This window comes from Corvus hawaiiensis, chromosome 19, assembly GCF_020740725.1.
Source record: "Corvus hawaiiensis isolate bCorHaw1 chromosome 19, bCorHaw1.pri.cur, whole genome shotgun sequence".
NCBI classification, from domain to species: Eukaryota; Metazoa; Chordata; class Aves; order Passeriformes; family Corvidae; genus Corvus; species Corvus hawaiiensis.
Genome location: NC_063231.1, coordinates 12718316 through 12773904, shown reverse-complemented (window position 1 = coordinate 12773904; position 55589 = coordinate 12718316). Strand labels below are relative to the sequence as shown.

Below are 55589 nucleotides of genomic sequence, written 5' to 3'. Positions count from 1 at the left end.
ACTAACCTTAACCTTAACCCTAACCCTAACAGTAACCCAACCCTAACCCTAGGCGTAACCCTAACCCTAACTGTAACCCTAGCCCTAGGCGTAACCCTAACACTAGCCCTAACCCTAACCCTAACCTAAACCCTAACCCTAACCTAACCCTGACCCTAACCCTAACCCTAACACTAACCCAAATCCTCAACCCTAAACCTAACCCTAACCCTAACCCAAACCCTAATCCTAACCATAAACCTAACCCTAACCCCTAACCCTAACCCTTAACCCTAACCCTTAACCCTAACCCAACCCTAACCCTAGGCGTAACCCTGACCCTAACCTTAACCCTAACCCTAACCCAACGCTAACCCTAGGCATAACCCTAACACTAATCCTAACCGGAACCCTAACCTAACCCTAACCCTAACCTAACCCAAACCCTAACCCTAGGCGTAACCCTAACCCTAACACTAACCCTAACCCTAACCCCTAACCCTAACCCTAAACCTAACCCAACCCTAACCCTGGCACAAAGAGGAAGAGGGAGCAAGGTTTTGATGTGCCGTGCTTAACTTGTCCTCCTTTCGCATGGTCAGTGTCACTGAAGCTCCTGGTTTTGTGGTTTCCTCAACCCTAACCCTAGGGGTAACCCTAACCCTAACCTTAACCCTAACCCTAACCCTAACCCTAGGCGTAACCATAACACTAACCCTAACCGGAACCCTAACCTAACCCTAACCCAAACCTAACCCTAACCCTAACCCTAACCCTCACCCTAACCTAAACCCTAACCCTAACCCTAACCCTAGGCATAACCCTAACCTTAACTCTAACCCTAACCCTAACCCCCTAACCCTAACCCTAACCTAACCCAAACCCTAACCCTAGGCATAACCCTAACCCTAACCCTAACCTAAACCATAACCCTAACCTAACCCTAACCCTAACCCTAACCCGAGGCGTAACCCTAACCCTAACCCTAACCCTAACCCTAACCTAACCCTAACCCCTAACCCTAACCCTAACACGACCGTAACTCTAACCCTACCCTTAACCCTAACCCAATCCTAACCCTAACCCTATCCTAAACCTAACCCTAACTCTAAACCTAACACTAACCCGCTACCACTAACCCTACCCTAACCGTAACCCTAAACCTGAAACTAAACCTAACCCCCAACCCTAACCCAAACCCTAACCCTAAACCCAACCCCGAACCCTAACTCTAACCCGAACCCTAAACCTAACCCTAACCTAACCCTAACTCCCAATCCTAACCCAAACCCTAACCCTAACACAAACACTAACCCAAACCCAACCCTAACCCTACCCCTGAACCTAAACCTAAGCCTGAACCTAACCCTAACCCTAACCCTAACCCAACCCTAACTCTAACCCTAACCCTAAACCAACCCTAACCCTAACCCTAACCCTCTAAACCTATCAATAACCTGCTAACACTAACCCTACCCTAACCGTAACCCTAAACCTGAAACTAACCCTAACGCCCAACCCTAACCCAAACCCTAACCCTAACCCCGAACCCTAACTCTAACCCTAACCCTAAACCAAACCCTAACCTAACCCTAACCCCCAACCCTAAAACAAACACTAACCCTAACCCTAACCCTAACTCTAAACCTAACACTAACGCGCTAACACTAACCCTACCCTAACCGTAACCCTAAACCTGAACCTAACCCTAACGCCCAACCCAAACCCAAACACTAACCCTAACCCTAACCCCGAACCCTAACCCAAACCCTAACCCTAAACCTAACCCTAACATAACCCTAACCCCCAAACCTAACCCAAACAGTAACCCTAACCCGAAACCTAACCCTAACCCTAACCCCGGACCCTAACCCTAACCCTAAACATAACCCTAACCCTAACACTAACCCTAACCCTAACCCTAGCCCTAAGCCTAACCGAATACTAACCCTAACCCTAACCGCTAACACTAACCCAAACCATAACCCTAACCCCATAACCCTAACCCTAACCCTAACCACCCTAACCCTAACCCTAACCCTAACTCCCTAACCCTAACCCTAACACTAACCCTAACACTAACCCGAAACCTGAACCCTAACCCTAACCCGAACCCTATCCCTGGCAGAAAGAGGAGGAGGGAGCAAGGTTTTGATATGCCATGCTTAACTTGTCCGGCCTTTTGCATGGTTAGAGTCCCTGGGTCTTCTGGCTTTGTGGTTTTCTCAATCCTAAGCCTAGGCCTAACCCTAAACCTAACCCTAACCCTAACACTAACCCAAACCCTAACCCTAAATCTAACCCAACCCTAACCCTAACCCTAACCCTAACCCTAACCCCTAACCCTAACCCTAACCCTAAAGTGAACATTAACCCCCTAACCCTAACCCTAACCCAACCATAACTCTAACCCAAACCCTAACCCTTACCCAACCTTAACCTTAACCCTAACCCTAGCCCTAAGCCTAACCGAATACTAACCCTAACCCTAACCCCTAACACTAATCCAAATCATAACCCTAACCCCCTAACCCTAATCCTAACCACCCTAACCCTAACCATAACCCTAACCCCCTAACCCTAACCCTAACACTAACACTAACCCTAACACTAACCCTAACCCTAACCCGAAACCTGAAACCTAACCCTAACCCGAACCCTATCCCTGGCAGAAAGAGGAGGAGGGAGCAAGGTTTTCATATGCCATGCATAACTTGTCTGGCCTTTTGCATGGTTAGAGTCCCTGGGTCTCCTGGCTTTGTGGTTTTCTCAATCCTAAGCCTAGGCCTAACCCCAAACCTAACCCGAACCCTAACCCTGACCCTAACATATCCTAATCGTAACCTAACCCTAACCCCCAACCCTAAACCAAACCCTAACCCTAAACCTAACCCTAACTCCAATCCTAACCCTAACCCAAAAGCCAACCCAACCCTAACCCAACCCTAACCCTAGCCCTAACCCTTACGCTAATCCTAACCCTAACCCCTAACCCTAACCCGAACCATAACCCAACCCTAACCCTAACCCTAACCCAACCCTAACCCTAACCCTAACCCAAACCCTAACCCTAACCCTAACACGACCGTAACTCTAACCCTAACTTTAACCCTAACCCTAACCCAATCCTAACCCTAACCCTAACCCTAGCCCTAACCCTATCCTAAACCTAACCCTAACTCTAAACCTAACACTAACCCGCTAACACTAACCCTACCCTAACCGTAACCCTAAACCTGAACCTAACCCTAACCCCCAACCCTAACCCAAACCCTAACCCTAACCCTAACCCCGAACCCTAACTCTAACCCTAACCCCGAACCCTAACTCTAACCCTAACCCCTAACCCTAACCCCTAACGCTAACCCTAACCCTAACCCAACCCTAACCCTAACCCTAACCCAATCCTAACCCTAACCCTAGCCCTAACCACCCTAACCCTAACCTTAACCCTAACCCTAACCGTAAACCTGACACCTAACCCTAACCCTATCCCTGGCAAAAAGAGGAAGAGGGAGCAAGGTTTTGATATGCCATGCTTAACTTGTCCTGCCTTTTGCATGGGTAGGATCCCTGGGTCTCCTGGCTTTGCGGTTTTCTCAATCCTAGACCTAGGCATAACCCTAACCCTAACCTTAACCCTAACCCTAACCCAACCCTAACCCTAGGCATAACCCTAACCCTAACCCTGGCAAAAAGAGAAAGAGCGAGCAACGATCTGATGGGCCACGCTTAACTTGTCCTGCCTTGCGCATGGTCAGTGTCCCGGGAGCTCATGGCTTTGTGATTCCCTCAACCTTAAGACTAGGCGTAGCCCTAAACCTAACCCTAACCCTAACCCCCTAACCCTAACCCAAACCCTAACGTGACCCTAACCCTAACCCATACTCAAACGCTAACGCTAACCTAACCCTAACACCTAACCCTACCCCAACCCCTAAACCAAACCCAAACCCCTAACCCTAACCCTAACCCACCCTAATCCTAACCCTAACCCTAACCCATAACCCTAACCGTGACCCTAACCTGAAACCTGACCCCTAACCCTAACCCTGGCAAAAAGAGAAAGAGGGAGCAACGATCTGATGGGCTGCGCATAACTTGTCCTTCCTTGCGCATGGGCAGTGTCCCGGGAGCTCCTGGCTTTGTGATTCCCTCAACCTTAAGACTAGGCGTAGCCCTAAACCTAACCCCAACCCTAAGCCGAACCCTAACACTAACCCCCTAACCCTAACCCTAACCCTACCCTAAACCTAACCCTAACGTGACCCTAACCCTAACCCATACTCAAACTCTAACGCTAACCTAACCCTAACACCTACCCTACCCCAAACCCTAAACCAAACCCAAACCCTAACCCTAAACCCTAACCCTAACCTGACACCCTAACCCTAATCCCAAACCCTAACCCTTACCCAACCGTAACTCTAACCCTAACCTTAACCCTAACCCAATCCTAACCCTAACCCTAGCCCAAACCCTAACCCAAACTGAATCCTAAACCTAACCCTAACTCTAACCCTAACACTAACCCGCTAACACTAACCCTACCCTAACCATAACCCTAAACCTGAACCTAACCCTAACCCAAACTCTAACCCAAACCTAACCCTAACCCTAACCCTGACCCACCCTAATCCTAACCCTAACCCGACACCTGACCCCTAACCCTAACCCTAACCCTGGCAAAAAGAGAAAGAGGGAACAACGATCTGATGGGCCGCGCATAACTTGTCCTTCCTTGCGCATGGTCAGTGTCCCAGGAGCTCCTGATTTTGTGGTTTCCTCAACCCTAACGCTAACCCGACCCCAAACCCTAACCCCGAACCCTAACCCAAACCCTAACCTGACACCCTAACCCTAAACCCAAACCCTAACCCAATCGTAACTCTAACCCTAACCTTAACCCGAACCCAAGCCTAACCCTAACCCTAACTGAATCCTAACCCTAACACTAACCCCCTAACACTAACCCTAGCCTAACCCTAACCCTAAATCTGAAACTAACCCTAACCCCCAACCCTAGCCCAAACTCTAACTCTAACCCAAACCCAACCCTAACGCTACCCCTGACCCTAACCCTAAGCCTGAACCTAACCCTAAACCCAACCCAAACCCTAACCCCAAAACTAACCCTAACCCCTAACCCTATCCCTAACCCAACCCTAACCCCTAACCCTAACCCCTAACCCTATCCCCTAACCCTAACCCCTAACCCCAACCCTAACTCTAACCCTACCCCTGAACCTAACCCTACCCCTGAACCTAACCCTAACCCCAACCCAAACCCTACCCTACTAACCCTAACCCCAAACCTAACCCCTAACCCTAACCCCCTAACCCTAACCCAACCCTTAACCCTAACCCCAAACCCTAACCTACTAACCTTAACCCACTAACCCTAACCCCTAACCCTAACCCACTAACCCTAACCCACTAACCCTAACCCCACCCTAACCCTAAGCCCAAACCCTAACCCGTAACCCCAACCCCCCTAACCCTAACCTTCTTGGCCTAACCCTAACCCTAAACCCTCAACCCTAAACTCTACCATGGTCAATTGAGGAGGGTCTAATATGCTCCATAAAGAAGTCCAAGGGAATAGGACACAAACAGAAGGCACTACCGGAAGCGACAACGAAGACGGATGAGAACATCTCCTGTACTTCCTCTGGTCTCAGAAAGCAAAAATGTAAAGCTGCTGGAATAAGCCCAATCTGGGAAAGTAGGCGAGCAGAGACCCCCCCGCTGCTGATACGGCCCAGAACAATGCTGATAAAGCATTGAGACATAACAAGGCCCTATGATGCGGAAGTCGATGGCCACAAACTACACAACATACATAACTACATAACACAAACTACATAACACAGATGGAAGTTGAAACTGCCCTGCAGTTTCACCTGATGGACCCAAGATTCCTGCTGCAAAATTGGCCAGAGGCCGATGATGCCAAAGGAAAGAAGGCTCTAAGGCAATAGCACGTGATGGTGCAACAACTTACAAGACTTTAGTGCCAAAGCTGTTAAGAGGATGCTCAAGAAGCTCAGTAGGCCTAGAGAAGGAGGCGATGACTGCCGGGTGACCGCTCTGGACCCCAAAGGTGGGCTCCTCGGGTGAAAGGATCTGCAATGACATTGAGACTCAAAGAGGGCAGATGACACAAAGCTCACAAAAACGTGGGTATGGAACTGCTCAGCCCGGCAAAAGGTCATTTATGGATCTCAGAGTGTAAAAGCACACAAGAGATTTCAGTTTTAATTAGAGGTCTCATACAAGGGCAGCAGTTTTCCCCACAATTTTTCACTAGCACTAGTTCTTGTTGGAGGTATATTTGGTGAATGTGAGGAGTTTGCTTTTACTCTGTCTCTTTTGGTGAGTCAGTATTCTTTGAATTCCTAAAGTATCCCTCTTTTAAAGCAGCCTCTAGCAAATGATTTTTATTCTTCTCTTCATCTAATTGTTTCTGTAAAATCTCCACTAGGTTTTGAAGGGAATCTATGATTGCTTTCTCCTCAGTACATCGCTTTAAGTGGTGATCTATAGCTGCCACAAGGCATGGTCTTAAAACGGAGCAGATTATGATTTTATTTTGGCCAAATTTAAATCTAGTCTCATGTTGTAAAGAACATACTCTATCAGTTACATTATCCAAATTAAACCAGTTATTTTGAGCCCATTCTTCCTCTCCCGGAGAGGGCTGGGCATTATGTTTTGCTAGCAGAGCATAAAACGCAGCTTTAACTTTTGCACTGGGGTTTTCAGTCATTTTATGAAGGGATCAAAACCACTACAGGGAGGTAAAAGTTAATTACACACTGCGACACACACAGCTTCACTGTGTCTCCCTTCGCTTCCCTGGGTGGGTGAAGAGACCAAATCTGCTTGGGAGGTACTCCTTAAGTTACTTATGGTTGTCTCTTTGCTACACCAAGCAGTCTAAATTCACACACACACACACTAAAACAGTTCCCCCTTTTACACTAAGAGATCTTTTGCGAAAAATCTGAAGACAGAGCCTTCAACTGAGGATGGGGTGCTTTTCACCCAGGCATGTGCAGTTTGCGGGAAATTCGAGTCACCCCCCTTGCTTTCTAGACACCGCTCACCCTTTTCAGGGTGTCGGGCTAGGTGTGGCTGGGGCAAAACGTCCTTCCCATATTACAGACTACACACAACCTTGCAACCCCTTCTGTCTGTCAGATCCTGTCCGTGATGCTAGTTTAATGTCACGATCCGCTAATATAAGTGGGGGTCGTGATGGTTTGTTTATCGATCTCAGAGCGTAAAAGTGTTGGGGAAGATGAAACAGGAAAGCCTTAGAAATATGATTGCCTGACAAAAGATTTTGGGAATATGAAAACTACAGGCAACATCCAAATGAAAGCCACTTTTGAAATACCAGGTCTTAGTTACTGAACAACTAGAAAACAATGGTATGGCCACTGAAGTAATCCCCTCTTGATGGAACAATACCCTCTGCTTGCAAACAGGTCCAAGGGTCAGAGCAGACCCTACTAGCTCAGCAGAAGGGGTCCAAAGAGTAGTTTTTAGAAGTTAAGATGTAACACTCTATGGTAATATAAGAACTCTTATAGGCTGTATGTAAATGCTATAGGATTTGTATCTTGTATTAGATTGGTTAGTGACAATTAGAATATTCAGTACAGAAGATGATTTATTGTATTGTAACCAGGACTTCAGACATTCTCACTTCTATTCATTCTCTCTCTTCCACTTCTACTCTTGCTCTTACTCTTGCTCTTACACCCTCTCTCTCTCTCTCTCTCTCACCCGTTCACTCTCTTGCTCTCGTGGGCCTGCTCAGAGCTGAGTCTACCAGCTCTGAGCAGTGCCCCAATACCCACGCCCTTTACAATAAACCGACTGTGTCCCATTTGTATCTTGTATTAGATTGGTTAATGACAATTAGAATATTCAGTACAGAAGATGATTTATTGTATTGTAACCAGGACTTCAGACATTCTCACTTCTATTCATTCTCTCTTCCACTTCTACTCTTGCTCTTACTCTTGCTCTTACACCCTCTCTCTCTCACCCGTTCACTCTCTTGCTCTCGTGGGCCTGCTCAGAGCTGAGTCTACCAGCTCTGAGCAGTGCCCCAATACCCACGCCCTTTACAATAAACCGACTGTGTCCCAAGACCTGCCTATAGAGATCTCTCGTCTCCATCCGTCACCGTCTACGTCTGGCTGTCCCGACTGGACCCCAGAACCCCGTAACCTACAGTCTGGCGCCCACCGTGATTGCAGAGCCCACACCCAGCACCTGCAGCCTGGCGCACAACGTGATTGAACGCCCGGTTCAGCTTTCTCCATCTGTAGGACTTTTCTCCATGGACGGTAACTAAAAGACCAGTTATAGCCACCTAGAACTTGTCGTGAGCACGGCATACCGATGCTGCGCATCGTAATAGCTGGAGCTCTGTAATTCTGCTGAGGCAGCCTTCAAGCACGGGGATTACCTGGAGCTCTTGGAGGCAATTGCCTGGCAGCCCTCGAGCACGGGCCGCCACTGCTGCGCAGCGGCTCCCTGGAGCTCTTTGAGGAGGTCTGCCGTATCACCCCTCGAGCACGGACACGCTGCTATGCAGTGCTGACTGGAGCTCTGCTGAGGGAAATCTGCCGCACGCCCCGAGCACAGGCGAGTAGTGCTGAGCACCGCCTGCACTGCAGCCCAGTGCGGACCCACCCGTGAGGTCCTGAGCACGGAAAGCCGTTGCCAAGCGACGACTGAAATCAGAGCTCTGGGAAAGGACCGAAAAGCGGCGTCCTGAGTGCTGAGTGGAGTGCCTGGCCAGCCCCCCACGACAGACATCTGAGTAAGGACGCTGCTCCTGCGACATCACCTAAGTGAGTATCATACTGGTCTAAAAAAATGGGACAAACCCACTCTGCCCATGACAGACATCTCTATAAGCAACTTAAGCATTTACTCATAAGCTCTGGTCCAAGTCAGTTGCCTAAACACGAGCTAAAAAATCTTTTAGAATGGACTCGACTTAATTTCCCAAATGCTGACCGTTCAGCCGTCTTTACAAGAGACTTTTGGGACACAGTTGGAGTTAAACTCTTTAATAATATCTCCTACCGGGATATGGCAGCCGCGCAGCTGCTCCCAGCTTGCAGAGCGCTGGTAGAGCTGTTTGCTGTGGTGGCACCGCCTGCAGCAGTCACCCCGCTGAGCCCAGCTCCGGCTGCTAGTCCGCCCCTTGCCGTCACGAGCCCACAGCGGAGCATGGCCCCCGCCCCTCCGCCAGACCCCGCGGCTCCGATACCCGCGGTCCGGCTGACGCGCGCCGCCCCACCCCCCGCGCTCGCGGCCCCCGCGCCCGTTACCCCGGCCCCAGCCACCCCACCGGACCCTACGGCCCCTCCCGCCATCCCCGCCATCCCCCGCGGCCCCCGCCCTCAGTGCCAGCGTCTCCGCGGCCCCGCCCCTTGCCCGTGCCCCCCCCCCGGTTCCATCACCACGGCTCCACCCCCCCCTGCTGCCGTCATTGCTACCCCACCCCCCGCTGCTGACATCATGATGGCCCCGCCCCCCAGCGGTACCCCGGCGGGGCCAGCGCCTACCCCCCTGCTACCTACGGGTGTTACCCCTCCCCCAGCCGCGCCGGTTATGGCCATGGCTGCCATTAGAGCCGGCCCCCCCCAAAGCCAAGCGGCGACCCTTCTTCCAGCCCCCCAGGTCCCCCCCCCCCCCCACACGGCGCCGATGATAGCCATTGTTCCATCCGCGTCCGCCGCTGCTGCGTCTTCACAGTCCCCTGCCGCTCCCGAAACACTGGTGCCCAGAGCGCCGGCCACGGCCGCGCTGCTGTCTCCGGCACCCCCTGTGCACGTTACCGCAGGAACCCTACCCCCCCACCCTGCCATTCAAGCACACACAGCACGCCCCGAGCGGTTCCCTGGCCCCTCGGCACAGCAGCCGCCTGTGTCTACTCCCGTCTCTGCTGCTGTTTGTGTGCGGTTCCCCAATCCCGGCACACCATCGCTTGCGCTGGGAGTGCCCCAGCTCCGCGAGCCACTTGATGCTGGTGCCGCGCTGCCTGCACGGATGTCTGCAGTCTCCCCCGTACCTGCCCCTGCTCCAGCTCCGTCTCCCGGCACTGCAGCCCCGTCTCCCATGGCACCACCACCCACCCCAGCCCAGCCTACAAGCTTCCAGCAGCAGCACGCCGCGATCCAACCACCAGCCCTCCTGCCTCCCGCGACCGCAGCCCCAGCCCCTGGTTCTGCAGTCCTGCCATCTCCCACTTTGCCCGAACTATCTGCCACACAGACTGCTGCCATTACAGCCTACCGCGCGGACCTGATGACGCAACACGCGCATGCGCAATCGCTGCAACATACGCATGCGCAATCGCTGCAACTCCCGGACCAGTGGTATCAGTCCGCTCGAACTTCTCCAACCACAGCACCGCTCCCGGAACCAGCCGCGCATCTTCCCGCGACTCTGCCGCCTGCCTCCCTGACTCCGCCGCCGCTTCCCGGAACCAACCCAAACAGCTCTGGTGTCCCCCCAGTGTTTGGGACAGACTTCTCAACTCAGAAAGAGACACTAAACCCTGAAGATTCGCCTGCATTAATCCCAAAAGTAGACAACCCCCAAAAATGTTTCAATAATTTTCAATTTACAGACTGGCATGAAATCAGACGCCGAATTTGCAAAGAGGAAAATCTAAATCCTTTAGCTATGCCTGTACTATTCAGCCAGCAAGCTGGTGGTCCCAGAACATGGCAAGCTATCCCACACCATGAGATTAAAGAATTGCGGAAAGCAATAAAGGACAGTGGTATCTGCTCTCCATACCTTAAACAACTGCCAAAAAGTACCCTAAAAGGAACACATCAAACTTTAAAACGCATTTTAAATCAACAGAAAAGGGGAGAAGCCCAGGATACACCTCAAAGAAGGTTGAATAAAGCCTTGTATGTTTATAATTTTTTGAATAGCTCTGCAGAAGAGCCTGATCCCCCCATCTTCAGACACTTCTTAAACAACAAAAAAGCAAAACTGAAAGAGCACCCCCTCGTTTTAATCAAGAATCTAGAATCAGGAAAAATAGAAGGACCATACAATCTTATAACATGGGGGAAGGGGTTTGCATGTGTTTCCACAGGTGGAGAGCTCAAGTGGGTTCCAGCAAAAAACGTGAAGCCATACCACACATCAAAACCTGCCGACGCCTCCACACCAGCCAGTGACCCTGCAAGTGGAAGCCAGGAAGCAAGCACCCAGACCTGAAGTACGCAGAATCACCAGAAGAAAGCGATCTGCCAAAAACAACTCAAGAAAATAATGGAGCTTTCTCATCTGCGCGCGTGCATGTTGCTTTTATTCTTATGTTTTAGTTTTTATAGTGAAGCTTTACCTGTAAATCAACCAAAGACAAATGTCTGGGTTGCTTTAGCCAAATCTGCAGGCTCCGATACCATCTGTCTATCTGACACAAGCCCTGACAAACCTTTTTCAACCTGTTTAGTTGGAATACCTTTACCAGAAGGTTTTGATAATGTTACTCTTGATAAGTACTGGCCATACGATGATCACATTTCTCCAACTACCAGCCATAAACACCAAACTTATATTGATAATTCTAAAATTGATAAATCTGACCTTCAAGAGCTAGAAATCCTAGGCTCGTTAACTATGGATACCTGCTATTTCTTTCACTTTCTAGGAGAAAACGGTCCTCATTTAAATGTTACCCCATATCACCCAGCTTACAGCAATGTAACTTCTTGGTGCAACCAAGCTAAGCTTCTTATATATGATGAACCTCATGCAGATCGTTTTAACAAACTTCCTATTTGATTCCCTAGAGGAATTTGGCTCATCTGTGGAGACAGAGCCTGGCAAGGTATACCTTCAAAAATAGATGGTGGCCCTTGTGCTCTGGGACAACTTACAATTATTGCTCCCAGTGTCAAAGAAGTAATCAAAAAGAAAAACAGAAAGATTAGATCTTCCTGGGGACATCAGTATGAGAGCAACTGTGATAGTGACTTTCATCCTTGGAACTCTGAAAAATCAATTGTTGCAAGCATTTTTCTTCCTCAGTTAAGTTCTTCAATTGCACTAAAACAGTTAAACAAGTTGGGATGTTGGCTCAGCAAGGAGGTAAATGCCACCTCTACTATGATCAGTGATTTGTTAACCGATGAAGAGGCAGTCAGACATGCCACTTTACAAAATAGAGCTGCCATTGATTATCTTTTATTAGCACATGGGCATGGCTGTGAAGATTTTGAAGGATTATGCTGTATGAACTTATCCGATCATTCTGTTTCCATTCACAAACAGTTACAAAACCTAAGGGACCTAGCTAACCAAATTACAACAGATGACCCGTCTTGGCTAGACAGTTTGTTTGATGGTTGGAGCTTTGCACCTTGGCTAAGGGAACTCTGTAAAATAGGCTTGATTATTCTAGTAGTAATAATTATAGTTTTAGTAGCAGTACCTTGTATACTTCAGTGTGTGCAAAAAATGACGAGTAGGACTATGTCTAATATCTTAATTGTCCGTCGAAAAGGGGAAGATGTTGGGGAAGATGAAACAGGAAAGCCTTGGAAATATGATTGCCTGACAAAAGATTTTGGGAATATGAAAACTACAGGCAACATCGAAATGAAAGCCACTTTTGAAATACCAGGTCTTAGTTACTGAACAACTAGAAAACAATGGTATGGCCGACTGAAGTAATCCCCTCTTGATGGAACAATACCCTCTGCTTGCAAACAGGTCCAAGGGTCAGAGCAGACCCTACTAGCTCAGCAGAAGGGGTCCAAAGAGTAGTTTTTAGAAGTTAAGATGTAACACTCTATGGTAATATAAGAACTCTTATAGGCTGTATGTAAATGCTATAGGATTTGTATCTTGTATTAGATTGGTTAGTGACAATTAGAATATTCAGTACAGAAGATGATTTATTGTATTGTAACCAGGACTTCAGACATTCTCACTTCTATTCATTCTCTCTCTTCCACTTCTACTCTTGCTCTTACTCTTGCTCTTACACCCTCTCTCTCTCTCTCACCCGTTCACTCTCTTGCTCTCGTGGGCCTGCTCAGAGCTGAGTCTACCAGCTCTGAGCAGTGCCCCAATACCCACGCCCTTTACAATAAACCGACTGTGTCCCAAGACCTGCCTATAGAGATCTCTCGTCTCCATCCGTCACCGTCTACGTCTGGCCGTCCCGACTGGACCCCAGAACCCCGTAACCTACATAAAAGGACACGAGAGATTGCAGTTTTAATCAGAACAGTGCACCTTTATTAAGTGCCCACAACACAGTAATGCGATAGAAGAGAGAAAGAGAGAGAGAGAGAAGGAAACACAGAGAGGAAGAAAAAGAGGGGGGCAATAGCTACCAACAGATGAGACGAAGTCCGCGTGGTCTTCCGCCAATAGATTCGTCTTCTTTCCGTGGGGAGATCTCAGACGCGGTTATTTCAGAAAGTCCCTTTATAGTCCTTTTCAGAGGCGAGGGGCAACTGGCCAAGAGGTTGGGAAATCTACAGCTGTTGTTATGGGGTCCGTTGCTTTGGGAAATGGGTACAGGACAGACGTACAAGACAGTTGTACAGGAGAGGTGCACAGGACAGGTCATTCCTTTCCCCTTCAGCGCAGTCCTTCCCACCTGGGAAGCATGAACGGCACAGTCCATTGCAACCTGCACTAATTTTCCTCAGGAATGCGTACCAGTTCCCAGTGGGCACACCCACAGGCAACACTTGGCAGACATCCCACCTCAGCCAGGCCAGGACTCCTGTGCTCAGTCTCTGTCCTCGGCAATGATCGTGAGGCAGATGAGGGATCTTTGGACTGTCTCTTACACCGTTTCCAAACTTGGGCTCCACACCGGCTCATGGTACCTAAGACAACAAAACAGAAAATGCGACTATCGCCCTCCAGAAGATTAATCCCCAGGGCTCCTCTACACTGCTGCCCCAGAGCACCTCAAATCATCCGACTCTGGAGGTGGCCTGGAGAAGGCCTGCAAAGTGAAAAGGTACAAGTTTGGCACGCCGCCGCATACCACCCGCCTATTAGTCGCCCCACCTTAATGCCGACTTGCCTGCTCGCCTCTGTTCCTTGGCACGCCTAGGGCGGCGGCAGCACCTGCAAAGAAACAAAGCAAAAAAACATGCTGAGAGACTGAAATCACAACCTCCCCACTCCAACTGAAGTATGCCACACCGATACCTTAAGCTTGCACCCACCTGGCCTCTGGCATTCTGGGCCGGGACATCTTGTGAGTGGACCGCTGAAAAGGAACAAACAACAATGGATGCTTAGAGCTGAACCAGACATTGATACTGGAGCAATACCAACTCCTTCTGTCCACCAGTCACCTTTAATGTCGCTCCATCAACCTTAAACATCAATATCCGGCTTTACTACCTAAAAACAAAGACAAGGAACAATGCTGTAACATAGCCACCATTTATGCTTGCCATACAAAGACAAACAGTGACTGACCTTCCTGTGGGAACCCCCTCTCCAGGTACAGGGCACTCTGCCACAGTCTTAATCCACCTGCATCTGAAAGAAAGTGATGACAAAAGTCAAAGGGCTGCATGAGAACTTAACAGCTCCAGCGACCCTGTGTCAATCTAGGAATACCATCTTGAAGCCAAACTACACCCTACATCACAAATTACAAGCCCCCAGGCCTTGTCCTATTACGCTCATACACCAGAGTATGCAGCAGGGCAGAGCAGCTCTGGGCCAAACCCACTCAGGCAGCCGTGACACAGGAGATGACAAACAAAGGAACCCTAACCCTACAAGGAGATAAAACTCTGGGCTAGATGATCACAAGGACCAAGAGAATGAGATGACCCAGGCGAGACCAATGGTGAGCCAATGAGGCTGCAAGAACCCTGGCAGAAGAGAATGATAACAGAAGGACTTATTCCAAGAACCGCAAAGATGCATGCCCGAGAATTAGACAGGTAGAATCCTCTAGCTATCTTCTCATTCTTACAAGTCCTCATCCCCTATAATGGATCATTGTGGTGCACAGCTGTCGATGCAGCTCAGAACAAGACCTGAAAAGACACCTGACTCAACGTCGCTGAAGAGAGACATGATTCTGATGCACCTCCAAGCTCACAAGTCAAAGGATCAATGGTATCAGCACTGCACTGAGGAACACCAAGAACAGAGATGCTAAGAATAATGCCCAGCGTTTGCGATAAGCATCACAAAGGGCTAAGGCGAAAGACCTGTGACACGAGATGCACAAAAGACACAGAGCGCACAATAGACAAGTGAAATGTACCGGAACCACTCTGCCCTGCGCAACTCAGCACTGTGATCAAAAGCAAGACTTTTGCTTTATGGGGCCTAAGGGGCCCCTTCTTGGGTATCCCCACCTCCAAATCTGACTCAAAAATACCTCCTGGTGGGTATACTCAACACCCCGCTTTCACCCCCTCTGTGGGTCGCAGGCCTCGACTTATCTCTTGGATGCCTGAGGATGTCAATCTGATTCAGGTGCAAAAGAAGGCCACCTCGCCATGCAGGAAGCTCATGCCTTCATTGGGCTGGTTATCGCTTGGTCAGCTACAATAAACAAAACCAAAGAATGTCAGTGCATGAACTTAGTGGCACCACAGCCAAAACCCATCAATTCTGCCCCTCACCATCTCCTAAAAAGGCCAGGGTCCTCGGAAAGCACACTTTGGCCACGCTCCAAGGCCAACGCCATCGTCGCAGGGTACACCTGGGTTGAGTGGAGAGGAGGTGATGTGGCATTGCTGAAACTTGAGTGGACCCTCGCTCCTCCTCCCTCCCTCCCCGACTTGCTGCAATTCCTCAGCTGTTGCCAAAGGCTACCCGGATGGTACGTTCACATGGAAAATGTAAAGGCTTCAACACAGAGTCCCATGATACTTGCAGAGGACTCACGAGGGCGGCAAGATGGGTCCGTCGGCCGGTCGGTGAGGGGTTCAGCATAATACAAGGGGACCGCCTGAAACACACAAATGACAATGGATGCTTAGAGCTATACCAGAACTTGGCACCCAAGGAATAACAAGTAGTTCTTACCACCCGGGACTTCTTACCTTGTTCACTTGGCCTTGACTGCTGAGATCGGGCTTTACCTCCTAAGAACAACGAACAATGCTGTGACATAGCCACCATTTACCCTTGCCCTACAAACACAAACGGTGACTGACCTTCCTGCAGGAACCCCCTCACCCGGTGTGGGGCGCTCTGCCACGGATTTAATCTGTCTGCATCTGAAAGATAGGGATGACAAAAGTCAAAGGGTTGCATGAGAACTTAACAGGCTCCAGCCATCCTGTGTCAATCTAGGAATACCACCTTGAGGTCAAACTACACCCTACATTACAAACTTCAAGTCCCCGGGCCCTGTCCTATTACACCTATACGCCAGACGGTGCAGCAGGGCAGAGCAGCTCCAGAGAAAACCCACACAGGCACCCGTGATACAGCAGATGACAAATGCGGGGAAGCAACAAGGAGAGAAAACTCTTGGTGAGAAGAATGACCGCAGGCACATCAAAGGGCTAAAGCAGAAGACACGAGACACCCAGTAGAGACAGAACACACAATAGACGAGCTGCACAACGTGCACTGGGACTGCTCTGCCTGGCACGCCTCAGCGCTGTGATCGAAAGGGAGACTTGCCCTTTAGGGGCCCTAAAGGGGCCCCTTCTTAGACATCCCCATCTCTGAAGCTGACTCAATATTCCCTCCCGGCGAGCCCCGACCCGACACCCCGCTTGCATCCCCTCAACTTATCTCTCGGACATCCAGGGATGCGAATCCTCCTCAGGTGCAAAAGAAGGCTGCTCACCGTCTGGGAAGCGCCTGCCGTCATCGGGCTGTCGTCTCTTAGTCGGCTACGATAAAAAAAAAACCAAACGTCGAGGCCTGAACTTAGCGGGACGTGGGCCACTACAATTCTTGTACTCACCATCTCCTAAGATGGCCGGGGTCCTCGGGCCGCACGCTTCGGCCGCGCTCCGAGGCTGACGCCACCGTCGCAGGCTATACCTGAGCTACGAGGAGACAGGCCATGTGGCATTGCTGAAACCCGAGTGGACCCTCGCTCCTCCCTCCCTCCCCGACTCGCCGCAACTCCTCGGCCGTTGCCGAAGGCTACCCGGACGGCACCGTCACGTGGAAAAGGTCAAGGCTTCATCGCAGAGCTTTGCGATACTTGCGGAGGGGTCACGAGGGCGGCGAGCCGGGTCCGTCGGCCGTTCTGCGAGGGGGTTCGGCGTAACGCAAGTGGACCGCCTAAAACGCACAAATGACAATGGACGCTAAGGGCTGCACCAGAACTTGGCACCCAAGCAAGAACAACTTTTTCTTTTCAGCGGTCACTGCTTACCTCGCTCACTTGACATTGACTGCTGAGATCCGGCTTTACCTCCTAAAAACGAGGACAGAACAACAGTGGAACAGAGCCACCCTGTTACACTTGCCCTGCAAACACAAACGGCAACTCACCTTCCTGTGGGAACCCCCTCACCTACTATGGAGCGCTCCACCACAGATAGAATCGATCTGCGTCTGAAAGACAGCGATGACAAAAGTCAAAGTGCTGCATGAGAACTTAAAGGCTACAGGCACCTTGTGTCAATCTAAGAATACCATCTAGACGGCAACTACAGCCTACACAACAAATTTCAAGTCCCCGGGCTTTGCCCTATCGCACCTATAATGCCAGGCTATGCAGCAGGGCAGAGCAGCTCCGGGCCAAACCCACGCTGGCCCCTGTGACACGGGACGTGACAAACAAGGGGGTGCAACACGGAGAGAAACTCCCAGTGGGAAGGATGGCCGCCAGCACCTCTAAGGGCTAAGGAAAAAGACACACGACGCGAGAAGCCCAAAAGACGCAGAACACACGACAGACGAGCGACACAAGGCGCACCAGGACTGTTCTGTCCTACGTGCCTCAGCATTGTGATCCAAAATGAGACTTTCCCTATACGTGGCCTAAAGGGGCCCTTCCTTGGACGTCCCCGTCTCCAGAGCTAATTCAAAAATCCCTCCGACGAGTCCTGACCCGGCACATCGCTCTCATCCCCTCTGTGAGGCGTAGCCCTCCACTTACCTCTCGGCTGTCCAGGGATGCAAATCTGCATCAGGTGTGAAAGAAGGCCACCTCGCCATCTGGGAAGTTCCAGCCGTTGCCAGGCTGTTGTCTCTTAGTTGGCCACAAGAAAGAAAACCAAACGTCAAGGCGTGAACTTAGCGGCACATCAGCCAGAACCTGACAGTTCCTCTACTCACCATCTCCTAAGAGGGCCAGGCTCCCTGGGGGTCGCACGCTTCGGCTGCGCGCCGAGGCTGACGCTGTCATTGCGGCACATACCTGGGTTAAGAGGAGACAAAGTGATGCGGCATGGCTGAAACTTGAGCGGACCCTGGCGCTTCCTCCCTCCCTCCCGGACTCGCCGCAACTCCTCGGCCGTTGCCTTCACGTGGAAAAGGTCAAGGCTTCATCGCAGAGTCCCGTAATACTTGCGGAGAGCTCACGGGGGCGGCGAGCCGGGTCCGTCGGCCGGTCGGCAACGGGGGGGGGCCGGGGGCAACGGGGGGGGGGCGGCGTAATACTAGTGGACCACCTAAAACGCACAAAAGACAATGGATGTTAAGAGCTGCACCAGAACTTGGCACCCGAGCAATAACCGCTTTCTTTCCACCCGTCGCTGCTTACCTCGCTCACTTGACGTGGACCGCTGAGATCCGTCTTTTCCTCCTAAAAATAAAGACAAAGACCAATGCTGTAACGTAGCCACCATTTACCCTTGCCCTACAAACACAAACGGTGACTGACCTTCCTGCAGGAACCCCCTCACCCGGTGTGGGGCGCTTTGCCACGGATTTAATCCGTCTGCATCTGAAAGATAGTGATGACAAAAGTCAAAGGGTTGCATGAGAACTTAACAGGCTCCAGCCATCCTGTGTCAATCTAGGAATGCCACCTAGAGGCCAAACTACACTCTACACTACAAATTTCAAGTCCCCGAGCCTTGTCCTATTACATCCATACACCAGGCTATGCAGCAGGGCAGAGCAGCTCCGGGACAAACCCAAGCAGGCAGCCGTGACACAGGAGATGACAAACAAGGGGACGCTACGAGGAGAGAAAACTCTGGGCTAGATGAGCACAAGGACCAAGAGAATGAGGAATGAGATGACCTAGGCGAGACCGGCGGTGAGCCGACTAGGCTCCAAGAACCCTGGCAGAAGAGGACGCTAACAGAAAGACTTAATCCAAGAACCCCAAAGATGGATGCCCGAGAATTGTATGGGCAGAATCCTCTAGCTGTCTTCGCATTCTTACAAGTCCTCATCCCCTGTAATGGGTCATTGTGGTGCACAGCTGTCGATGCAGCTCAGAACAAGACCTGAAAAGACACCCGACTCAACATTGCTAAAGAGACGCAATTCTGATGAAGTTCCAAGCTCAAGAGTCAAAGGATCGATGGTATCAGCACCACACTGAGGAACACCAAGAGAAGAGATGCTAAGAATAACGCCCAGCATTTGCAATAAGCAGCTCAGAGGGCTAAGACAAAAGACCTGTGACACGAGATGCCCAAAAGACAGAGAACACACAATAGACAAGTGACGTGCACCAGGACTGCTCTGCCCTGCACACCTTGGCATTGTGATCAAGATTTTCCCTTTATGTTGGCCTAAGGGTCCCCTTCTTGGGTATCCCCACCTCCAAATCTGACTCAAAAATCCCTCCTGGCGAGTCCCAACTCAACACTCTGCTGTCAGCCCATCTGTGGGTCACAAGCCTTGACTTATCTCTCAGACGTCTGCCTCGGGCACAAAAGAAGGCCGCCTCGCCATCCGAGAAGCTCCTGCTGTCACCGGGCTGTTCTCTCTTAGTCGGCTACCGCAAAGAAAACCGAACAAACATCAGTGCGTGAACTTAGTGGCACCTCAGCCAAAACCCGACAATTCCGCTACTCACCGTCTCCTAATAGGGCCAGGGTCCTCGGACCGTACGCTTTGGCCACGCTCCGATACTGACACTGTCATTGCAAGGTATACCTGGATTAGGAGGAGACAAGGTGATGCGACATTGCTGAGACTTGAGCAGACCCTCACTCCTCCTCCCCCTCCCTGACTCGATGCAACTCCCCAGCCGTTGCCAAAGGCTGCTCAGAAAGACCCTTCGAACGGAAAAGGTGAAGGCTTGGTCGAATAGTCCCATAATATTTTCAGAGGGCTCACAAGGGTGGCAAGGCAGGTCTGGCAGCAAGGAGCCTCGGAGAATACAAGCAGACCACCTAAAACACACAAATGACAACGGATGCTTAGAGCTGTACCAGAACTTGACACCCAAGGAATGACAACTTTTTCTTTCCACCTCTCACCGCTTACCTTGCTCGCTTCATTTTGACTGCTGCGATCCGGCTTGACCTCCTAAAAACAAAGAACAATGCTGTAACGTAGCCACCATTTACACTTGCCCTGCAAACACAAACGGCAACTCACCTTCCTGCGGGAACCCCCTCACCCGGTGTGGGGTGCTCTGCCACGGATTTAATCTGTCTGCATCTGAAAGAAAGTGATGACAAAAATCAAAGTGATGCATAGGATCTTAATAGCTCCAGCCATCCTGTGTCAATCTAGGAATACCACCTTGAGGTCAAACTACACCCTACATTACAAACTTCAAGTCCCCGGGCCCTGTCCTATTACACCTATACGCCAGACGGTGCAGCAGGGCAGAGCAGCTCCAGAGAAAACCCACACAGGCACCCGTGATACAGCAGATGACAAATGCGGGGAAGCAACAAGGAGAGAAAACCCTTGGTGAGAAGAATGACCGCAGGCACATCAAAGGGCTAAAGCAGAAGACACGAGACACCCAGTAGAGACAGAACACACAATAGACAAGCTGCACAACGTGCACTGGGACTGCTCTGCCTGGCACGCCTCAGCGCTGTGATCGAAAGGGAGACTTGCCCTTTAGGGGCCCTAAAGGGGCCCCTTCTTAGACATCCCCATCTCTGAAGCTGACTCAATATTCCCTCCCGGCGAGCCCCGACCCGACACCCCGCTTGCATCCCCTCAACTTATCTCTCGGACATCCAGGGATGCGAATCCTCCTCAGGTGCAAAAGAAGGCTGCTCACCGTCTGGGAAGCGCCTGCCGTCATCGGGCTGTCGTCTCTTAGTCGGCTACGATAAAAAAAAACCAAACGTCGAGGCCTGAACTTAGCGGGACGTGGGCCACTACAATTCTTGTACTCACCATCTCCTAAGATGGCCGGGGTCCTCGGGCCGCACGCTTCGGCCGCGCTCCGAGGCTGACGCCACCGTCGCAGGCTATACCTGAGCTACGAGGAGACAGGCCATGTGGCATTGCTGAAACTCGAGTGGACCCTCGCTCCTCCCTCCCTCCCCGACTCGCCGCAACTCCTCGGCCGTTGCCGAAGGCTACCCGGACGGCACCGTCACGTGGAAAAGGTCAAGGCTTCATCGCAGAGCTTTGCGATACTTGCGGAGGGGTCACGAGGGCGGCGAGCCGGGTCCGTCGGCCGTTCTGCGAGGGGGTTCGGCGTAACGCAAGTGGACCGCCTAAAACGCACAAATGACAATGGACGCTAAGGGCTGCACCAGAACTTGGCACCCAAGCAAGAACAACTTTTTCTTTTCAGCGGTCACTGCTTACCTCGCTCACTTGACATTGACTGCTGAGATCCGGCTTTACCTCCTAAAAACGAGGACAGAACAACAGTGGAACAGAGCCACCCTGTTACACTTGCCCTGCAAACACAAACGGCAACTCACCTTCCTGTGGGAACCCCCTCACCTACTATGGAGCGCTCCACCACAGATAGAATCGATCTGCGTCTGAAAGACAGCGATGACAAAAGTCAAAGTGCTGCATGAGAACTTAAAGGCTACAGGCACCTTGTGTCAATCTAAGAATACCATCTAGACGGCAACTACAGCCTACACAACAAATTTCAAGTCCCCGGGCTTTGCCCTATCGCACCTATAATGCCAGGCTATGCAGCAGGGCAGAGCAGCTCCGGGCCAAACCCACGCTGGCCCCTGTGACACGGGACGTGACAAACAAGGGGGTGCAACACGGAGAGAAACTCCCAGTGGGAAGGATGGCCGCCAGCACCTCTAAGGGCTAAGGAAAAAGACACACGACGCGAGAAGCCCAAAAGACGCAGAACACACGACAGACGAGCGACACAAGGCGCACCAGGACTGTTCTGTCCTACGTGCCTCAGCATTGTGATCCAAAATGAGACTTTCCCTATACGTGGCCTAAAGGGGCCCTTCCTTGGACGTCCCCGTCTCCAGAGCTAATTCAAAAATCCCTCCGACGAGTCCTGACCCGGCACATCGCTCTCATCCCCTCTGTGAGGCGTAGCCCTCCACTTACCTCTCGGCTGTCCAGGGATGCAAATCTGCATCAGGTGTGAAAGAAGGCCACCTCGCCATCTGGGAAGTTCCAGCCGTTGCCAGGCTGTTGTCTCTTAGTTGGCCACAAGAAAGAAAACCAAACGTCAAGGCGTGAACTTAGCGGCACATCAGCCAGAACCTGACAGTTCCTCTACTCACCATCTCCTAAGAGGGCCAGGCTCCCTGGGGGTCGCACGCTTCGGCTGCGCGCCGAGGCTGACGCTGTCATTGCGGCACATACCTGGGTTAAGAGGAGACAAAGTGATGCGGCATGGCTGAAACTTGAGCGGACCCTGGCGCTTCCTCCCTCCCTCCCGGACTCGCCGCAACTCCTCGGCCGTTGCCTTCACGTGGAAAAGGTCAAGGCTTCATCGCAGAGTCCCGTAATACTTGCGGAGAGCTCACGGGGGCGGCGAGCCGGGTCCGTCGGCCGGTCGGCAACGGGGGGGGGGCCGGGGGCAACGGGGGGGGGCGGCGTAATACTAGTGGACCACCTAAAACGCACAAAAGACAATGGATGTTAAGAGCTGCACCAGAACTTGGCACCCGAGCAATAACCGCTTTCTTTCCACCCGTCGCTGCTTACCTCGCTCACTTGACGTGGACCGCTGAGATCCGTCTTTTCCTCCTAAAAATAAAGACAAAGACCAATGCTGTAACGTAGCCACCATTTACCCTTGCCCTACAAACACAAACGGTGACTGACCTTCCTGCAGGAACCCCCTCACCCGGTGTGGGGCGCTTTGCCACGGATTTAATCCGTCTGCATCTGAAAGATAGTGATGACAAAAGTCAAAGGGTTGCATGAGAACTTAACAGGCTCCAGCCATCCTGTGTCAATCTAGGAATGCCACCTAGAGGCCAAACTACACTCTACACTACAAATTTCAAGTCCCCGAGCCTTGTCCTATTACATCCATACACCAGGCTATGCAGCAGGGCAGAGCAGCTCCGGGACAAACCCAAGCAGGCAGCCGTGACACAGGAGATGACAAACAAGGGGACGCTACGAGGAGAGAAAACTCTGGGCTAGATGAGCACAAGGACCAAGAGAATGAGGAATGAGATGACCTAGGCGAGACCGGCGGTGAGCCGACTAGGCTCCAAGAACCCTGGCAGAAGAGGACGCTAACAGAAAGACTTAATCCAAGAACCCCAAAGATGGATGCCCGAGAATTGTATGGGCAGAATCCTCTAGCTGTCTTCGCATTCTTACAAGTCCTCATCCCCTGTAATGGGTCATTGTGGTGCACAGCTGTCGATGCAGCTCAGAACAAGACCTGAAAAGACACCCGACTCAACATTGCTAAAGAGACGCAATTCTGATGAAGTTCCAAGCTCAAGAGTCAAAGGATCGATGGTATCAGCACCACACTGAGGAACACCAAGAGAAGAGATGCTAAGAATAACGCCCAGCATTTGCAATAAGCAGCTCAGAGGGCTAAGACAAAAGACCTGTGACACGAGATGCCCAAAAGACAGAGAACACACAATAGACAAGTGACGTGCACCAGGACTGCTCTGCCCTGCACACCTTGGCATTGTGATCAAGATTTTCCCTTTATGTTGGCCTAAGGGTCCCCTTCTTGGGTATCCCCACCTCCAAATCTGACTCAAAAATCCCTCCTGGCGAGTCCCAACTCAACACTCTGCTGTCAGCCCATCTGTGGGTCACAAGCCTTGACTTATCTCTCAGACGTCTGCCTCGGGCACAAAAGAAGGCCGCCTCGCCATCCGAGAAGCTCCTGCTGTCACCGGGCTGTTCTCTCTTAGTCGGCTACCGCAAAGAAAACCGAACAAACATCAGTGCGTGAACTTAGTGGCACCTCAGCCAAAACCCGACAATTCCGCTACTCACCGTCTCCTAATAGGGCCAGGGTCCTCGGACCGTACGCTTTGGCCACGCTCCGATACTGACACTGTCATTGCAAGGTATACCTGGATTAGGAGGAGACAAGGTGATGCGACATTGCTGAGACTTGAGCAGACCCTCACTCCTCCTCCCCCTCCCTGACTCGATGCAACTCCCCAGCCGTTGCCAAAGGCTGCTCAGAAAGACCCTTCGAACGGAAAAGGTGAAGGCTTGGTCGAATAGTCCCATAATATTTTCAGAGGGCTCACAAGGGTGGCAAGGCAGGTCTGGCAGCAAGGAGCCTCGGAGAATACAAGCAGACCACCTAAAACACACAAATGACAACGGATGCTTAGAGCTGTACCAGAACTTGACACCCAAGGAATGACAACTTTTTCTTTCCACCTCTCACCGCTTACCTTGCTCGCTTCATTTTGACTGCTGCGATCCGGCTTGACCTCCTAAAAACAAAGAACAATGCTGTAACGTAGCCACCATTTACACTTGCCCTGCAAACACAAACGGCAACTCACCTTCCTGCGGGAACCCCCTCACCCGGTGTGGGGTGCTCTGCCACGGATTTAATCTGTCTGCATCTGAAAGAAAGTGATGACAAAAATCAAAGTGATGCATAGGATCTTAATAGCTCCAGCCATCCTGTGTCAATCTAGGAATACCACCTTGAGGTCAAACTACACCCTACATTACAAACTTCAAGTCCCCGGGCCCTGTCCTATTACACCTATACGCCAGACGGTGCAGCAGGGCAGAGCAGCTCCAGAGAAAACCCACACAGGCACCCGTGATACAGCAGATGACAAATGCGGGGAAGCAACAAGGAGAGAAAACCCTTGGTGAGAAGAATGACCGCAGGCACATCAAAGGGCTAAAGCAGAAGACACGAGACACCCAGTAGAGACAGAACACACAATAGACAAGCTGCACAACGTGCACTGGGACTGCTCTGCCTGGCACGCCTCAGCGCTGTGATCGAAAGGGAGACTTGCCCTTTAGGGGCCCTAAAGGGGCCCCTTCTTAGACATCCCCATCTCTGAAGCTGACTCAATATTCCCTCCCGGCGAGCCCCGACCCGACACCCCGCTTGCATCCCCTCAACTTATCTCTCGGACATCCAGGGATGCGAATCCTCCTCAGGTGCAAAAGAAGGCTGCTCACCGTCTGGGAAGCGCCTGCCGTCATCGGGCTGTCGTCTCTTAGTCGGCTACGATAAAAAAAAACCAAACGTCGAGGCCTGAACTTAGCGGGACGTGGGCCACTACAATTCTTGTACTCACCATCTCCTAAGATGGCCGGGGTCCTCGGGCCGCACGCTTCGGCCGCGCTCCGAGGCTGACGCCACCGTCGCAGGCTATACCTGAGCTACGAGGAGACAGGCCATGTGGCATTGCTGAAACTCGAGTGGACCCTCGCTCCTCCCTCCCTCCCCGACTCGCCGCAACTCCTCGGCCGTTGCCGAAGGCTACCCGGACGGCACCGTCACGTGGAAAAGGTCAAGGCTTCATCGCAGAGCTTTGCGATACTTGCGGAGGGGTCACGAGGGCGGCGAGCCGGGTCCGTCGGCCGTTCTGCGAGGGGGTTCGGCGTAACGCAAGTGGACCGCCTAAAACGCACAAATGACAATGGACGCTAAGGGCTGCACCAGAACTTGGCACCCAAGCAAGAACAACTTTTTCTTTTCAGCGGTCACTGCTTACCTCGCTCACTTGACATTGACTGCTGAGATCCGGCTTTACCTCCTAAAAACGAGGACAGAACAACAGTGGAACAGAGCCACCCTGTTACACTTGCCCTGCAAACACAAACGGCAACTCACCTTCCTGTGGGAACCCCCTCACCTACTATGGAGCGCTCCACCACAGATAGAATCGATCTGCGTCTGAAAGACAGCGATGACAAAAGTCAAAGTGCTGCATGAGAACTTAAAGGCTACAGGCACCTTGTGTCAATCTAAGAATACCATCTAGACGGCAACTACAGCCTACACAACAAATTTCAAGTCCCCGGGCTTTGCCCTATCGCACCTATAATGCCAGGCTATGCAGCAGGGCAGAGCAGCTCCGGGCCAAACCCACGCTGGCCCCTGTGACACGGGACGTGACAAACAAGGGGGTGCAACACGGAGAGAAACTCCCAGTGGGAAGGATGGCCGCCAGCACCTCTAAGGGCTAAGGAAAAAGACACACGACGCGAGAAGCCCAAAAGACGCAGAACACACGACAGACGAGCGACACAAGGCGCACCAGGACTGTTCTGTCCTACGTGCCTCAGCATTGTGATCCAAAATGAGACTTTCCCTATACGTGGCCTAAAGAGGCCCTTCCTTGGACGTCCCCGTCTCCAGAGCTAATTCAAAAATCCCTCCGACGAGTCCTGACCCGGCACATCGCTCTCATCCCCTCTGTGAGGCGTAGCCCTCCACTTACCTCTCGGCTGTCCAGGGATGCAAATCTGCATCAGGTGTGAAAGAAGGCCACCTCGCCATCTGGGAAGTTCCAGCCGTTGCCAGGCTGTTGTCTCTTAGTTGGCCACAAGAAAGAAAACCAAACGTCAAGGCGTGAACTTAGTGGCACACCGGCCAAAACCCAACAATTCTTGTACTCACCATCTCCTAAAATGGCCAGGGCCCTCGGGCCACATGCTCCAGCCGCACTCCCAGTCTGACGCCGCCGTCACAGGGCATAGCTGAGATAAGAGGAGACAAGGCCACGTGGCATGGCTGAAACTTGAGGGGACCCTCACCCCTCCTCCCCCCCTCCCCCAACTTGCCGCAAATCCTCAGCCATTGCCAAATTCAACGTGGAGGGCACCTTCAAATGGAAAAGGTCAAGGCTCCGTCACAGAGTCCCGTGATACTTCCAACAGGCTCACGATGGCGGCGAGCCGGGTCCATCAGCCGGTAGGCGAGGCGATTTGGCATAAAAAAGTGGACCACCTTAAACATACAAACAACAACGGATGCTTAGAGCTGCACCAGAACGTGGCAACCATGCAATAACAACTGGTTCTGTCCACCGGTCACTGCTCACCTCACTCATTTGACATTGATTGGTGATACCTGGCTTTACTTCCTAAAAATTAAGACAAAGAACAATCTGGTGACATAGCCACTGTTTACACCTCCCCTGAAAAGCTGAATGACAATGGACCTTCCCGGGGGAGACAGGGCAAAACAAAACGGAAAGGCATGTACCGACATAGGGTCCGAAAGCATGGCATTGCCGGATTAGTTTCCATCTGAAACCGCTTGACCGTGACCTCTTTCCACAAGGGCCTCTGTCATATTGGACCAGCGGTTGGAATGCTTCAGACCACCTGTAAAACACAAAAAAACAAAGGATGTTTATAGTTTTATTACTAACACATTAAAACTCCAGTAACATCCAGCTCTGTGCTGGAATCAATACTCACCTCAGTCACCAATACTCATCTGGCTCATGGTGCCCCCGGTACCAGTACCCGGCCGTACCAAGCGCTTCGCATCTTCTAATGAAACAAAGAGCCAAACAATGGGGTAAGCATTGAAGAAAGTCAGGCTGGAGCTTGGGCTTCAGGTGCCAACCCACCTCATTGCTGTGCTCCTCTGGCCTCCTCCATTTGTGTCTGGTTTACATCCTATCCCTCTGCAAAAAAAATTATTTGTCAAAGTCACTCAGGCACACAGGGAAAGCTTAGCCTTCCCCAAGTTCTCATTTCTCAAAGCAAACCATCTAGGAGCCGCAAACAGCATGCATTAAAACAAATGACTAGAAAACTGCGAGACACTGCAGTACTTCTCCCATGCCTCCACCGAACCTCGCATGAACTGGCTGCGGTTGCTCCATCCGAGGTGTGGCTCAGGTGGCTAAACAAAGCAAAAAGTTCCCCGTAAAGTCTTCTTTCTACTCCACCTACCCCCCCAGTCTACTCCACAGGGCAGAGCAGTTTCAGGCTAAACACAAACTACACATTATGCTACAAACAGTGTGACACTAGGATGATAAAAAAAGCTCTCAGGAAGAAGAATAATGGCAAGGACCGAGACAACGCCAAAGAGATGACTGATGGTATGGCGATGGTGGAGGCTCTACGGAGCAGAAGAAAAAAACTGTAACTATGACCTGTGAGAAGGACTGTCAGTCACGATGATCAAGATGGCTGCGAGACAATGCTACATTCAGAATGTTCCCCATATCCTTACAGTCTTAGAAGCCCCAGGACATGACAGCTCACGGCTGCAAAGGATGGATGGCAATAGAGCCAGGAACAAGGCCTCAAAAGGCATCCAACTCGACGCTTCTAAGATGCGATTCCAAGATGGGATTCCAAGATGTGGCTGAGCCCGCCGGTAAAAGAACAAATTATATTGGCATCATGCCGATAAAGTACAAATATTCAAGAACCTAGAGATGGCAGCCAATGCTTGTAATAAGGCCCTCAAAGGGAAAAGGCAAAGATATCTGATCCAAGGGATCCCAAAAGCATGCTAGACAGCACAAGACTGAGGGGAACTGCTCTGCATGTCCTACAGTTGCAATCAAAAGTAGAGCTGCTCTCTTTAGCTGTCCAAAGAAGCCCCTTAAAGGGCATCCCCTTTCCCCTCTGCTAATTTTTAAATCTCTCCCAGGAATTTCTAACCCGCTGCTCTGCTGGCATCCCATCCCCAGGTTGTGGCACCCAACTTATCTTTCAAATGATCCGCGATGTGCATCCGCATTGGACGCGAAATAAATCTGCCTCAGCCATCTCGGAAGGCCCCGCAATTGCCGGGTAGCCTCCTGGATAAAAAAGAGCCAAAATCAATAGACAAGTTTAGGAGCACATGGGCCAAATCCCAACAAGTCAGCTGCTCGCTCGCTCCTAAGTGCGCCTAGGTCCTCAAGTCTCTGGCTTTAACCCATGTCAAGGCTGTGGCTGTTATTATGATGGGCACCTGCATTAGCGAGAGACAAAGTTACGAGGCATTTCTGTGAGTGCAGTGGATGCGTTTGTGGGCCGTAAGACGCACGTAAATGCATCTGATGCACGTGTAGAAAAGCTTTAGGGGGCCCCAAATGGACACTGTTTCCTACTGTGCTGCCTTCAAAACCTCCCCACAATAACCCCTAGTCCAATACCCTGCACACCCCTCCCTCTCCCAGTCACAATCCTTGACTATTAGAAGCCTCGATCTCAGTCATCATCTTTGACATGGGGCAAATCCCTTTTGGGACACAATGCATTTGCTGAAAAAAATTGAAGTATCCCACTCAACGCAATCTGGAATTGCGGGAAGTTACACAACTCCTAAAAAAAATACAAGAACAAAAACAGAAATCGCAAAAGCACCTTATCACCCCTGAATGCACAACCAAAAATTGTGAACTTATATACTCTCTGTGTTCAATGCTATCTTCTTCACAGTGCCTTTAAGGCCTCTGATGCTTTAGATACCAAAAGCACCTACTGAAAACAAGCTAAGCTGAAAGATCCCTTTCATTGAAATAAGAGGAAAGCTCTTGTCACAGTCACTCCCAGGGAGGGAATGAAGCCCTTAGCCAAAGGCTGGGGTTGATATAGCTCTGGCCGGGCCCGCCTCTCGATCCCACAATGCCCAGGAAAAGGGAGGAGGCAAATACCGCAAGGTATAAAAGCTCTTGGAGGAGCAGTGGTCATTTGGCTCCTCTGACTTAAATTCGAGATGAGTAAAAGGCTCAATAGAGAAGAAAACTCTTCAGGGAAATGATGACACTTTCTTTTTTGCTTCAACAACATCAAGCAAAAGGGCAGAAAACCGGTAAGAAATAAAACATTGTGTTTTGGCAGCACAGCTAGATAACTTGGATAATTTGTTCCTAACTTGGATAAATATTCCTTAGTGATTAATAAGTAGTATTCCACATGTGACTAAGGTAGAGAGGAATAGTAATTGTATGAATGATGTAACTCTCATTGAGATCTCTAATTAGGGCTATATACATTAAAAATAAAAATAAGAAAAATGAATACACTCCCAGGTGGCATTAGGGTTACATCTGTGCCAGACTCGCTCCCATATGACATTCAGTACCGGGGCTCGGGTAGGAGCACCCTGAAACACAGATTTAAATCCTTAAAATGCTCAAAAAGGGAGAGCTTCCTTCAATTGAGCTCCTTACAATGCGGGAATGGGCACCAGTTACCTCCACTTAAACTGATACAGTGGCAAATAAATGGCTTCTCCCCTTCAATTTAATCCCCTAAACTATTGGGAAAAGAGGGGTTTCCTCACTTTAAATCTCTCCAGTGATGGAAAAAGGGGGATTTTTCCTCAATTCAAACCTTTAAAAAGGAGGGACAACTGGGCTTCCCCCTCAATTTAAACCTTAGGACAATGAAAAGGGGGAAGCTACCCTTAATTCAAACGCATAAAAGAGCATTGTTGAGGTTTTCCCCTTCCATTTAAACTGGAAAATAATGGACAGTGAGGATTCCCTGTCAATTTATACCCCTGATGGCATGGAAAATGCAGGGTTTCCCTCAAATGAGACCATTAAAATGACAGGGGAAGCAGATACCCCCCCAATTTTAACACAGACAATTATGGAAAAGGAAGCTGATTATCTCAATTTAAGCTCCTTTTCTCCTAATAACTCTCTCTTTTCTGGGGGCACTGGGGAGGGACTGGGGGCTCTGGAGAGGGGCTGATGAGATGAAAGGGACCTCACAGGCTCCCCTGCCTGCTCAGGTGCCACCCCCTTGGCACAAAGGTTTTTCCCTGGGCATTTTCTTGAAGCGATGTTCTGTACCCGGGTGCATCCGGCCAACTTCCCAGCTCCTGCCGGATGCTGTGACCGTTGTTCCCGGAGGGGCTCTCGAGATGCCTCCGTTGGCCCCTCTCGACCAGCAGCTCCCTGCATAGGTGTGCCCAGGGAACCCTCTGAAAGCAGCCTGTGGCAAGAGCCGCCCCCTCCTCATTCTCGCTGGTCGCACCTGGGGCTGCTGGATCTTGGAGTGCAGGGATGAGGCAGAGAATGGTCCTGCCGGTTGTTCCCTCCCCTGCGCGGGCCATCATCCACCCCCGAAACACCGGGGTGCCAGGCTTTCCTTTCCGTGGAAAAGGACCGGCCTTCTCGTCCGGGTGCCCGTGGCCAAAACTGGGATCCTGCCTTCAAAATTCCGTATGTCCTAGACTTGTAACTACCAAGGAAATTCCCCACAGATCACAAGCAATTACCAGTAATTTTTCTTCCATAATCATTACTGACTTGCGTTTCCAGTGAAGTGTTTGACGCACCCCTTGAGGGGTCGGGGGTTTGGCCGGGTTGTTTATGGCTGATCCTGGCAGGCACGCCCATCACCAGTCCACCCTGAATTTCAGTGAAATATTGATATTGTTTATAAATACTCCCTCTGCCTGCTACTCCATCTTTCCTCGTGCATCTGCAGGGAGCAGATTGACTCCATCCTTTGATCCCAACTGCAGCTCTCCGGCCCAAATGCCGGTCCTCGTGGACACAATCTAAGCAGAAAACTACTATGTGTTTGCTTTTGAAGTAAAAGTCTTATTGCATCTGGCTGTACAATTAAAATAAATACCTGTGTTGATGGTCACTGTAAGAAAGCTTTTCAGAGGATAAAATATCCATTTTGGTAGCACAGATCCCATTTTGACAATGTTGCATTCTTGTGGGTTTGGGAATCCTGCCTGTATAAGACATCTGAAAATTGGTATTTTGCAAATTGATATCTTGAAACAGAGTCATTTTGATATTTTGGAACTTGAGACTCTGCTATTATGAAATGGGAAAAAAAAATGGTATTTTGGAACCTGGTAGTTTGCAATTTTGAAACAGGGTAACTTTGGTATTTTGGAACTTGGTAATCTGGTATTTTAAAACTGAGATTTTGAAACCTGGTTTTCTGGTATTTTGAAATTTGGGTTTCTCTTATTTTGAAACAATGTTATTCTAGTATTTTGGAACCTAGTTTTTGGTAGACTGTTTTTTTAGTATTTTTTAAGATGAGCTTTTAGTATTTTTGTAATCCCAGGGTTTGGTTTTTTGTAATCTGTGCTTGGCAGGGACCTGGGACATCCTAACTGAGTCTCTTGGCTTCATTTGCTGTCTTCCACTACAATTAACCTGGCATGGAAACTGTTAAATAGCAGACTATATGATGAGACACCTCCTGAAACAAATAAATTGCAGTTAAACGTCTCTTCCTACACTAACACCTGGCCCAGTTTAAATCCATATTTAGCCCTTAATCAGGGGGGATGGGGAAGCAGAGGTTAAATGATTTACTAAGAAGTTTTTTGTTAAAAGCAATGCATACAGCTTGCTCAACACTTATTGTGCTTACCAAAGCAAGATGAGAAGATAGAGGACTATTGATAAAGGGAAGGAATCTTGACCAAAGATCCTGTTTTTAACCTAACTCAAACCAGTCTTGAAGTTTAGACTTGGGCCAGGGACATAAAGAGCATGCACATGGAAGCAAGGTGAAAAGTTCAGGATGAGGAAGACCCTTTACTTCATCTGAGGAAGACTTATTTCATTCCGGAGACCCCTGCCCACAACCACCAGACAACACTGCACAAGTGCAGCGCAGACATAAATGACTTTTGGGCTCATTGTAATACAAAGCGAGGCTAGGCAATGAATAGGTATAGGCATATTGGGAAACTTAATGAATATGCAACTTGTAACCCGATATATACCAAGCTGAATGTAGCTGTTGGCATGCATGACTTTGGAGGAACTATTCCCCCGTGTGTTCCAGTGCTGGAATAAACATACCTACTTTACTATTTATTCCAGCAGTGGAATCTTTTCTGCATATCAGCCTGACTCTTCCTCTCCTCCCATTTCCCACCACTCCACTCAGGGCTTTCCACACTCACTCTTTTCCTCCCTCAGTGGCATCACAGCAGAACATAGCAAGGTTTTGGCTGGCACTTGAGCTCTCCAAGTTGATCTTACCAAGAACTCTTCTGCTTTTCACTGCACCAGCCACAACAACATTTGCTCACTAAAATAAATGCTTTCCACAATGAACTGAAGGTGCAAAGGAACAAGTGCTGCACAGCAATATTTTTCAGCCTGAGGACAAAGAAATACTTTCTAAGGTTTGGATCCTGTTCCAGTGCACCGGAACCAAATCAATCTGCTTCTACTCTGAAAACATCAGCAACACCAAACCGAGCTGCCAGCATGAAGCACCTCACTGTTCCTACCCTGCCTGTGCCTCACACCCTGCTTCGTCGTGCCCTGCTCTACCACGCTACAGACTGCCGGGAGCAAGATTCATCCTTGAGAATCGTCACACTGATATCCTTGAACATTCCAACCTCAATGCCAATATTGTAGGAACCTCCTGCATTCCATTCCCTAGTACAGCAACAAGAAAAAGTCCTCACCCACCCTGCATCTTCAAAAAATAGTGTACAAGGTTTAAATAAGCCTTGTGGTTTGAGGGGGACCATCTGCCCAAAAAGCCCAACTCTGCATCCAGATGAAATGAACACCACCGTTACAAACATACTATAATACTGGCTTCTCGCAAGTATAAAAGTAGGTATTATATAATGTTAGAAATGCTTTTTGCTGTGTGGATGTAGTTTTCTCTCTTTTTAGCAAGAATGTTAGCAAGTGTGACCAAGTAAAATAACCTCCAAGCGAACAGAGGATGAGGCCCGAGAAGCTGCTAATCAACACTTTGTCCAGGGAACAAAAGGGCCCAAAGGCTACTCCGCCCGAAGAACGGGCGGCCAGGAGAGTCCGAGAGCTGCTATCACCGCTCTGCCCGGAGAGACGAAGAGGCCCAAAGCTGCAATCAGCCCTGACTGTCTGGAGAATTAAGAGATCCACCCTACCATCGACTCTTACCTAGCGAGCCCAACCCCAAGAATCAAAAGAAATAAAACCACAAGGCAGAAGAGTACGCATGCTTTAAAAAGGCGGAACCAAGGAGTGGCCATGCAGCACAGCTCCAGGAAAAGTTTGAATATTAATCGAGAACAGACAGTAAAAATAGTATAAAAAGGACTCACCTCAAGCATCAGGTGTGCTCTTGGCAGAGCACCAAGGCACCAGGGGTTGCAAAGTGGGAGCTACTCCCCCCCATATGCTGGGTTGAGGAAAACTCCTAGAGGACCCAGGGTCTAAAGTTACCCCAAGAGAATTTGGGGTTGGATGCTAGCAGTGCTGGGTTGAGGGAAATCCAAGAACACCCAGAATCCTAAGGATTATATCATACCCATGCGTGGATACTAACAAGTGACTTGAAAGAGGTACCTTATTATTCTATTGTGAGTAAGAATAGGTGAGTGAACAAATATTAAAAAAGAGTGAATGTGTGAATGAAAAACTGTGTAATTAGAAGTTAACTTGGTTTTTGGGGAAGGTGGGCTATAATAAATTTTTTTTTGTACTGTGAAAGGGTGGGTAGTATTTTACAGCAGTGAAGATTGGTGTTTTAAAAGAATGAATTAGTATTTCAAAGGGGGGGATAAATTGGTATTTTAATTAAGTTAGAATAGAGAACCCCTGGAAAAATGGGACAACAACCTAGTAAATTAAGTTCAAATTATAAAAGGGTGCCAGAGGATATACCCCAAGACAGTCCCCTCGGGGTCAAACTCGCAAACTGGGAAACTGATCCTTCTACAAAAGGAAAAGATAAAGTAAAAATGATTCAATTCTGCATGAAAGAGTGGGTCAAAAAGGAAATCAGATATGATCATGTGTACTGGCCAAAATATGGGTCTGATGAGGCATGGATTTGCCAGGCTCTAAATTTTCTTGGGGAAAAGGGACTAAGGGCATCAAAAAGGAAATTACAGTTTGTGGAATCAGAAGTAAAATATCTCAGCCACCTGATAAGCAAAGGTAGCCTAAAACTAAGTCCTGAAAGAATTACAGGGATTTTATCCCTCCCTCCTCCCTCTTCAAAGAAGGAGGTTAAAAGACTGCTGGGGCTACTGAGATATTGCAGACTATGGATTAAAGGATATACACAAGCAGTAAAATGTTTATATGAAAAATTAACAGGGGGAGACAATACACAATGGACCAAAAATGATGATGATAAATTAGAAAAACTGCAGTTGAAACTAGCCTCGATACCAGCCCTAAGCTTACCCTCACTAGAAAAACCCTTTCATTTATATGTGAATGCAGAAAATGGAGTAGCTCATGGTGTATTAGTCCAGGAATGGGGAGGAGTGAGAAGACCAATAGCTTATTTATCTAAATTATTGGACCCAGTAAGCCGTGGCTGGCCAGTATGCATTCAAGCCATAGCAGCTACTGCTATTTTGGTGGAGGAGAGCCGTAAGCCCGGCCCAATTCCTGTATGGGGAACCAAAAGATAACCTGGCACATGATAGCTTAGAAATTATTCAATACCAAACAAAAGTTCGGGAAGATCTAGCAGAACAAGCCCTCTTAGAAGGGGAAAGAATATATGTGGATGGTTCATCCAGATGCTTGCAAGGAAAAAGAATGTCAGGATATGCCTTAGTCGATGGGATAAATATGCAGACCATTGAAAAAGGAAAACTACCTTCAAATTGGTCGGCGCAATCTTGTGAATTATACGCTCTAGAGAGAGCGCTGAAGCATTTAGCACACAAAAAGGGGACCATCTATACTGATTCAAAGTATGCCTTTGGGGTAATACATACCTTTGGAAAGATCTGGGAAGAAAGGGGTTTACTAAATTCAAAGGGGAAGGAACTGATACATGAAGGCCTGATTTCAGAAGTTCTGGAGGCATTAAAATTGCCTGAAGAAATAGCCATAGTGCATATCAAAGGACACCAAAAAGGGATGACCCCAGAAATAAGAGGGAATAATCTAGCAGACCAAGAAGCCAAAGATGCAGCAGAAAATGGGACTAAACGAATTATGTTAATCCTGACCCCAGAAAGGGGAGAATTGGAAATCCCCAAATTTAGTAAAGAAGAAAAGGAATTATTTAAGATAGGGGGAGAACAAGATCAATCTGGAAAACGGAAACTCCCTGATGGGAGACAGTTACTTAATAAGCCACTCACTAAGAGAATATTAGAAGATATGCATTAAAAAACTCATTGGGGTACTCAAGCTTTGTGTGATCATTTTCTGAGAAATTATGGGTGTATTGGAATCTTTGGGGTAGCAAAACAAATAACTGGGAACTGTATAACTTGCCAAAGAGTGAATAGGAAAATAACGAGAAAAACAACATTAAGAGGCCGTGAGTTAGCTCTGCGACCATTCCAAAGTATCCAAGTAGATTTCACTGAACTTCCTCAAGTACAGAGATGAAAGTTCCTATTAGTAATAGTAAACCATCTAACTCATTGGGTAGAAGCAGTTCCTGCTACTAGAGCTACAGCTAACATAGTATGCAAAACCCTTCTGGAACAAATTATTCCCAGATATGAATGGTTAATAAAATAGACTCAGATCGAGGAACACATTTTACATCCAAAGTCTTACAACAAATAACTCAAGCCTTGGGGATAAAATGGGAATTACATACCCCCTGGCACCCACAAAGTTCAGGCCAAGTAGAAAGAATGAACCAGACTTTGAAAAAAACTTCAACAAAATTAATGATTGAAACTCAAATGTCGTGGGTAAAGTGCTTACCTTTGGCTCTGTTGAGAGTCCGAACACAGCCCAGGTCAGACCTGGGAGTATCTCCTTATGAGATGATGTTCAGATTACCTTCAGATTACCACTCAACATGAAACAGCCACTTATGAAGTAGGAGAAGTAAGTGTCAGAAAATATGTCACCACAATTGCCAGAACACTTGAAAATTTGCGGCTGAAAGGAATGATCCCTCAAACCACAACTTTGGAGTTCAAAATTCATAATAGCCATCCAGGGGAATGGGTACTAGTAAAAACATGGAAAGAACAATCTTTGACTCCGCAATGGGAGGGTCCTTTTCAGGTACTGCTGATGACTGAGGCCGCAATCCGGACCAAGGAACGAGGGTGGATCCATGCCAGCAGAATCAAAGGACCTGTAAAAGAACCTGAAGAATGGACTGTAATATCCAAACCAAGTGATACCAAATTGATTCTTAAACAGAGGCCAGGTGGCAACGAACTAGAACAAATCTAAATAATCCAAAGGATATGCAAAGAATCACACCTAACTGAGAAGTAAAAGCCAAATTTATATCAGTAGTTTCAAGTGCCCCCTGGAGAAATTCTGGGACATCTTGGAGAAGAATATTCTCACTTCAAACAGGAAGGGTTGGGACTGTATCAAACAGGGAACTCTCATGTTCTGATTCTAGCCTGTGATTTGTGTTAAGAGGGGGGAGAATCACAACTTCCATCAATGCCACATCATATACCCTGTTTGAATCATTCTAACACAGGGCATGCCAGCCAGGTCAAATGTAAGTAATTAATCTAGAGGGAAATTGGCAAGGGTGTCAAGCACAAAATCGACCCCCTATCCAGACAAAATCATAAGCAACAAAAGCAACAACTTTGCTCTGCAGATATGAATTACTAGTGCCTGTTGAATGGGAAATACCTAAGATATAATAAGATACTACAGTTTAAAAAAAAAAAAAAAGTGCCAAAAGAAACTTGAAAGGAAGTGACAAGGAAATAGAGGGCAAGACCGGGTTGGCCACTGTACTCGCCACCAAGAAGATCCAATACACCTGCTATGGGTTGCAACCTCATAGGCAAGGGAGGTGGGAATATAAGCCATGCCAGACCTCTGTTACTCCTCCTTTTGTCACTTATCCTGGTCCCTTTCGGGACACTGGCAAGACCATGTTACAAATGCTACCGAAAGCTCTACATGGAAAGACATATTACTCATACCCATATCAACAGTCACTGTTATGACTCGTCCAAATTAGGTATTTGCATGCATAAAAGAGAAAAATATTAGATTACAGAAAATTTGGGAACAAGTGGAAACAGACTAAGAAGTAATTGTCCAAAAGGAGAAAAATGGATTTGCTTCACAGCTGCCACCAGGGGAATAGTCCAAGATTTGGTAAAAGAACAAGTGGTAAGTAAAACTACAAAGCCAGCACAGCAACCTCGCCCTATATTCACCTCACATCAGGACCTATATGCAAAGCTTAAACAACAGTTAAAAGGAAAAAAACCCCAAGGTTAGGAAAAAATCTCTTTGTGGAATTGGGGGAGAGGATAAGTAAAGAACTTAACATAACCAACTGTTTGGTCTGTGGAGGAGCTTTAATGACAGAAGAATGGCCATGGAAAGGTAGCAGCGCAGGCCCAGTAGAACTCCTTAAATGGAACCGGACAAATGTAAGAGGGGGGAACCAACCTGAGGGGTGGATTTTAAGTTCAACAGTGATAGGGGAAGAATGCCTCTGGCGAACTGAGAAAAACTTTCTTAATGAAGTAAAAAAACACTCCCTGTAAAAGGTATAAAGTGAGTAACAAAACTTCAACATAGTGGGTCCCAGAAAAACCAACTTGGTATTGGGCTCAGAAAAAAAGAAGACTGTGCATATGATAATGAAATTGGACTCTTTCAGTGTAATAACACAAGGAAAAATCCTTATTTTGGAATCCCAGAAATACCCAAATTTTGGGAGAATATAAATCAACAAGAAATTAATTATTGGAAAGCACCAGATGGCTTATTTTGGATATGTGGGAAAAGGGCATACCCGATACTCCCTTCACACTGGAAAGGGAGTGGTACACTAGGAATCATTCAACCAGGGTTTTTCCTTTTACCAGAACCAGAGGGAGATCAATTAGAAATAGCTGTCTATGAAGACTTCAAAAGAAATAAAAGAGATTTGATTGGAGGATTCCAAAAATGGAAAGATGAGGAATGGCCCCCTGAACAAATATTAGAAACACATGGGCCAGCTACCTGGGCACAAGATAGAAGTTGGGGATAGCGAACCCCAATTTACATGCTGAATCGTATCATCAGACTCCAAGCCCTTGTAGAAATCATAACCAATGAAACAGCCGGGGCTATGGAATTAATAGTCAGCCAGCAACGCCAAACCAGAGCTGCAATATATCAAAATAGGCTGGCTTTAGACTATTTACTGGCTGAAGAAGGGGATGTATGCGGGAAGTTCAATACATCGGATTGTTGTTTAAAAATCAATGACAATGAGGATGCCATTCTAGATATCGCCAACAATATCAGAAAAATAGCCCATGTACCAGTCCAAAAATGGGAATCAATGATGACTGCTAACTGGTGGGATGGCATATTGGGGAAAGAATGGTGGAAGAAGCTAGGCTTCTTCCTCTTATGTGCTACAGCTAGTCTAATATTTCTTCCTTGCTTGATCCCCTGCTTTATTCAGCTAATCACAAGCGTAGTTCAAGGCATGCAAGTTGTGGCAATGCCTACAGACCCAAAGTTGGCTATGTCTGGAACAGCACAAAAAATTATAGTATTAAAAAGACAAAGTGATATAAAAGACCCTCTCGAAGAAGCCACATTGATCTGTGAAAAGAACAAACGGACATTAGAAGCCAAGAAAAAAGAATTATTGCTCAAGCCAAATGATTTATAAAATAGAAAAAGGGGGGATTGTTATAAACATATAATATTGGCTTCTCGCAAGTATAAAAGTAGGTATTATATAATGTTAGAAATGCTTTTTGCTGTGTGGATGTGGTTTTCTCTCTTTTTAGCAAGAATGTTAGCAAGTGTGACCAAGTAAAATAACCTCCAAGCGAACAGAGGATGAGGCCCGAGAAGCTGCTAATCAACACTTTGTCCAGGGAACAAAAGGGCCCAAAGGCTACTCCGCCCGAAGAACGGGCGGCCAGGAGAGTCCGAGAGCTGCTATCACCGCTCTGCCCGGAGAGACGAAGAGGCCCAAAGCTGCAATCAGCCCTGACTGTCTGGAGAATTAAGAGATCCACCCTACCATCGACTCTTACCTAGCGAGCCCAACCCCAAGAATCAAAAGAAATAAAACCGCAAGGCAGAAGAGTAGCATGCTCAAAAAGGCGGAACCAAGGAGTGGCCATGCAGCACAGCTCCGGGAAAAGTTTGAATATTAATCGAGAACAGACAGTAAAAATAGTATAAAAAGGACTCACCTCGAGCATCAGGTGTGCTCTTGGCAGAGCGCCAAGGCATCCAGCCATTACCCCTTTGCTTTATTTTATGTGTCTCTTATTGTCTTTATATTAAACCCTTTAAATTCTCACAGGAGGGTGAACCTCGTTTTTCACACCACAAATAGATCAGTGAACAACAGATGCACGGGACACTGTCAGCTTGGACCTCCAATTATCTCCACCCCTGCCGCTGGATTAACACAGCAATGGAAATATGACACCACGAAGGTCTCATGAGAGAGTACAATATACATGGAACACCGCTTCCAGCAGGCACCCACGTTGGTATTTAAAGGCGTGGCTCAGTTAAAGAGCAACACCAAAAAAAGTCCCCAGGCAAAAAGCCTGGGAAGTCGGGGTTGGGTTTTTTCCAATCTTCCTTTCAGTGACTTTTGCAAGCAAGCTCTGAAGCGGACAAGCCACAAGCGTCCCCCAGCGTCCCTTGCCGGGACTCGGGCCGGGCTGGCGCCGTTCCACGGTGCGAGGGGACCGGAAAAGCCACGCGACCCACGGCACCGGCGGCACTCGGCGCCCGGGGGCGGCCCCGCGCTCCCGGACCCGGGCGGAGCGCAGCTCCCGGCACGGAAGCGGCTCCTCCGGCAGGCGGAGGCGGCCCCGCGCCGGGAGAGCCCCGCCCGCCCCCGGCGCCTGCCGAGCAGCCCCGGGCCGAGGGGGACCCGGCGGCGCCCGAGCCCCGCGCACGGAGCGCACGCAGCGGGCGGGACGACAGGGAGCGGCTCGGCTCCGCGCCTCGTCTCCCGCCTGCCCGCCCTGACAGCGCTCGCCTGGGCTCCGCACGGCTCGGACCGCCGCGGCTCCGTCGGTCCCTGTCAGCAGCCCAGCCCCCAAACTGCCATTCCTCCTTAGAAGGGGCCAGAAAGGGCCTCCCCAGGGGCCAGGAGTGCTCCCGCGCAAGACATTGGGGGCCGGGGCACGGGCAAAAGCGCCCTCAAATGCAGCGGCACGCCCCCATCTAAACCCTTCAAATGCTGGAAGAGCTGGAGTTTCCTTCAATTTAACCCCTGGAACTGAGGCAACGGGCAGTGTTTACCACAATTTAAACCAATACAATGGCAAATAAATGGGTTCTCCCCTTCAGCTCAATCCCCTGAAATATCAGAAAGAGACGGGCTTTCCTCAAATTAAATCTTTCAAATAATGGGAAAACGGCGATTTTTACCTCAATTAAAACCCTTAAAAAGCATGGACAACAGGGCTTCCCCCTCAACGTAAACCTCAGGATGATGAAAATGCGGGGGGGTTACCCGCAATTCAAACCCCTAAAGTGGCAAGACCCGTGCTCTCCCCTTCCATTTAAAGTGGAACGTGGGAACTCCCTATCAACTGATAACCCTAACACCATAGAAAAGGCAGGTTTTCCTTCAATCAATACCCTTAAAGTCACAAGTGAAGGGGCATCCCCCCAGGTTAAACACAGGCAATAACGAAAGAGGAATTTCTTCCGGCAATTTACACCCCTTTTGTCCTCGCAACCCCCTTTTTTTTTTCTGGGGGTACTGGCGGGGGGGGAGGGGGGGGGGGCGGGCGTGTCGAGGGGTTGGCAAGATGAAATCAAAAGGAAAAAGGAGAAAGATCCCCCTTGCAAATCCACACCGTGGCTCACCTGCTACTCCCCGGCACAAAGGTTCATCCCTCGGCACCTCATTTAAGCAACGCTCCACATCCAAGCGCTCCCCCAGACCCTGGGAGACGCTCTCACCGTCCTTCCGTGAGAGACACCCCCCGCCCCCCAGGAGCCCGGCATAAGCACCTCTCTTCCAGCATCGCCGTGCAAAAGTGAGCTGAGGAAACCCCTCCTAAAACAGCCCCCGGCAGGAGCCGCCCTCTCGTCACCGTCACAGCTCACACCTGGGGCTGCTCTGACCCCTCATCATCCTCACAGCTCCCACCTGGGGTTGTTGCCAGTCCCAGTGTGAGGGCAGGTGCAGAAAGGATTTGCTGCTCATTCCCTGGACAGCTCATCCTCTGCACCTGACACACTGGGGCACCGGGCTTTCCTTCCTATGGATAACAGATATTTGATGCAAGTTGCAGGTGAACTGTCAGGTTCAGGGTTGGGTTTTGAAATACTTCTTTAACTATAAAAAATTCTGTAATTATGCATGTGATTTTTGACATTTGATATACAAGACTAAATCTCTTGCTGGTTTTCGAGTATTGCATTGAAAGTCCATGTACTTTCTCTTCTTTCCCTGTTCCAAGAGAGTTCTTTGGAAGCTTGTGTTATCTGTGAGAAGGTTGCAACATCAGAACTACTGATTCCAGTGCCTTTATCTGAACTTGATGTATTGTTATCTCTATTATAGCTTAGATGCAGTGTTTTAAACAAAACTAGGAGGCTACAAGAGCAAATTGAAGGAAAGGGTTGTAGAGAAGGAGCAGAGAAAGAATGTAGAGAACCTGATTTAGGATTGAAATCCATCAGTCTGCTGCTTCAGGCTCCTTACAGGAGGTGGTGAAGGAGTTTGGTAAGGAACTTTCATGTAAGCAGTAGTGTAGGTTTGCAGAGGTGTTTGGCAGCACCAAGAGAATTTGCTACAAATCATACCTCTCAAATAGCAATTTACAACAACACAATCATCCCAGTTTTTATTTCAGCCCTAAGCTCTATCTGAAAATCATCAACCAGAGGTATTGTCCTGTTTGTTGTCCTCCTGTTGTGCCACTGCCGGAGAGTATCTCTGGCCTCTGAGCTGAGCTGTAGGGCGATTTGTTCTTCCTGGAAGTTCTTGAACAGTGAAAGTGCTCCATAAGCACTTGTCAAATAATAGCCTCCTGTGAAGGACAGCAAGGGAAGAACGTCTCAGAGTGGTCTCAGTCACAGGTACAGACCGTTTTCTTTGAGATGTATAAATACATCCAGAGAGGCACCCAGACACACACACGGATATACAGAAAGTCCCTTTATTCTATGGCCAAAATATTTACACACAAAAGGAAAACAGCTCATTGGCCTGCAAAACGCTGGAGGGTGTATTCTCAGCCACTGAGACGCATTCAGTGGTTGCATGTGCTCCATATGATACGGCGGTGCCTACGGCTGGGTCCCCTCATGCTGAGGAAAGCCGATTCCTTAAATGACTCCTGTCTCTCCTTTACTCCCACGTGTTTATTCCTCTACTCTTGGAACACCAGCTTTATTTTAAATGATTATCTAACAGGGTTTTGTCTTCTTCCCAAGCTTCAGAGGTGGATGAAATAAACACGGCTGCTTAAACAAAGTAAAAGACAATCTACCGGTGTTCATCAACATCAAAGCAACCGCTCTTAGTGGCAATAAAGCAACAATTGAGTGTGAGATTTGTACTCTGCAATCATCCCAAAGGGTTGCCTTTGTTTTTAAAACAACAACTGGTCTGTCACCTTTGTGGCATTCCCCATAATGTCCAACTTGTTCGGGAGATGGTGTGTACAGTCCTGCATACTCCACCTTTATTACACAAACAGAGAACAAATTAAAGCCACAACAGAAGCTGTACAAAAGAAGCTGCAGGTCACAAAGTAAAAGAGTCTCGACGGGAGGTAACGGTCCGCAGCAACAGGAGACCCACTGTCTGTCTTATCTTTTCCAAGTCAGCCATTTGGGTGGGAGTGTCCAGCTAAGAGGCGGCACAGTCTGTTCAGAGGCGTTCAGAGATGCGTTCTGTACACAGGGTAGTATTTTCTGTATTACCGACAGTGTCCCCTCTCAGCCTTTAGCTTTGCAACGAGATTGACACACAAAATTCATGCGAGACCCATTAGATAAATTGGACAATACATTACAGTTGAAATGCACAACCCCAAAGCACTACACAATTTTTTCTGCACGGTAGAGCTGAGCTAGTGCCAAAGACAGGCCCAGCCTATGGACAGACTTCCTTTGCAGCATTCATAATAATGTGACTTAATAGTCCAGGAAAACTTTCGGCTTTTCAAGCGTGTTACTGATCTCCAGCTTCACATCTCAATTATTTTCCATGCTAAGATTCCTAACAATGTGCTCAAGGATGCTCTGTACACCAAGCAAGGAGCACACTAGTGCCAGACTGGAGGAATCGTGGCATGAATTCTCCCAGGCATAATGGCATACAAGATGATACAGCAACTTCAGAAAGCCAAGATGCAGCAGGAATAGGAAACACATACACATACCTAAACACGCAGCTAGGCTTGGCCACAAGAACCTTTAAACTTTCTCATAAACTTTTTAGATTCTGGGGCCTACCGGAGCCTTGCAGAAAACTTGTTTGTTAAAAATGCTACCATGGAAACAGCAAGGAGGCAGATTTCCTTGCTTCTAGCAGACTTAAGTCCTCATGCAAGTAATGCCTCAAGAAACACATTCCTAGGGCTCAGAAAAATACTTTGTGAGAAGCAAATATTGGAAAGAAGTAAAAATCATTAAAAGGGAGCAATATTTTCAAAGCACTTGCCCAAAGGTGCAAAGAGTCCCCCAGAAGTTTTCACACAGCACCTAACCCAAGTCTCATTATGTGCCTCACAGTGAGCTGAGTGCTGCTGCCCCATAAGTACTCTCAGGAAATTTTTCAGGCACAAAAGGCTAAGGCCATTGGGCACCTGCACAATGGATGTCCTTGCCTGCAGAGTCAAAGCGGGTTAGAAACAACGTATTTGCTCGTAAAGCAATGCACAGCAGCACATTTTCAGGCTGCTGGGGCTTGTGCTCTGCGAGCTACCCAGCAGTGGAAATGATTAGGACATTGTCCTGCTACACTACTAACATCACTGTCATTAGGTCTCCCCTTAACAGGATTTCTACTCAAACAAGAGGAACAGCAACTGTGCTGTGAGGAAGAACATCCCCTCACTAGTCCTTCAGGGGGTTCTAGTAAAAATAAAAAAAATCCATTACCTTCTCCATACACCAAGGATGGATCCAGCCACTCTGTCATGTATTCGATTTCAGTCTCCAGCTCATCACACTGGGCTAGGGCCTATGTCAACACAGGCAGGAAGTCATCAGCTCCATACGGCCTCCCTGGGTTGAAGGGAATGCAGGCAGTGAGAGACAAACCACACTTTTTCACCAGTTCCCGTGTTTGAAAGGAAAGCACTCTTTTGTGCCTTCTCAAGCCAGCATGTCTGTGTTACTCCAGAACCCCCTGGAGTCACCAACGTGCAGCAAAGAGAACGTCGCCTGACACTCACTGCACGGAAGACCGGCTCAATCCTGTCCTTCCAACAAGCACGAATCTTACGATGCACGCCTTGAGGCATGCAAGGGAAATTTAGAGAGTGGGCTCACCTTGGCACCAGCTCAACCAGTGAACTGGTGGAAAGGCTGCCATGCCAGACACCTGCACCGCTCTCATTGCCTGAGAGATGATGGATAGGCGTTTTCTTTATACATCCAGGGATAACATCCACCTTCTGGAAGTGTCCAGACACCAACACCAGTCTCTGAGTATGAATCCCACAGCAGAGAAGCCCAAGTATAAAAGCCTATAAGATTTGACAAGGAAATTCAACTCATTTCCTTGGCAGAGAATAGTCAAAAACACCAGTGAGCAATGGCTCCTGTACCTGAAGGGAGCCTACAAGAAAGATGAGGAGAGACTGTAAGGGCCTGGAGTGACAGTGACCCACAAAGACTGTGCTGTACCCAGGCCCGTCCGCGGTCCTGGCACTTTTCCTGCATTTTGATTTTCTGTTCAGAAGTCACTATGTGGCCAAATCTCTGGGTCTGGCTAAATGGTGCTTAGTGCAGAACTGATGTGATGGTCACTCGGAATCGCCCAGAGCAGGAGCCAACTTGCAACTCTGGTGAAACTCAAGTGACACCAGCTGAGGCACACGCTCCACATAACACACTGTGGGTGTGCCAGGGTCAGGGGCAAATGGTCAGGGCTTACCTTCTCCTGGTTTGAGGCCCGGTTTGGCAACAACACAACATTCCAGTGCAGGATCAGTGCCAAAGGGAAGGGCTGCGCAGATGCCCTGAGCCCGTCTCTGCATCAGCAGCAGTGGGTGGGTGGACCTCACCTATTTCCAGATTCAAATCCATTTGTTTGTCACTCCTGCTAATTTCTAGGCTCTGAAAGCTCATTTCAGCTGTTGAGTGACAGCACTAGCTGGTCCGTGGATTTAAGGAAGCAGACAGTCTTTGGGAATGTGTGTTGCCATTTGAGACTTGTCCAAGAAAAGGGGCACAGGGGGACAGGAGGAGGACAGGTGTTAGGGACCGAGTCCGGAGAGCTGGCCGCATAAATGACATGTACACCGATACGATTAAGCATTGTTCTCCCCTTATTGTTCAACTATGCCAACTTACATCTACTTTTGCAAAGATTCACACCCAGTCCCTCTAGATGGCCTCTAATGAGGGGGGGAGCCGGGCAGCTGTATACCTTGCCAAGGACTCTCAGGGCTGCCTGCAGTCAGGGGCCTGTTCAGGGGCTTTTCCTCAGCAACCCTGGGTTGTCCAATCTTTCCAGGGGTATCATATGCCCTTGTTCCATAAGGAATCCCTCTACAGACAGGGAGTTGTCACCGGCCCCGTGCTCATGGGCTGCAGGGGACACCTGCACTGAGGAGGAAATGGAAACGGGAAAGAGGGAAATGCAACCGGATGGGACGCACCTCTGGCACCACATTTCCTCTTCTTCCTGCTGTCCTGAAAAGGCCCAGGTAAAACCAGTCCCTCAGACCTTGCCTCCCTGAACGCCAGGAGAGCCGGTGTTTTACCCAGATCCCAGTGCCCTGCACGGCTGCGCTGACACGAGCGCAGGCCGAACGCTCCGCCCAGCACCATCCCTCATTTGCCTCCCACGGCTCCCCAAGCGGCCCCAAACCACCCCAGCGTGTCTGTGCCGGGGCCAGGGCCTGCCCCGAGCCCGACCAGAGGCTGTCACCCAGCCCTGCACCAGCTGCCACCCCCGGGAGAGCTGGGAATGCACTGAGAGCTCGGCTCCCCGGGCTCCCCAGCACCCAAACCGGTCCTCACACACACAGAAATGCCCAACCTGCCCCTCTGGGCACAGCCAAACACCACAATTCCATCATCCCCAAGGAACTCTGGCACTTGCCTCTTCACCTCTGCCCATTTCCAGTAGCCGGGGCTAGGACCGGCCTGTCAGAAAGAGCATTCCCTAGGCAGTTCATCCCAGCCCAGAGGAGAAGAGGAGCCTGTCCCTGACCCACACCATGGGCAGGACAAGGGGGGCCCTAGCTGGCTTTGCCTACTCCAACACCAAAGCTCTTGGTCCCAAAGATGGGGCGAGTTCAGTGGTTTTTCCTGTCCTGAAAGAGAGCAGAAAAGGGAAGTTAATCCCACTGTGGAATCCAAGACTCCTGCATTTCATATTTCTGCTCTGATTGCGCACCGTGCAGTTTTATCCATGGGAAAAAAAAGGAGAATGACACCATATCAAATAAAAAGTTGATTTATCCACGTAGGGGCTATGGAGAGAAGGATACAAAGGAATTTTTCCATGATTTTGGGGCTTGAAGAGGGAGTGAATTTCCCTCAAAGCTGGGAAGGGCCTGAGGATGATAAAGCAAAGGAGCAGCTTCATCTCTCCCTGGCAGAGAGCTCTGGGCTCCATTATGGATACAAATCAATCCCAGCAGGATTTCAAAGGGTTTCTTTAGGATGTCAGGTCCCCCTTTATCAGATCCCTGCTGGGATTCAGGGCCTGCCTGGTCACGGGGTGCTTTGATAAGGGCTGGATTTAAATCCCAGATCTGAGAGCAGACATGAAAGTTCCCTGGGTTTCTAAGGGTTGAAAAGCTCGAGCTGGATTCGCTGCAGAGCTGAAAAGTCAGGACAAGAGAGAGCAGGGAGTGGCCAGCAGGCTCAGGCTCCTGATCACGCCCCTGGGATCCATGGGATCCATAGGATCCGTGGCCTCTGGCACGCTGCTCCAGCACCCTGCAGGGTGACTGACAGCCGGGCAGGGGAAGGAGCCACCAGCAGCTCTGCGATGTGCACCATCACTCACCTTGCACGTGGCCTAAACAGCCACCAAGCACCGATGGACTGACTGAGCCGAAAATATCGGAGAGATCTCAGTTTGCACTCCAAATTCCCTGCAGCCTGTTCCCTTCCTGATCCATCCCTTGAAGCAGCAAGAGTGGAATTCCTTCCGTGGTTGCTCTTTCCCTCCTGTTTTCCACTCAACAAGAAAAAGCAGCCACGTGAACAGGAGTAAAAGCCCCAAACCCACAAAAAAGCACATTCTCAGCATCACTAATCCCTGCCAAATTGCCAGGAACCTTCCAAAACTACATCCAAGCTTGGAAACAGGGAGCCAGTTGTTTGTTTAAGCAGCTATTGATCCCGTCTCTTCCAGCTAATTAAACTATTCACTATTTAAACTCATTAAACTGCTCATCCTGCTCCTGGCAGCCAGAGGCAAAGAAGAAATCGTATCTAGATTAAATGGTGATGGTGAATGTGCCCATGCCAGTCCTTGGAGAGGTTGGAATTGCATCCCTGTTCCTCTGCTCTCTTTTCCTTCCTTTTTCCTGCAGTGATTCCCACCCGGATTCCTCAGCTCCAGCTCTCTGAGCAGCCTCACGGGGAGCATTTCATCCCCTTGGAGCCAACTCCATTTGTTGCATCCTTCATGCCTCAACCACTCCTAAAAGCAGGGAAGTGCTGATGGGCAGTGCAGCTGCTTCCACTCGGGAATGTTTCCAGTGGAACAGGGAGGGAATTCTGAGAAGCTTCCACCCACTGCACGTTATTGCTGGATAAAAGGTGAGGCAGCAAAGGATCAACAAAGGGAGATTTCAGCAAGACAAAGTCCAGACAGAGAGGCTGCAAGTGTGGCTGGGGCTGCTAAGCTGGGAAAACTGCAAGGTCAGGCTGTGGGAACATGGATTATACTGAGGTCTGGAGCCGGTGTTGGGAAGAGAGGGAGAAGGAGAACGAGAACGAGAACAAGAGAAAGGGCCCAAAGTAACTGCACAGTGAATTTCCTTACCATGAGCCAGGCTCATTCCTTGAGCTGACCAATATCTCTGAGCTCCCCTTCATGGCACAGCCCTGCCAGTAAAGAAGTTCCTGCTGCTCCCACTGGAATTCTGTAGCGTGCCTGGCATTCCATACGTTCTGCTGCCTGAGAATTCCTGCAGCCGTCCTTGGGAAGAGCAGTTCACTGCCACAGGAGGAACAAGAGGAAAGCAGTTGCCACTCTCGGGTTCTGTGCTCTGTAAAAAGTAAAACCAGATAAAGATCAAAGCTCCATAAAGCTGGAACCATCTCCAACCTCGGGACAGCCCTTCTGTGGGAAAAGTGTGGATGGGCAATTAGGAAGGAGATCATCATGCACATGGGCAAGAGGGGGGGAATTAAATTCTGCTGCTTTCTGATTGAGGCCTGCTTCAATTTGCAGCCTTTATAATATCAGTTTAATGGGACTTTTTGTGCTTTAAAGAGGTTTTTATTAGCTGGGGGTTGTCCCTGCCTGGACTGAGGCACAGCACAATGAGTCTCCTGCCTCCTGAAGCCGTGTCGTTATCCCAGCATCTGAAATTAAAAACCAGCACTCTGGGAAACCTCTCTACTCTGAGGAGAAGTGTGAGGAGTGTTTGGGTCTGTGGAGAGCCTGGAACAGCTCTGAGAGACACCAAACATCCTGTGGATCCCAATGAACAGCAAAACATTCCAGCAGCTCCTTCCAACACCGCCCTTGTAGGGAACTCTGTCACCCCAGTGGGTATTTGTGGGAGTAAGGAAGAAATCCCACTGATGACCTCAGTGTGATCACCTCTGGTTCGTCTGGAGATAAATCTCCTTTATCCTTCTGGGAGAATAAAGGAATCCAATGCTGCCTTAATCCCCTGCTCCTCGGAGTCTGGATTTCCAGAATCCGTCTCCTGGCCCAGCATGGGAAGGGTTGTCCAGCGCTGGAACAGCTGCCCAGGGCAGTGGTGGAGTCACCAACCCTGGAAGTGTTCATAAAATACATGGATATGGCACTTGAGTGTTCATAAAATACATGGGGAAATACATGGGGAAATATAGGGATAAATACAGGGGGAAATACGTGGATAAATATATGGATAAATGTATATGGATAAACATATATGGATAATCCATGGATAAACATATGGATAAATATAGGGATAAATAGGTATGGATAAATATGTACGGATAAATACAGACCTTGCCTCCCTGAACGCCAGGAGAGCCGGTGTTTTACCCAGATCCCAGTGCCCTGCACGGCTGCGCTGACACGAGCGCAGGCCGATCGCTCCGCCCAGCACCATCCCTCATTTGCCTCCCACGGCTCCCCAAGCGGCCCCAAACCACCCCAGCGTGTCCGTGCCGGGGCCAGGGCCTGCCCCGAGCCTGACCAGAGGCTGTCACCCAGCCCTGCACCAGCTCCCACCCCTGGGAGAGCTGGGAATGCACTGAGAGCTCGGCTCCCCGGGCTCCCCAGCACCCAAACCGGTCCTCGGACACACAGAAATGCCCAACCTGCCCCTCTGGGCACAGCCAAACACCACAATTCCATCATCCCCAAGGAACTCTGGCACTTGCCTCTTCACCTCTGCCCATTTCCAGTAGCCGGGGCCTGTCAGAAATAGCATTCCCTAGGCAGTTCATCCCAGCCCAGAGGAGAAGAGGAGCCTGTCCCTGACCCACACCATGGGCAGGACAAGGGGGGCCCTAGCTGGCTTTGCCTACTCCAACACCAAAGCTCTTGGTCCCAAAGATGGGGCGAGGTCAGTGGTTTTTCCTGTCCTGAAAGAGAGCAGAAGAGGGAAGTTAATCCCACTGTGGAATCCAACACTCCTGCATTTCATATTTCTGCTCTGATTGCTCACCATGCAGTTTTATCCATGGGAAAAAAAAGGAGAATGACACCATATCAAATAAAATTGCCCTTTTCCAGCATTTTTATTCCAGGCATTAAAAGGATGCTCATTTCTCTTCTAGCACTGTTTCCCTCATTTTAGGAGAACTGTTTTCATCCCAGACCCCACTCGTCAGTTGTTCGATCCTCTGGCACTGGATTTGGACAAAGGAAGGGACGCACCCGGATCGTAAGAAATCACTGAGAGAAAACCCTTCCAAAACCCGACAGAGAAAAATAACAGGAGATGCAGGAAGACACATCCCTCATTTGCACATCCGGAATGCTTTTCTAAAGACTTCTCTGCATCTGGACGCTCTTTGCTCTTGGCTTTCTTCACAAGAATGCATTTGCTGCTAAACACGTCTCAGACCCTTATTTGATCGGGATAAGGTGGGATGGAGATGAAGACTCCCACAGGGAATAGCCAGGGAGATGCAGGGCCTGGGAACATCAAGGACGGAGAAGAGAAGGAACAGGGATTGTTTTTCTTGTTTAGAGCCAGCAGTGCTGTGAGCTTGGAGAACACACGGCACCGCAGGGATCCAGGGCAGGAGCGGGATAACTCCGGGATAAGGGGAATCTGCTCCCACTCCAGGGCTGTGCCAGTGAAGGAGGGGAATTTTTTAGTGCCTTCATTGCACGCAAAAACCAAACCCAGCACCACCGAGCTGGACTTCTGTGAGCTGCAAAACAAAGCGGCCCCTGGCCTTTGGGGGAACACAACCTCACCGAGTCACGGAGCCAGGGGATGACACTTGGGAATGATCCTTGCTGCCTGCAGGCAAATCAGATGAGGGAGCCACAGGAGCTCTGGGGTTTCCTGCTCTTCCTGCAACGCCATCGGTCCAGACCAGGAGACCTTTCCTGGAACAGATCTTCCCTGTAAAGGGAGATGCACCAAAGCTCAAGCCCTCATTTAGAGAGCCTTGGAAAAGCAAAGGTGAGAGGGGATTACCTGGAGCCCCAGGGGACCGAGGTGAAGGCGATGAAGAAGCAGACAGCAAAGTGCTTCCACTGCTTCTCACTCCAGCAAGGGGAACATCCCTGGAATTTCATGTCCAGCGTCTCTCCCAAGCCCCACAGGTGAACCCACACGTACTCCAGGACTGATCTCCTTCAAACTTCCAGCAGCACAGACCCACCGGGAGGAACTGCAATCCAAGGACACACATCAGCAACCGTCTTCCCGCTTGCCGCTCTCTCCACATTTTCCCTTTCCAGTGGGATGCAGGTGCCACCCCCCAGAGGCAGGAGAACTGCCTTGCAATCCAGTACAAAACCTGCCTGGAAAGCCCAGGATGCCCGGAGCCAGCAGCCGTTTCTCCTGGAGCTCCTGCTGACAGCCATTTGAAGCCTGCTGTGCCTCACAGCTGCTTTTCTGCCAAGGGCATTCCCATCTTTTCTTTTTTAGCCCAAATAAAGGTTTGCAAAGCTGAGTTTTGTGAGAAGTGCTTCATATTTGGATTATTCTTAACTTGGAGTTTCCCTCGGCACCAAAATCAGGGGGTAAACCCAACATGGCCTCAAAGGGCCATAAGATCCCAGATATGCAATCCCCGGTTCCCTCAGGATTGGTTCATTAAAGCTTTTCAGGGGTAATTTGGCAAACTTCAGGGTTTGGTGATTTCACCATCAAAGCCACATGAAACCTGTGCAAAAGGAACTTAACTAAAGCTGGCTAAAAGTGGTCCCTGCTGATGACTCATTAAAACACCCCCTTAAAAAGGAGCTAGGATTGATTCCACACTCACAAACCCCCCTTGCCACGATCGGCGCTCTCTGCCCGCCAAGGACACGGCACCGGGCAGGGACATTTCTCCCACTCCCCGGCAGAGACCTCCTCCTGCCACATCCAGGGAACCGCAGCCGCTCAGGGAACACCAACTTTGTCCTGGGCTGGGAACAGGACAGGGACAAGGAACACTTTGAAGTCATTCCCACCTCGGTGCCGTCCAGACCTGGCAGAAAGCGCTTCCCACACCTCTCCTGGAATTCTCTTCCCCGGCCCTTCCAGCTTCGGAAGGCTTCTGGGGGAGCCTCAAGTTTCGGTGCAGCTCAGAAGCTGCACGCGCCTAAAGCATCCCCACGGGAACACGAAGCTTCCCTCGGGCATTTCGTTTCTTTATCCCAAATATTCTCCCCACTCAGCCACAATCTAGAAAGAACAAAAGGGAAAAGAAGGAAGACCAATTAATTCTGACATAAGGAGTCTTGACTATCCCGACACACTGCCAGGTGAAAAAACATCCCTGCCCCTCTAACAAATCCCTCTGATACTGGCTCCATTCAGGATCAATTATTTAAACGCTGTATTAAGGAGCGTAAGGACACAACGCTTGGAATTCTCAACAACGGCTCAGCTCTCGGCTACTCCAAGCACTTTCCCACCCGGGGAGCTGAGCTGTCCCAGATTTAAACGCCACGTTTGATGCAAATCCGACAGAAATCTGATCTTGTTTGGCTACTGAGCTTTCCCAAAAGCTGTGCAGTCAAGCCTGGAAATCCTCACTGAAGCCTTGCCATGTCACATCGGGATTTACCCTTGGGAAAACCCCACTCTGAGCACTTGGGTTTCAAGAGGTTGCACCCGATGTTACAGACGCAGAATTCCTGTGGGGTTTGGCATTTCCTGCACCTCCAAACACGTGAAAAGAATGAAGTGCCGAGTCCCAAGGCTCCATTATTGCCATTCTCCTCACATCCCTTTCCTCAGCTGCACGTGGCTTTGTGCCTCCTCTGAAGGGCTGGAAAGGAATTTGGGAACCCCCCCTCAGCTTCTTTGGTTTTCAGCCTTTTCTCTGAGGCAGCCCAAAAGGCAAACAGGAAAAAAAACCCCCAGAAGTGCACAAAATCCCAGCCCCTCCCAAGATGCAGCTCCTCACACCAAACCTTGGGAGAATCCCTGGTGCTTCCAACACCGCTGCAATCCCACCTGGAGCTGAGCTTACAGGGTGCTCTGCCTAATCCACATGCAAGCCTGGATAGCCCAAAGCCCGCAAGAAAAGAGGAGGCAAAGTGAAGGGGAGAGGGGAAAAAACGGAGTTTTGGGTTTTCCCCGTGTTTGCAACAGGATTGAAGGGCAGGATGGAGAGGTTTCATGGAAAAGAAGTACCAAAGGCTGCTTCATTGCCAGCAATTAGCGCTGCTCAGGTTGAATCCAAGAGGACAAATGCACCGGGATCAAACAGGAGCGGCCGACAGGATGGGTTATGACACAGATCTGTGAAGCTGGAGCCTTCTTTCTTCTCCCGGGCTCTCCCAGAAATTCTCCGCGGCCGGACGTGCTCCCGCTCTCCCCGCTGGGGAGGATGGACTTGGATAGCCCGGCTGACTGGTGAGCCTGAAACAAGAAAGTGATGCAGTGATCCAAGTGTTTTTCCTGAGGAAATGACATATTCTCTGGACCTGGCATAACCCATATCCCATGGCCTTCTCCAGGAAGGGTCCCGGCTGGATATGGTCTCCCAGAAAGGATTCCATAGGGGCTCACCTTTTGCCTGGAGCTTGGCTGAAGTCCTCAGCAATGCCAGGGAATGCGGCCATTGGAGGCTTTGGGCAGATTTGGCTCATTTGCCTTTTTAGGCTTTGCTTCCTTCTCTCAGCCTTCCCACTGGATTGTGGCCTCCGAGGAATACCTAAAATCCCATTCCATTCCTATTCTTTCGGACAATTTTTTGTACCGTTCCTGTACAAAACGAGGCCCCCTGTTCGATGCTTTTCCCCACCGTTCCCCGGCAGTTTTATCTGCCACTGCATTCCCTGCGTTGCTTGGGCTCTTCCCAGATCTCTGAGCTCCTTCACAAGGCAGGAGATCGATTTGGCCCAGGAACTAAACCCTCCCGAGGAATTGTCTGATGCCATCTCCGCATTTGACAGCTGATCCTTGTGCTCAAAGGATCCCTCTTTCTTCCCTTCAGCCAATTCCAAGCCTCGCTGCCCCCAGCTGGGATCAGTCCCCAGTCTGATCCCTGCAGTCTTCCCTGCCAGGATCCTGCTCAGGAATCCATGGGCTACAAATGTAAGAATTAATTCTTCCCACCCCTGCCCAGTTCCAAAGGATTTGGTGTCTGCCTTACCCAGCTGGAGCCTGCTTCCAACTCTGTTCTTGCTGCTTCTGCTGCTTTCCATTTCCCAGGAATTCCACCGACGGAGCGACAGCGATTTCCAGCTCCTCCAGGATTCCCTCTGTTGCGTTTGGGTGCTGGAAGGATATCAAAACCAGGGTCTCTGGGGCTTTACTATCAGGAAATTACATCCCTGGATTTGTTCATTTCCAAATATTATCTCTTCCCAACAAAGCACTGGGCATCCAAGGAATACAGAAAGTGATGGGCTGACCACTGCTTACTCCTCCGGAATGTCAGAGCTTGGAAAAAAAGGGCAGTTGAGGCTTCTCCTAG

General features: G+C 49.5%; 6 long non-coding RNA genes across 8 annotated transcripts; all 6 read right to left on the bottom strand.

Moving 5' to 3' along the window:
- Nucleotides 1-17385: 17385 nt before the first annotated feature.
- On the bottom strand, nt 17386-18309 carry LOC125335818. The gene is made up of 3 exons (XR_007207556.1): nt 18289-18309; nt 18110-18202; nt 17386-17562 (listed from the first exon to the last, which is right to left on the bottom strand). It is a non-coding gene; the product is annotated as an uncharacterized LOC125335818 (long non-coding RNA).
- Nucleotides 18310-19688: 1379 nt separating this feature from the next.
- LOC125335817 lies at nt 19689-20516 on the bottom strand. Of its 2 annotated transcripts, XR_007207555.1 has the most exons (4): nt 20401-20516; nt 20251-20306; nt 19988-20067; nt 19689-19906 (listed from the first exon to the last, which is right to left on the bottom strand). It is a non-coding gene; the product is annotated as an uncharacterized LOC125335817 (long non-coding RNA). The 2 variants fall into 2 exon arrangements; XR_007207554.1 differs by having other exon boundaries at nt 19988-20306.
- A 1185-nt stretch (nt 20517-21701) lies between these two features.
- LOC125335611 lies at nt 21702-22625 on the bottom strand. The gene is made up of 3 exons (XR_007207499.1): nt 22605-22625; nt 22426-22518; nt 21702-21878 (listed from the first exon to the last, which is right to left on the bottom strand). It is a non-coding gene; the product is annotated as an uncharacterized LOC125335611 (long non-coding RNA).
- Nucleotides 22626-24004: 1379 nt separating this feature from the next.
- Nucleotides 24005-24832, bottom strand: LOC125335964. The gene is made up of 3 exons (XR_007207599.1): nt 24717-24832; nt 24304-24622; nt 24005-24222 (listed from the first exon to the last, which is right to left on the bottom strand). It is a non-coding gene; the product is annotated as an uncharacterized LOC125335964 (long non-coding RNA).
- A 2257-nt stretch (nt 24833-27089) lies between these two features.
- On the bottom strand, nt 27090-27627 carry LOC125335623. Its single transcript, XR_007207503.1, has 3 exons — nt 27509-27627; nt 27345-27386; nt 27090-27250 (listed from the first exon to the last, which is right to left on the bottom strand). It is a non-coding gene; the product is annotated as an uncharacterized LOC125335623 (long non-coding RNA).
- Nucleotides 27628-43268: 15641 nt separating this feature from the next.
- LOC125335970 lies at nt 43269-49327 on the bottom strand. 2 transcript variants are annotated; one of them, XR_007207602.1, is made up of 3 exons: nt 49309-49327; nt 45234-45359; nt 43269-44077 (listed from the first exon to the last, which is right to left on the bottom strand). It is a non-coding gene; the product is annotated as an uncharacterized LOC125335970 (long non-coding RNA). The 2 variants fall into 2 exon arrangements; XR_007207601.1 differs by lacking the exon at nt 49309-49327 and adding an exon at nt 45627-46811.
- Nucleotides 49328-55589: the final 6262 nt, after the last annotated feature.